The sequence below is a fragment of the Papaver somniferum genome, chromosome 4, assembly GCF_003573695.1.
Source record: "Papaver somniferum cultivar HN1 chromosome 4, ASM357369v1, whole genome shotgun sequence".
NCBI classification, from domain to species: Eukaryota; Viridiplantae; Streptophyta; class Magnoliopsida; order Ranunculales; family Papaveraceae; genus Papaver; species Papaver somniferum.
This window is the reverse complement of record NC_039361.1, coordinates 159,678,358-159,750,446: the sequence shown is the minus strand read 5'-3', so window position 1 is coordinate 159,750,446 and position 72,089 is coordinate 159,678,358. Positions and strand designations below refer to the sequence as shown.

The 72,089-nt window shown below is 38.7% G+C and overlaps 2 protein-coding genes, 2 long non-coding RNA genes and 1 other non-coding gene across 7 annotated transcripts; 3 read left to right on the top strand and 2 right to left on the bottom strand.

Annotated features, from left to right (window-relative positions):
* The first annotated feature begins 19,366 nt into the window (after window positions 1–19,366).
* LOC113274430 (E3 ubiquitin-protein ligase RNF4-like) lies at window positions 19,367–23,412 on the top strand. Of its 2 annotated transcripts, XM_026523822.1 has the most exons (6): window positions 19,367–19,673; window positions 19,779–19,914; window positions 20,006–20,060; window positions 20,673–20,788; window positions 22,489–22,526; window positions 22,731–22,857. In XM_026523822.1, the coding sequence occupies exons 1-5, from the start codon at window positions 19,633–19,635 to the stop codon at window positions 22,492–22,494; spliced, it is 354 nt and encodes a 117-aa protein (XP_026379607.1). In that variant the 5' UTR covers window positions 19,367–19,632; the 3' UTR covers window positions 22,495–22,526; window positions 22,731–22,857. The 2 variants fall into 2 exon arrangements, with proteins under 2 accessions (XP_026379607.1, XP_026379606.1); XM_026523821.1 differs by lacking the exon at window positions 22,489–22,526 and having other exon boundaries at window positions 22,731–23,412.
* A 23,856-nt stretch (window positions 23,413–47,268) lies between these two features.
* On the top strand, window positions 47,269–48,612 carry LOC113273362 (multiple organellar RNA editing factor 2, chloroplastic-like). Its single transcript, XM_026523098.1, has 4 exons — window positions 47,269–47,399; window positions 47,658–47,761; window positions 47,861–47,926; window positions 48,333–48,612. The coding sequence occupies exons 1-4, from the start codon at window positions 47,269–47,271 to the stop codon at window positions 48,410–48,412; spliced, it is 381 nt and encodes a 126-aa protein (XP_026378883.1). The 3' UTR covers window positions 48,413–48,612.
* A 453-nt stretch (window positions 48,613–49,065) lies between these two features.
* Window positions 49,066–50,871, bottom strand: LOC113274429. 2 transcript variants are annotated; one of them, XR_003323014.1, is made up of 4 exons: window positions 50,827–50,871; window positions 50,021–50,141; window positions 49,792–49,929; window positions 49,066–49,222 (listed from the first exon to the last, which is right to left on the bottom strand). It is a non-coding gene; the product is annotated as an uncharacterized LOC113274429 (long non-coding RNA). The 2 variants fall into 2 exon arrangements; XR_003323013.1 differs by lacking the exon at window positions 50,827–50,871 and having other exon boundaries at window positions 50,021–50,479.
* A 94-nt stretch (window positions 50,872–50,965) lies between these two features.
* Window positions 50,966–53,102, bottom strand: LOC113274428. The gene is made up of 3 exons (XR_003323012.1): window positions 53,063–53,102; window positions 52,808–52,932; window positions 50,966–52,389 (listed from the first exon to the last, which is right to left on the bottom strand). It is a non-coding gene; the product is annotated as an uncharacterized LOC113274428 (long non-coding RNA).
* Window positions 53,103–62,198: 9,096 nt separating this feature from the next.
* Window positions 62,199–62,271, top strand: TRNAK-CUU. The gene has a single exon. It is a non-coding gene; the product is annotated as a tRNA-Lys (tRNA).
* The last annotated feature ends 9,818 nt before the right edge of the window (window positions 62,272–72,089 follow it).

The following is a 72,089-nucleotide window of genomic DNA, read 5'->3' as shown; positions in this document are numbered from 1 at the left end:
ATGGTTGGCATGCCTTTGGCGCGGAGATGTGGCTGCTAGGGTTTAGCATGTTGAAACCCTAGTTTAAAATATGTAGCACCCGTGATTGGCACGTTTGGCTAGCATGCGCGGCTGGCATGTGCAGAGGTGATGTCAGTTAGTACCGCGGGCTCTGCCGTGGAGCGTGACATATAAAAAAGGTACCCGGGAAGTTTACGCAGACATGTTGAATGGTTCAATAAATGTGCTAGTGGCGACATTATTACTCAAGTGTGACGTCACTGTATGACTAAGGTTTTACGATTTTAACCTTAAGCTAAAAACCACCATCAACAGTAGGCTAATACGGCAAGTTGTTCAACTAATGTAGTATGTTGTTTAAGATCATCTTGTTGCTGGGCATTTACCTAGTTTCTTGTAAAATTATTATTTTATCCTATATTATAATTGCGGAAATAAAAGCAACTAAGACGACACAAGATTTTTTTTAACGAGGAAATCGCAAATGCAGAGAAACCCCAAGACCTAGTCCAGTTTTGAATGCTCTCAGAATTAATCCGCTATACAAAGACTACTACCAACGTCGTATAGTTGACACCAAGTAAACTAACTCCAACTTACCTAGTTCCTTCCATATCCGTACGTCTATAAATGAGCTGGTCGACGCACGTGAATGCTCAAATAGAGTTCATTATCTTAAGTTTCCTCACCCGCTGTGAAGATTTCTTGCACTCAACTCATTTTGATCATCTTCCGAAACAGTAAAGGACTAATATATATTCGGTAACCTCTCTATCAATCTCAAAAACTAAATCAGATATACTGTTGAGTTAAAGGCTCTTCTGTTTAAACTAATACTTTTTTGTTCGGTTTAGATCAACCAAGATCTAGATTATCAACATAATCAAATCTAGGTTCACAACCTTTCAGATTCGGATCCTGGAGATATCGTCGATCTATATGACAAGCTACAAAAGTATATCAAAGATAAACAAGCCATGTCGGAAGCTATCCAATCAAATGTGCATGAAGTATATTACAAAGATCAGAAACCAAAAAGAAATCTTCTTTCCAGTCTTCAATGTACCTGCAAAAATAACTTGATTCCCTTGTGATCTATCATGCACAGAACGGAGTCTGTTAACAACGGATGATCACAAGACTACTTTTAAATCTAAACTTTTGTCGATCCTTTATCTAGTTTGAGTGACCTCGTGTCAGAAAAGGAGGTTCTTTAAATAATCAAACTAGGTCAATATCAAGGTTCAAACACCGTTACTCAATCAAATCAATATTCGAAAACTAAAATAACAATATGAATCTAGTTTCTCGCAAACGGTACTTATAGACGCTTCTTGACCCCACATAATTAAGTATTTCACGACCAAACGTAAGAGATTTCGCCTAATTAGGTTACTCTCCTATCCAGAATAATATTACAAGTAATACAATTAGTCGACTACCACTATGACTAAAAAATTAAGTGCGAGTGCCAGGATAAGTTTGTAATAAGAAGAAACTTCATTCTTTATAGACCAAGGTAGTTTAGACACCAAAAAATTTCCATAACCAAAAATATCCAGAAATATGTAATAAACACCAATTTTCGATTTTGTCTAGTTCCGGATAATAGACAGAAATCTCTCATGGATGACAACCCGATATTAGTTATCATACAAATATACGTTATTAATATATCTTCCAGAGATATGTTTTACTTACTGGGAAAATAAAACATATAAATTTGGAAACCCTAATAAAAGATTCTCAAATATTTCAGTTTGGATCACACCTTGAGTATCAAGGAATATCTTTGAACAATGAAAGAATAAGATTTTAACATGTGTCCAAATTACTCGCTATGTCCACATCTTAAACTTTCCTATATAAAAACTCATATTCTGATATTCATATAAACCCTAAAGTGTGTATGAAACCGAAAATACATTTTGCTATTGGGATCGGTCCTGCAAGAGATCCCTAATAGGGATTTGTCCTGCTATAGATACCCAAGGCAGGGATCGGTCATACTATAGATCCCTAATAGGAATTGGACCACCAAATCCCATTGATTCCTTTTGAAAACGCTGGGGTATAACAACCACACTCAATAATTCGTTCAACAATCTGTATGAACAAACTCCAATATTATTCCGAGAGAACCAACTTATAAAGCGAGCTCTATCAAGAAAGATATCCAAGAGTTATATCTCTTTTTCTCAATTCAATCAGCAAATCAAACAGATAGAAATCTATGAGCCTGATTGATATGGGAAATACTTGGATGGTACCAAAGACTAATGTCCAAGCGTCAATCGATTTATATCCAACAACCAAAGGTCGTATTTACAAATTGATTGAACCACACACAACCTATGATATTTCAATTACATAAAAATACAATGCAGAAAAGAAATAACACAGACATCAGAAATTTTGTCAACGAGGAAACCGCAAATAAAGGAAAACCTCGGGACCTAGTCCCGATTTGAACACCACACTGTATTAAGACACTGCAGGAACTAGCCTACTACAAGTTAACTTCAGACTGGTATGTAGTTGATCTCTGACCAAGTATCACAACGATTAAGGTACACTCGCGTTCCTTACGTCTCCAGAACCACGCCGGATTCTGCGCACTTGATTCCCTCAAATGATCTCACCCACAACTAAATGTTGCTACGACCCAAAGTCGAAGACTTATATACAAATCTATCTCCCATAGATAAGTCTATTCTGATAGATAAACCTGTCTCCCACAGAAGTACCGACGAAGTTTTGTTCCGTCTTATGATAAATCAAGGTGAACATGAACCAATTGATAATCCGGTCTTGTACTCCCGACGAGAAGCCTAGAAATATCAATCATCTTACAATAACTTAAATATATGGTAGTAGAAGAAGTAACCGCGGAACCACAAAGTCTGAGACGAAGAACTTTGTGATTACTTCTTATATCTTACCTATCGGAGATCAATCTTAAGCAAATATTAGAGAAGATAGTACCCAATACGATAGAATAAGTAAGATCAGAATACGCAACTACAGAGAAAATAGTTGGGTCTGGCTTCACGAATCCCAAATGAAGTCTTCAAGTCGTTAACATAATATGGTTTTGGAAAAACCTAGGTTAAAGGAGAATCAACTCTAGTCGCAACTAGGACACAATAAAGTGTCGGGATTAGGTTATCCAGTTGCTAGAGTTCTCCCTTATATAGTCTTTCAAATCAGGGTTTGCTTTGAGCTAAGATAGCTTAGTAACAAATCATCCAATGTTCACCGTTAGATGAAAACCTGATTTAAGATTCAAGCTAAGTCTGCTTAGAAATAAAGCAATTAATCTCTACCGTTAGATGGTCTAAGCTTGTTACACACAAATGAAATATACATTCATTTAGATATGGGTAACCGTACCTAAACGTGTATATTTAATTGGCTCAATAACAGTTAACCGAAGTTAGCAACATGAACACTTTTTCTTAACCACATTTATCTAACACTTGTAGATCAAATATGATGATCAATAAAACATGAAAGTTAATCAAATGAATCTAATTGTGTTTCAATGGAGTTTTTCAACTGTTCACTATATCATAGAAATGTATATGAAAAAATTGAAACAAAATCAGATTGATTCATAATCATACAAAGTACTTATACAAGAATCAATTCATGAACATTAAGCCACGGTTTGCAAAGATTGCATCCCCTAATTCATAAATGTATTTGTTCATGAGTATGAAAAACATACGTAGCCGATATTAAAACTCAAATCACTGTATTCTCAAATCAGGTGCACGAACAGTAGCTCCGGACCTTGGCATGTCCATCCATATGCATACCAGGTTCGCGACCAGCTGTCCCGGACCCAACTCAGGCAGAAGCGTTCGTATACTCAGTACGCAAGAAAGGTTCCCGGACCTTAACAGTTAAAACCTTTCGCATACAAGGTACGTAAACAAGGTTCCCGGACCTGAATCATTACAAAACAGTTCGCATACTAGGTATGCATACCGTATTGTATCCATACATAGTTAATTATTCTAACCTCCCCTTTCAATCATTGAAACATCCTTAGAAGACGAAAATAACCGTCTCACATAATTATTAGCTTCAAGTAATTTTCAAGTGATCGAAAATTACTTGAAAACAAATGATTGTCTGACACAAAACATGTAAGATGTTTCAAGGAAATTTCCACATGATCATCTTTTGACTTAATATTTAGTTTCCAACAAATAAATTGTTTCCAACTAAACTCGTCAAGAATAATGATGAACATAGTTAAGGCAAAAAGCTTTCAACACATATTTTGAGAAATAGATAAACGAAATAAACTCAGCTCGAAATATCAAATGTGTATAATGTAAAAGTCTATATAGCTATACGACTTAATCTCATTAGGATATAGAATAGAATAGACTTCTGAGTGATAGATAAGTTTTATTTTCCACATAGATTTTATTGATGAAGTTCCTCCAAGATCTCCTTAGTAGATCTTCGTCTTCAATCGATGAACGCCATGAAGTCTAAAGCTCAACTACACATTTTATCCTAATCCGAGACATAGCTATAAGTAGACTAGAAATCAAGACTTATATATAGTTTGATTAACTAAACTTGACAAACAATCTTGAGTTAGCAACGCCTGCGAGTTCCACCGAGCAATGCTCTAACACCTTTCAACTACGAATTAAGTTTCACAAGTTGACTTCCTTAAACTCATGTAGTTAAACTTAGTTTCCAAGGCATGGAATCAACCTAAAGTTCATTACATAATCTGGTAACAATTTAAAAAGATAATGTTTATGTCCCAATTACGAAGTTCAAAAGATAAACATTATACTTCGTAATTCAACATACCAAATATGTGATGCGACTTGTATATTCTTCCTTGACACTTAGATCATAATGAAACTATTAAGTCTCCAATAGTACAAATTCATATATATAACTTCGTATGTTATGTTTTCAATATAAACGACTTGAATGCAACGTAAATAGAAACGAAAACAAGTCAAGTATTGTATTACTAACCTCGAACAGAAGGATGATGTGTTTGTTGATGCTGATACATCTTCAGGTTCTTCAAAGTAACACGAGTTTGTATCAACATTTCTAAACTTTCTTGTCTAACCTAGCGAAGTTTTATCTGGTAATCTAATCAAGCGACCTTGAGTTTTTGAGCTAAAATATGACAACCAAACTTGACATACTAACATTTGACGAGTTCAATCGAGCAATGCTCAAACATCTTATAGATTGGTTCGGTCACGAACTTTAGCTATATACTAAGTTACATCTTGTTGAAGTAATCTTTTGGAAGTTATTATTTCTGTAATATTGCACAAATTGTGGGTATAATAGGTGTTGATGGTGGTTTTTAGTTCAGGGTCAAAATTATACAACCCTGTATTTAATGCGTTGTTATCCTCAAAGGAATAAAGGCCATTTGAAAGTAATGAGTGCTCAAACCTCTTCATTTACACATGTATTGAACAACTCAGTATATAAGAAATTCATTCAGAATGGTGCGCACAGTAGTAATCCCAAGTATTCTGTGAATCCTATTTTATGCCAGCATTATTAACTAATGCATGAATCTCCTGATATTTTGCCGTGCTATGTTCCCAGTAGAACTCTCAATACTGACATGACATGACGATGAATGCTCACTCTCTGCAGAGTAGCATGAATCTCCCGAAATGTTAGTATTGGGATCTTCACAAAAATACTCATACGAGTTACATCTCTCTGACAAAGAGATCGATGTGTTCACACACTTTTAATTAAAGTTGGTGTGATTGAACACACATTTATTCTTAAAGAAAATCTAGATTGTTAACATCGGTCTCAGAAACGGTCGCGTCCACACAAGTTAGTCGCACAATTTAACAAGCCTAGACAAACCCTGTCAAGAATAGGCGATTGTCGTGATGACCACTGGCGGGACCACTTATTCCCTAGCCGGTCGGACATCACACGAACATATCCTAGCACCGTCAAACGCCAACCCTAAGTTGGGTAGTCGTGCTGCTTTGTAGAGATTCGATCAAACATAGGCTGTTCAGGGCAGTCTTAAAACGATCATGACAGTCCAACTTCGCCAGCCCGGTTGGACGGATTAGATCATCCCATGAATGATTTGGGAAGCGCTAACGCACACGTTGGCGGGGCCACTCTACCCTTACCCGATCGATTTCCTCACGTCATGGTCATGGAGCAATGAACGTTTTCTCAAAACATGGCGAGCATGATGCTTTCAAGGGTCGCGGAAGTCCACTGACGTCTTAAATCGATCACGACCATCCAACTTAGCCATCCTATTTGGATGGCTTAGATCGCATTTGGGACCGCCAGGAAGGTACACATGTGTTCACCACCGGCCCAACGTTGACCCCATATGATCGATCTCCCCAAACGAGGCCCACAACGTGCCAAATCGCTTGGCCGAAGTTGTGAGGGCGTGACTGTTTCAGAACCCTAATTAGGGTTTGTGGCAATGCACATTTATCGTAAATCGATCGTGACCATCCATCTTCACCAGCCTAAACGGACGGTGTAGATATAGACTCAAGAGTTCCAAGGATGTCAACGTGTTCACCATGTGCCCACCTTTGCATTTGACCGGCCGGCCTATGCAGACTTGGGCCCGACGCCTCGAAATGTGTGCCCCAAAGGTGGAATGCCACACGACCTTTAAACCTCTTTGCGGCAATATGTATGTCGCAAATCGATCACGACCACTCATCTTTACCGGTCAAATTGAATGTCCAAGGTCGAATATTTGTGGGACCGAGAGGGGCAGGCATGCACGTCAGCGAGCCATCTTCATGCACGCCCGATCGGCTCACTCAAAAATAGCGCCCCTGCTTGGATTCGACCAAGCCAAAGAGGGATGTTTGCGTACCTTTTAAAAAAAAAACCTAAATTCCATTAATGGCAGCAAATATTTGTCGTAAATCATCTCGTTCGTCCAACTTTTCCAGCTTGGTCGGACAGTTTAGATTAAAAAATTAGGCGATCAATGAAGCGCCTCAATGATCACCGTCTTCCACTCTTCCATAGGGAGTGATCGACCAGAGGGTGTCCCGCCCATGCGGCCTCCAAACGATCACTCAAAGATGGTTGTACGTGTTTCTATTTTAAGACGCTTGATCCGCTACTTACTCAATCAAGATTTAAAACAGCGATGCTTTATGCATATCGATTGCTTTGAGGTGCTTGCTTAAAAACGATGCATTACATGCATCGAGCATGCACGATATTTTATGATATCAATTCCATAAATAACTTAGTTATTTAACCTAATAGCACCGTATGCCATTTCTTGCGGTGGGTCCCACAATTTGACCCACTCATTCGAGACATCAAACATGTCACAAACTGGGGGACACTTACTGGGGTATTGGTCTGGATGTTTACAGCATGCGGTGTGCAACGCGCCCATTACGAGAACGTGTCAGGAGGCATGGACGGTTAACGATGATGAGGGAAGTGGGCAAATACGTGATCGTGAGACAATCACCTACACGACCCCACTACTCCATCACTTCACTTCCTCCACTTCCTACGAGATGAGGGTTGCGCTCAATGACTTGTATAAATAGGTTCTCCGACCTATTTTCAAACAACACGGAGAAACCAGGTGTTGACACAGTATCCAGAAAACACCCAGAATTGATAGCTTACATTGTGCAAGCCATTTCAACATTCTGAGACAAGTCATAAACATCCAACACCTTCACAATCTCAACACCTTCACAATCTCAACACCCGTTGTGTTCAACTGTGCATTCGACTAGGCGACGAGCATGCATCCCGTGGTTGACGCGGCTTTTGTGCGACCTCCCCATTTAATCATTTTTCGTCCGAGTGGTGAGGATCCGATTGGGCCCAGTTGTACATACTTTCCTAGAGGTCAATTGGGCGTTCGAGCATGTAATGACCAAGAGGGTGATCGAGCATATCGAGGCTAATAGGGCGATCGAGCAGTGGCCATTTCTTCTTCCATGTACTTCGCTATCAGTGATCACGTTGAATTAACGGGTTATGCATGTGATACCCTCTTAGAATGAAATAATAACTTTCTTTTATTGTGCTTCATTGCAGTTATTTGAAAGTTAACAAAGAAGTCCTCGTTAAAATGTCACATGGGGATAATGTTGCTACCAAATCCGGAGGTGTTAACAACTCCAAAGACATGCCAAACATAGATGATGAGATGTTTACCGTGCCTTTTCCAAACATTAGACTCATCCTGGCCATAAGTGGGTCCTTCTCACAGACTCAGAAAATGAAGAGACTGCTCCGTCCGCTCCCCCAACACATGTGATGAGGTTCTGTCTTCGGAAAACTGAATATCCGGCTTCTCCTATTGATTTCAAGGTTTGTCATACCCCACTGAACTCTTATGAAGGATGGATGAGGCATATGTTGAGTAATGAGTGCATCAGAGATAACTTGGCCAAGGCGCAAATTGTTGAAGCTATCATGGCGTCTGCAACGCTTCACATCAAGAAAGACGTTGTAGGTTTGATTACTTTCATTTCTCGATTGCGTCCTTCCACACACACTGCTATATGTAGATGGGGAGAAATTACTATTACTATGGAAAGCATAGTTGTGTTGCTGAATCTCCCCATTGAGGTAAGTTTCCACTATAAGCTATCCACCGAAGAAAATTCCACCCTCGATGCTATACTTCAGAAGGTAGAAGAGTATGATCAACCGAAAAAGGACGAGAAATGCTTTTACACTTGGTGGGTGTCTCAATGGTTTCCTACAAAACCAAGGACGGGTCAGGCACTGGATGATGAACTCATCGTGGTTGCATTTCTGTCTTTGTGGCTGTCTAGGGACATCTTTGATGACGGCTCTGGGAAGAAGACCATAATACACGATCTTGTCATATTTTCCATAAAGTTGGCGAAAGGCGTGGTTCTCCCTTTAGGCGGTTTATTCCTTGGATCGTTGTACTCTCATCTGGATGCTTTGGCAGCAGACATGCACGCCTCCAACGGGTACAAGAAAGTGGAGTCGCATATTCACATAGCTTTCCTCCAAGCATGCTTATGGGAACTGTTAGAGCATTGCTCGGTCGAACCCACCAAGCGTTGGTATGTCAAGTTTGGTTGTCATATTTTAGTGAATCAAAACTCATGTTAAGATTCGTTTGATTATGTACTACAGTTAAGATTCGTATAGGTTAGCTTGAAAGTATTAGGATATGAGACATTACAAGTATTGCGAAGTCTTGAAGATGTGAAGAAGCAAGGAGCTACAACGACAACAATCATCCTTACACTTGAGGTTAGTGATATTTGACTTGAACTGTTTCATTCCCTAACGTATCTTTTAAGTCGTACATATTGAAAACATAACTGCGAAGCATATATGAACTCTAGATAGACATAGTATTAAGGAATACAATACGAGGTTTATTGCTTAACCATTAAACATTGTAGATAAGACATTGCCATAATCATTTGAATTGTATTGTGATTATGTATGGGTATGAGGTGAGGATTTCATCCTAGGGAACAATGTTTACATGTGTTCTAAGGAAGTAAGTTCATAAACTTGTTTATGAAACGAAAAGGAAATTTCCAGGAGTTATTGGTTTTGTTATTCATTGCATATATTATGAACAACCAATATGTGTGATAGAGTATAACCGCTCACAACTTGTTGTGTTCTTGGTAGAACTATTCACAAAGTCCTGACTTATCTATTGGTATAACTTTTATTAGTAAAACCAATCTTAAGTAATCACCTGTGGTATGATCGGATTATGTCTGACCTTGGGGAAAGGGAACTGATACTAGTAAGGGAAAGGGAACCGATCCTTGTAAGAGAAAGGGAACCGATCTTAGTAAGGGAAAGGGAACCGATCCTAGTAAGGGGTGCAGTACATCAAGGGGAACCGATCCTTTTATGGGGTGCATCAAGGTTTATAGCAGAAAGGGGAACCGATCCTATGGACATGTGCAACACATATAAGTTAGATACCATATATATGTGGGGAACCGATCCTAGTACCTAGTCAACCGAATCTTTGGGAAGCTAGTGTGACTATGCGTAGTACTCACATGGAGGTAGAACCGAAACTTGTTTTGGTAGAACCGTTAAACCCATGATTGTGATTGAATGTTGGTTTGATCAATCACATAGTTCTTGAAAGTCAGATGAACCAATTCTAAACTTGTTTGGAAGTGTCGCAAATCGGTTTCAAGGTTGTAAGTGTGAAAGAGAACTTACAAAGTAAAGATGTCGACAAACTTTGAACACGTGCTATGAATGTTTATTTCTATAATTGTTCAAAGATATTCCTTAACGGCTAAGGGAAGAGAATCCCAGGATCGAAACATAAATAAGTTAAGAATCTTTTAGTTAAGGTTATTAATTTCATTTTGTAGGGAAATTACAGAATTAGTAATGTGCATTTACTAATTAGATTTTCCGAGAGATTTCGATCATTATTTTTGGACAGAGCATTTCCAGGAATTATGGAAACCGAATTTCTGCTTTAATGAATATCTTGAGAATATTTTCGGTTTTGGAAATTCCTTGGTGTCCAAACTTCCTTGTCTATAAATACACGAAGTTTGCCTTTCTGGCAAACTAATCCCTCGTAACAATAGATTTACTCTTTTGTTGTTGTTACTGGTGTAGACGCCTATCGGAGAGGAGAGTAATCTAATTAGGTGAAATCTCTTACGGTCGCTCAGTTTAAAGTCTTCTTTGGGATTAAGAAGCTCTAGAGCGACCCATTGGTGGGAAACTAGATAATTGCGGTTTATCTTTATTTTCGATTGATTTGATTGACTAACGGTGGTTGAAATATGATTGCACCTAGTTTGTTTATTCTTGAGAATATTCTCTTCTGATATAAGATTCACTCAAACTAGTTCAGAGTTTCGACAGGGATCTTTAGATTGTTGTTAGTTCTAAAGACGATCTTGTGATAATCCATTGTTAAAATACTATGTTCTGTGCGTGATTGATCACAAGAGATTCAAGTTATTGTGTGCAGGTTTTTATTGAAGATTTAAAGACAAAGAAGATATTGAAGATCTGACTTGGGTTTTACAATCTTTGGTGTGTATAATACTTGTTTCGGTAAAAGAGGATCCAATTAATAATCAGTTTATCTTTGTGGTAGATTGGATTGATCAATTGAGTAGATAGACATCAATACAGTTCTTCGGATTAAAGGTGTTGTTGGCTTAATCTTAATCGATTACCTTCGGGTGATTGAACATAAGATAGATCTAGACCTGACGAAGGAGTTTATGTTGAGATAAACGAAAGAGCCTTTGTCCGACTCATATCACTTGGTTGAATAGAATTGATACCAAACAGATTTCTTGTTCCTTTACTGTTTGGAATACGAACCAAAGGGATTGATCCAAGTACGTGACTTATTTATAAGTTGGAGGCGTGGGAATACAGACGGGACTAGTGAACTATAAGGTTAGTTACTTTGTATCAACTATACGAAGTTAGTGTAATTTTGTGTAGCTGATTAATCCTGAGAGTATTCAGTTCTGGACTAGGTCCCGGAATTTTTATGCATTTGCAGTTTTCCTCGTCAAAAAAATCTTGCTGTGTCATTTACTTTTATTTTCCGCATTATAATTGTTTTATTATAATTAAAGTAAATTACACAAACGTTAATTCCTATTTACTTGATAAGCAATCCTATTGTTTTTGGTTAAGTCCGAACCTTTGTATCAAGTAAATATACTTCATTGTTGTATTGTCTCGATCTCGTATCCATAGACGATTACAAGAAGCGTGAACCGATTAGTTGTATTGTCTCGACTCAGTTCATAGACAATCACTTTCGGAGAAAGGACTTATAGGTAGGAAAAGTTTTAGCTTGAGTTATATTTGTGTACCCTCGCCTTTTCAGTTTTGTGAACAGAGTCCCCAGAAAGCATACAAGTCCTGACTGGAAGAGGATCTCTGTGAACTCCCTCATTGCCCAGTTGAAGTTCTCCCCCTTCTACTTTTTCCTTGAAGATGTGTTTCAAACCATTTCATTTGTTGGTCGGGTGATGGACGAACCTGTGGTAACTGCAATACTTGGGATTTGCCATTTCTTCTTCAGTTGGTGGGCTCCTGATAGGAGGCAGCTTGATGGCATCATCTTGAATCCATGCTTCCAAGAGTTCAATTACCTCCTCGATTGGGAATGGGAAAAAAAGGGCAGCTTCCCCGGCTTCTTGGTGTTGCACAGGAGCTTTAGTCGCGGCCTTTCGAGATGGAGCCACCTGATGTACTGGTGCTGCACGCTTGGGTGGCTGTTCTGCTGCTAGAGCGTTTCTTTTTCCTCCTTCACCCACAACGCTTATAGAGGGGAAAATGTTATATTGCTTGTTGATGAGGCATCTGTTTCCTCGAGTTTCGCGTGCATCTTCACTCTTGGCCTGCCTGGTTCTTTCTAACAATGCTGGTGCTGTTGTGGCCGACTACTTAGCGTCTTCATGAAGTTCATAGAATGTCTGGAAGCGTAGATTCTCCAATAAGGCGCGATAAATGGGAACCATTCCATTGATACAAGACTCCACCAATTGTTGCTCAGTCACGTTTGGGTCGTGACAATCCAGTGCCTGAATTCTGAATCTTTTGACGTAATCATTTGGATGTTCATTGTTTCGTTGGAACATCCTTCCTAAGTCTGAAAAGGTGATTTACTCAGACACAAAGAAATACTTCTTGTAGAAAGCTGCAACCATCTCACACTAGTTGGATATGTTGTTTGGTGCAATGTTGTTGTACCAGGTGTACGCTCTTCCAGTAAGTGACTTTGAAAATTCTTTCAAGCGGAGGACATGATTGTATTTATGCTCACCCAAGGATTTAAAAATCGAGAGATATGCTCATGCGCATTACCAGTGCCGTCATAAAGGGAGAATTGAGGAGAAGAATATCCCCTCGGAAGAGGAACTCTTTGCACATCAGGAGGATACGGAGGTTGATGCTGGTGCATGGCCACCTGGTTTTCTCTGTCTCAATTTCGGATAAGTCGTTCAAAATCTTCACGTGTAATGAAATTAGATGGCTTATTCCTCTCCAATTGGCGGGTCTCTTCATCTACAAGGGTGCGCCCTGCTGAGGTACTGGCGCCTGGGCTATTAAAAGTGCTCCCCATTGGCTGTGGTCGGCGTGGTTCATGCGGCAAGCGATCCGTTAGTGTCTTGAGTAAAGTAAGCACCTCCTTCTGAGTTAAATCCATGTCCGTCTAAGCCTTAGAAAGAAATTCCTGTCTTTCCATCAAATCAGCAATGGTGATAGGGGGTTGGCCTCCTCAGCTTGTTCCTACAGTCTCTCGTTCCAATGGTTGAGTGGCGGCGGCTCTGGTGACAACTGGGGGCATCATGCTTGAAGAAATATTGGTGATGGCGGCAGCGGCTATGGCTTAGGTGATCAGAGGTGTAGCGCCTGAGAGAACGTTTCCTGTGCCGCTGGTGTTGATCATGCTGACAGGTGGTACATTGGTGTTACCGGAAGGAACGTTGATACCAAGGACGTTCTCAGCGCTGGTGGCATCAGGCTTTGTTTCTGACCCGGACCTGAGCTCTACCATCTTGAAATTGAGATTGAAAAAATGAAATTGAAAATTGAAAAATTGATATTACAACCGAGAGATTAATCTCCCACTGTGGTCGCCAATTGTTTATGGATAAAAACTGTTCCTGCTGGTTTTGGTAAATGTGGGTGTGTGGATGAGAAAAAAAATCTAAACCTTAAACAAATGCACTGCACGGGAGTACTTTAGATTCGAGAGATCAATCTGTACAATCCTGGCCTAAACCAAGAAATGGTCGTTCCAGTCTTGCTTCGGTCACAAAGTGAAGGAAAAAGGTTGGTCTTAGGGAGGAAGAGAAGAAGGTGTTGAAATCAGAATGGTTAACTTTGAAGGTGTGGCTATTTTATGACTCGTATCAGAATTCATAACTGGCTTGCGGAATGTAAGCTATCAGTTCTTTGGTGTTTTATGGATATTGTGTTGTTATTAACAAAACTGTTGTCCTTTGGTCGAAATAGGTAGAACCTATTTATACAAGTCATATTGAACGCGCTATGATCTCGTAGAAAGTTGGAATGATTTAGTGATGGAGAAATGTGGTCGTGTATAAATTCCAGAAACCATGTTCCCACCATGAAGGAGACGGGTTAGTTTACACCCACTACTTCTTGCCGCCACTAACTGCCCTGCTTTCTGACACTTTCTTATAATGGGCGTGTTGCACGCTGTAAACCGCCAGACCAATACCCTGATGAGTATCCCCCAGTTTGTGACATGTTTGATGTCTCAAGTGTTTTCGTGAAAAACGTGTAGCAGATTGCTATGTGTAGCAAGTCAAAGTCAAGAGACTTGCCGCAGGAGAATAACATGTGATGTTATGCCTAAGACTTGCCACAGGCTTGTCAATTTTGTGGAGAATTTGGAAGGGTAAGATTGTGACTCATGAGAAAGCGTGGCCATTGATTATGGCCACATTCTATTGGCGCCTGATAATGGCACAATGGCGTCATTGGCACATGCCAATGGCATATTTAGCGCACGCCAGTGGCATGGTGATGAAAGTAGCGTCTGGCGTAGTCATGGCCGCTAGATTTTGGCACATTGGTGCTAGACCAAATATGGCTTGGCAACATTATATCTAGTTGCCACATCAATCTCAATGCTCTGGGCAGTATGACTTGGCTTGGTTGGCGTAGAAACTTCACCTAAATTAGGGTTTGTCATGCCGAAACCCTAATTAGTGTATGTGGCATGTGGCCGTGGCATGGTGATGTTTTTGGTGCACACGGTGCCATAGTCACGCCATAGGAACCAAAGCAAAGCCATAATGTGGAAACGACCACAGGAGCAAGGGTTGCTATGAGTGGATGTGGTATGGTGCCATTCCTAGGGTTTCCTGGGTCCCGCATGGCTTGTGGCATGTTGTGGGGACCAAAGTGACGCGTAATTTGGGCCACAACAGGAAATTAGGGTTTTGGTTAATGCGCCTAAAGTAAAATCGTGCTTATGACTAGAAAACCCTAATTTAAGCACATCATGGCGTTGGAAACGAACATGAGGTAGGTTAGCACGTAGGCATGTTTTGGCATGCTGCCACAAAGTGGCACGTTTGGCGCGGCAGAGTGGCATGTTGGCATGCCATTCAGCTCATTGGCGCCACATGGCACGTTTGGCATGTTGGCGCGGTTTTTGGAAAGTCAATGGCTTTGTGACCATTTGGCACAGTTTTCCTCTTTTAACACTGCGACAAGTTTGGAGCAACCTGATTGGTTAATATAAGAGAGGCCGTCCAAGCATGGGTGTGGCCACATTTCTAGTGTGTATGTGGCGGATTTAAAGCGACTTGATTGGTCAATGGGAAATAAGGAAGGCAAGTATGGGACCAACCAACGTGTGACGGGTTTAAGGCGACTTGATTGGTCGAAGGAAAATAGGGCCGGTCGGGCAACATGAGGCGTTGCCAATTACAAATGGCGCCGGTTGGCCTAAGACATGGCCACACCTCCCTTTGCTGCTCCTCCTATTCCGCGACTCTTTTTATTCCTTGTTTTCTGATTTTGGGTAGGATTTTGCACCTACTAATCCATGGCGGATTAATTGCTTAGTTCGCCTAAGCTTAATTTCGACCAACAGGGTCTAATATATTGTGCAGGGCGCAAAACCCTAATTTTTGCAAATTAGTCAGGGTAATATTTGAATCTTGTGAATTATCACAAAATTGATTTAATTCCACGTGCTGACACAGAGTTCTTTAAGTTTATTGCCAGAGAGAAGTATGCTTTCCAATTGAGTACTTTATGCAAGGACCTTAACCTTGATACCTGGAAATTCGTGTTACTCTGCTACGAGTGAACACAAATTGTCATGCCATATCAATATTAAGGGTTCGTCCGGGAACATAGCACAGAAAACATTCAAAGAAACTTATATTAATTGAATAATATGGGCATGGTGCCGAAATTTACAGAATATTTAGGATTGTTGCTACTTGCACCATTATGGATAAATTTCATGTGAATATATCGAATTGCTCAATAAATGCGCCAGTGAAGAGGTTGGACACTCATCACTTTACATGGCTCCGTTTCTTTGCAGAATGACGGCACATAAATGCAAGGTTTACAATTTTAATCCTAAACTAAAAACCACCATCTACAAAAGTCAACGAAAGTAGGGAGGATAAAGGCACCAATGTTAATTCAAATATATGTTGTTTTTTGTTGATTTTATCAAAATTGGAATAGACTAATCTTAGAATGTTATTTATCTGATAATATCGGGCACTTCCACTTGTGAGTACATTATGGGGCATACTTCTGTTTGGAGAGTACCAGAAGTCGTTGAGAAGGGCATATATATTGCTTGTTAATATGTTGGTGATGTTTATCGTGGCAGTAGCAATTCTTATGGCATTATCAGGGCATCGAAAAACATGATAAAAATTAAGTGTAGAATATCATTGTATATACATCATCAAATCCTTGTCATCAGATCGAAATTTCTATAACAAACATCTCTAATAAAGAGGGCTGTTGATAAGTTCATTTCAAATCCTTGTGAGGAACTCATGAGTTATATGTAAATCAAGTATTTGTATTAAAATCAAATAAAATGTTCCTAGTATGAAATAAGAAACATACATGATGATATTAGGCCGTGTTTGGTTTGATTTTTGATTATTTTTTTCAAAATCATTTCTCTTTCTGTTTTTGAAATACCATTTTTTTACCTTGTTTCCATTTTTTTAAAACTTAAAATTGTCTTTACTATGAATCATAAAAATTGGGTTGAGCAAACCTCTTTTCGACGTTTTCATTTTTTTTTTCATTTTCTAAAACGGATTTTTACAATATTTATTTTTCAAAACAACCAAACATAAAACCGCTATTAAAGTCTAAATCAAACATGGCTTGAGTGTTGCTTAAAATTTTCCTGTCAATTTGAGAGAGAAAGTCAAGGGCGTGAAGGACAACTTACTGGCGACCTTGACCTAAGTCGAGGAATTTCTTTTTCATTTTCGGTTACATTGTTTTTCGTTTTCTTTTTTCTTCTGGTATTCAAAGCTAATGATTGATGTTTCTTCAATTGTTTAGTCCTCTTTTCTTTCTGCTTCTCATCATTTTTCTTTAAAGTTTCGTCATAGTGTCCGTTGGATCTCATTTACCTTTGGAATGTTTTCTTTGTGTTAGGGTTAAATTTGGTAATGTTTCTGAGAACCCTAGTGGGTTGAGAGAAATTTGGTAAATGGGGATGGATTTTAGGATCAGAAAAATTCTGGTTCTCAAGATTGGGCTAAGAAGGTTGGCAAGTCTCAGGCTGAGTATGTGGCTAATAATCCTATGGAATTTCGTGAGTCCAGTGTAGCGAATGGAGGGAGAATGATGGTTTGGATGATTTTGAGTTTAATGGATATCAAGAAGTATGAAGGTTTAGTGATCGGATGTTTTGTTGGACGTCATCTTCCTTTCATGATAGTTAAGAAGTTTGTGTAAAAAGTTTTCTAAAGAACGCGCAGTTGGGATAGTTAAACTAATTGGGGATATAAGAAAAAGACAAAAACAGGATTTAAATAGTAAATCAAGGTCATCCTCTATCCGGGTAATTTATATAATTCCTAATATATCCCTCACTAATCATGTTTAGTGGTTAAATATAATTAGTTAAATTAATAGATTAGTTTGATAATCATTAGAATAAAACATTATCATTGAATTTGTTGATGCAACAACATTAAATCAAGATATTTATGATCATGAAAGTTTAGGTGATGAACTAATCCAGTAAAGTAAACAAGTTGAACATACAAGTGCTCCAATAACTCATGTGTAAGTATTAATGTATTTAAATTTGATTTTTTTTCAATGAATTCGCCATTTTTACGTTGAGAAACTCAGTATCGACATGGTAAAAGTATGAATACCATGCCGTCAGGGACCAAATTGACATGGTATTCATACTTTCACCATGCCGATACACAATATCCTCCAATTTTGAGATTGTAAGCAGACTGCCATCACAGAAAGTTCATTATCGAGCATGCCGGTAGTAGTGCCCGCATGCTCGATTTCCAAGTAAACCGTGTCGGTTTGAGGATAAAAACATACAGAAAATATATCTGAAATAGCAAGTTTCGGCATGGTATCCATCCCAAAAACCATGCCGGCACTCAGTATCAGCATGATATTCATCCTAAAATCCACGCCGAGCACTCAGTATCGGCATGGTATTCATCCTAACAGCCATGCAGGCACAAAATACCGGCATGGTATTCATCATGAACACAATGCCGACACAAGATACCGGCCTGGTTATGCCGGTACAAAAAATCGGGAGGGTATTCATCATGAACACAATGCCGGGAGTGGACTGAAACTGAAACTGGAAGGTTCCAGTTTATGATTCTAACCCAAACGAAGTTTTAAAACGACAACAACACTTGAAATAAGATTGGGTATCACATACCTTCTTAATGAAGTCGTTTCTTCTTCTTCTTTTTGCTCAACAACAATTCAATTTAACCTATCTTTAAGAACTTGATAGGGTTTGATTTTGATTTTCATAAAAACTAAATAATATCTTTTTACATCGACGTAACAGACAAACGTGCAACAAGCTGCTTCGCAAGCCCTTTTTGATTTTTAGTTTAAATTTTAATTTCGATGGAAAGGTATTAACCTAAAGGGTATTTTAGTTTTTCCGCTCTCAAAAATACCCCTAAGTGGACACTATTGGACGGGGATAGTAATTTATATCCCAAAATTAGTTTAACTATCCCCAAATCGTGCATTCTTTCTAAAGGGTGATTTTTTACTTATAATATATGGCGATTCCGTGCTTATTTTTTGTTTTGTCAACATGGAAGATTGAACTATATTTTGGAACATGGAACTTTCTTTAGCATCCTTATTTTTGGCAGGGATCTAGTATTTACTAAGAGAAGCATATCATCAAAATACTAACTTCAAACTCAATGTCGGTTGAACTCTAAATGGTACAAATGTTATAAGTTGGTGTCCATATAAGATTGTCCATGGACCCTCATTTAATAACCGAAACTAACTGAAAAACCAATCGGTCCTATATTTTGCCGTGCCGAAATAACAAAATATTTGTCACGTATTATTTAAGAGTGGTGCTACACGCACCTAAGCTTTCCACAGAAAAAGCCACCGAAAACAAATTGTGGGGCAGTAAGGTAATGGTTCCAGCATCGGGATGAGAGCCGTGTAAGGTGGGGCCAGGGCCCCGGATTTGTGTGTCACTGGGTGAACACTTCGGGAGATTTCCGAAGTGAATCTAGAGTTATTATTCTTTAAGGGCATACTTGCCAATGCCATTACATAGTCTAGCTAGCTCGTTTTCATTTCAGATGAATCTTGTTTCCCCCTTGCCATTTTGGCGCTTCTTTCCTTGCTTTGCATTTGCTCCCCCAATTTCTTTTTCTTTTCAAATACTATAAGTCTAAGACCACCATGTTATCACCCAATCAATCATTCTGATTAATCATAGACTTAATCTTAATCTACTGGTATTTTCTTAGTTCTCGAAGAAAATACAGTTTGGAGGGTTTCTTTTGAAAATCGATAGAAGAATTTGAAGATCTGAAGTTGGAAGACATGGCTGATGTCTTGGTAACCATGGCGAATATTTTTCGAAGGTAATATTTCTAAACCCTAACTTTGTTTTTCAGTATTACTAATCCTTAGCTAATTCAGTAACCATGACTGATATCTGTCAAGGTGTTTGTTGTTGTTTGCTGCAGGGCAGCGGCTGCTTTGGTTAGGAGTAGTCAACAAGGAGGAGGAGCAGGGATAGTGCAATCACCAACAATTGATGTTGAAGAAGTTATTGATGATGATGATGAAGTTGTTATTACATCTCCAACAAGCTTTGCTCAAGTATGCGATGTGTTTTGAACTTTTTGCTTTTAGTTTTTTTGTTCAATTTTGGGTTTTAATTTTTCATTAATATGGTGCGTTTTGTCGTCAGGCGAGAAGGAATCGGGAGGCGACAATTACTGCCGAGAGACCACCACCTAGTGATGGTAAGCATTATTGTGTATCATTGTGTTGTATAGGTAGTACTGAAATTGAATTGCAGGCTATTAAATTCCTTGGTTGTTGATTTGGCGACCGGGGTCTTATTGTTTTTATTGGGGTTGCATTTGCGTAGTTATTGAAGCTTAATAGCTCAAATTGGCTTCTCAAACATTCTGGACTTTTAATATGTCATGGATGTGACTTTAGATCAACTGAGCACTTCGTATTCATGGCTACCTGTTCTAGAATAAAGATACTCTCGAGGCATGATTTGCATATGATATAGTCTGTTAAGGATCTTTATAGTCCATGTAAAATTCATGGGACTCAGACCATCCACTTCACTCTTGAATCTCATCTATGTTCTCTTTGAGAACCTGGGTTTACTTTCTTTTTAAGAGACCTACATAAGCGATTATTTGGTTGATAAACGGGATCATTTTTTTTGGAGATTGCACAAACGGAATCACCTGCAACTGAAGAAGATGCAGGGGGTTATCCTGTTACTTCTGTGACCTAACTTAGGTACCTAGTTTTCGTTGCTGATCACTAATTTTGCTTTCATGCTGATGGCTTTGTTTAAAAGCTTTTCTTTTTGTACTATCTATGTCGTGTAGATGGATCTAGGTTGACTCAGAGTAGCCGCTACAACTTGCGCAAAAGGCCTGCACCAAGTGATGCAGTTATCAGTGCTGATCAGTACATAAACCTAGATGGAAGAAGAAATTCCAAGGTAATGCAGTATTTTTATATCCTCATGAAATATTTTGGATTAGTTTTTTCTTTCTTTAGTGGTGTGTGAATTGCTTTCGTTTGTCATCTTTCATTGCCTAACATCTCGACGAGGTTAATATTTCGTCATTTATTGGTTTTACACTCGTCTCCTGTTGATGACTCCACTTATGCTTCATTCTTTGCACATTGTTGTCAACCTGTTATAGATTTTTTTATTTAATCGGTTGGTCATTGCAAGTGTACTTCCATTCATTTAGTAGATCCTTAAGTTTGAATTCTCTGGATTTGGTTGTAAGTATTTTCTTGTAGTGTTTTTTCATTATTAACTGAGCTTTTTACAAGAGGACCTTTATTACTAGGAGTAGAGGTTCAATGTTCTTTCCCGATGTTAAGCATGGTTTCACATATATTTGTGGGGTATGTATGATTGCTATTCTAGCCACTTATTTGTTTCCTTTATCAGATGGGTATAATCTCACATGTCAGGAAGTTCAGTAAAAATTGTCATATGACTCATTGGTACAGTTTAGAGATTCTTAGGGTTGTTTTGTTTTTCTGAACCGGAATTTTATTGCCACAAATTAAATGGTTACATGATTCAAATCTCTAGCCAAGCAATGGCTCACTGAGATGGAAAATTACGATAACTTTCAAAGCTATATGTGTCATCTCTAACTAATTTAGAGATAATGTCTGCAACTTGATCCTAAACTTAATTGAATCCTAAACAATTAATGGAAGCAAACTTGCAATAATTGAACCCTAAACTTAAGTACTTTATTTCCCTTATCATATTCCGGTTATCCCATTGGATAGAGAGACTAGTACAGTAACTGATTGAATCTCTAATTTTGCATCAGCTTCTATGTGAATCTTCTGAAGTTTCATTGCTTTGGCCTGTCTTAAGTATTTTTGACATGTTAAAATGTCAAATATGTACATATACTTCATGAGATCACATATATTATTCGGATATATATTGCATGTGATTTTTCTTTTCCCCTTCTTAAATTTGCAAATAATGAGAAGTCACTACATGTTCAATTTCCTGGCCATTTTGGTTAGCTAACTAAAACAAGGCTGTCAGTTCTTAGCGGCATCATATTATTTACAAACTATGGATGATCGCTAAGATTTCTTATAAAAACCAAGAGTACTTTTTGTAAAACACGTCTTATTGCTTTGAATGATGTGCTTCTTACCTGTTTGGCTCGTAAGGTTCCAGTCTGAACATGTAAATAAATAAACATATGCAGTAGCTCAGTGTTTGATCATTCGGTGTTGCGCTGATTCTTATTACAAGAGGACCTTTATTATTAGGAGTTGCTGTTCAGTGTTCTTTCCAATGTTACGCATGGTATACATATATTTATGGAGTATGTATGATTCCTATCAAGTACTAGCCAGTTATTTGTTTCCTTCGTCCGATGACTCTAACTGTATAACCTTGAATGACGTGCTTCATGCCTGTTTGGCTCATAAGGTTTCAGCCTGAACGTATAAATAAACATATGCAGTAGCTGTCAGTGTTTGATCGTTTGGTGCTGCGCTGGTTCTTGCATCTTACAATCATTTTCTCAGGATCTGTTATTTCTTCTTCTCTTCCTCCATTTTTTCTTACCTGCGTGCAAATTTTTATATTATACCAGATCCTTTCAAGTATAGCTTACAGTTCCTTTGTGTTGGGCCCTTTTCTAGTTATAATTGGTTGCTTTTGGAGGGGGTAGAGCGTCGAGGTAAACCATAAAGTTTCTGGCTAATCTGCACACTGGGTTTCAGTTTAGATTGTGGCATACAATGTTGCTGGAAACAGATGTAGTAGTTCATTATCCTTTGTTTTAATCTACATATACACCTTAGATGATGTACATGGTTGACCGCACACTAATGTAGAAAACAAAAAGGGAAAACAAGCTGACTTTAAACATCTCATCTTGCAGAAAAAGCGTGCTGTGAAACCTCTGGTAACACCCCAGGCTGCGCCACCAAAGCCATTGCCAAAGGAGCCTGCATTTGGTTGTCCAGTTTGCATGTGTTCACTTGTGGAGGCGACATCAACAAACTGTGGCCACATTTTCTGCAAACTGTGCATCCAGGCCGCTTTATCAGCTCGTAGTAAATGTCCAGTATGTAGAAAAGAGCTCTCGATGAAAGATACTATCAGGGTCTACCTTCCTGCCACCGAATTGAGCTGAGTTTAGTCATGCAGACGGAGTCAGTTCCTCTCTTGTTCTGGAGGACAAAAAGTGAGATTTTTTAGCCCGGTATGTATATTTTTGCATAGGGAACCTCGGTTTTACTTATATATTCAGTCTTTAGGTGGCTTCAACCATTCGATGGGTGGGGAAGTGAACATTCTGTTTGCAATATTCCTGATATAGGGCGGGGATATGGTAACCTACAGGATTAGATAGATGATTTTGGATCTCAATGTAGACAGTTGGTATTCAGTGCAGTCCAGTGCAGTGCTTTCTTTGTTCTAAGTTCTAACCTTTGGTTGATTAAAATCCTAACTCTTCTAGGGATGGTAAAGGGTCAGTTTTTCTCTTTTCTTTGCCTGTCAGTTTATCCAAGAGTAGTCGTAACGGCAACTTTTATTAATATTAATGTAACATCGGTATAAATTTGGTGCAAGATCGAGCTTTCGTCAAAACCCTATTAATTTGTTAGGCAGCTTTACACAAATTGTTCATATTTAAAATGGGCGTCAGTCAGCTCCTGCGACAATTTTTTTTTAAAAAAAATATAGACATCTGTATAGCACGGCATTCAAAAATTGTAACTTCTGCCAGCAAATTGCAATTGTGTGGGTAAAAAGTTGTGTGCAGAGGTTTAGGCATGGTAGATTGTATTTGGTGAGTAAGGTATATTTGTTGAGGAAATGATGCAGCTATTTCCAAATGAACCAAAAATAAAAATAAAATAGCTACGGTCGCACAGGCCTTGAGGTTGAAATCCTCTTCGTGATAGGTTGGGGGTGGGGACTTGGGATTGGTAACTCAACTAATCTGAGCCATTCATTGCTGCTACGAATAGGTCCTATGTTTCAAATACACTGCTAGAAAAATACAAATCTGGAACAAAATCTTGTGTTTTGTCCAATGCGTCTCATTGACATTGTAATTGTAACTCACACCTGATGTTTGTTTCACTATTATTGCGGACAGGATTATGTCTTGGTGGCCTGTTCCGGCCACTGCTAATATGCAAACTTCTATTGACATTCTTCCTGCTGGCTTTGTGTTGTGATAAGAATAGATGTACCATAATCTTTGATAATTTCCAGCATAATGCCCTATTTGTGGTTACAATACAAAGCATGCTAGTCAGGGTTTAATAATGAGAAAGGTTGCATGTAAGGGAGCTAGATGTGAGCCAACCTAACATTCGTCCATCGAGAAAAAAACATTTATGATACTCTCGATGCTTGTGGTTGGCCATCGCCTTCCTCATACCATGTACGGAAGTTCCTTCTATCCACCCCCACGTGGATTAAGTTGTCGTTTATGATAGTTCAAACTTTTACTCTTTTTGTTTTTGTTTTTTAATAAAATAGAGGTAGTATTAAAGTAATAATGGCGGTGGATTTCTAACCCACACTTATACCACTATGGTTACAACTATTTCATGTAACTCTATGCTAAAGGATGCATGGTGTATGGTATTAGTACATGTATGTACTAATTCCTTTCTAACGCTACATTAAACACATATACTATTGTACGCATATAAATAGAGATCTTCCACAATGTACTCAACATACATATCCATCAATAAAAAGCTTCCTTTATTCTTCTTTCTATTTATTTGTATAATTTTAGTTTATCTACAACACATTATCAGCACGAATTGCTCGGTTGAGTATAATATCCTTAAGTTCAATCAAGTGTAGTGCTAAGGGGATAATATGCATATTTGACAGAGAGACGGTCTACAAGCATAGATATGCAATGATACATGAATTTACAACTGTAGTTAATCTGATACTCTGATTAATACACACCAAGTAATGGGGACAAGTCATTACATTCGGTAATAAAGTTATCCATTTTCTTTTGTTTTGATTTAATTAAGTTGAAACAATTAATCAAGTAAGATCTATTTCTCCACGCTTTTTATTTGATCACGGTAACAATACTAAAAGCAGTGTTTGTTTGAGAGATAATTAGACTTAAAATTAAGAACAGTGGAATGATGAAATTTTCTATTTTGAGGTTAACGGTGTGTTTTGGGCTAATGTTGATAGTTTCAAGTTTATTTCAATGAGCCTGAAAACTTCATATATAATGGGCCATATATGCCCATGCCCCTGTTAACGCGGATTTTTGACCAATGAGTCAACCCTGTTGACCATTAAGAAATTTGGTCTAGGTATTATTTTGTTCTCTTTATGATATTGGCTCTTGTCAAAATGATGGATTTTGTTTAATTAGTTGAATCAACTCGACTCGAGTACAATTTTTTTTTTGGCTCAGAAATACTTGAGCACCATTATTGTCAATTTGTTGTGGAAACCATTTCGTTATGGAAAATGAATATATCCCATATAAAACCTTCTATCAAGGATGGTCTACCATCTAAAAGGTAAAGTCATATGCCCCTGTGTTTCTAAGGAAACACGTTGTTCTCAATTTACATTGAGCAACAAAAATCTTTGTTTAAAACAACTAAAGAGCTACGTAATGCTTTGAAGGAATTTTTTCATGAAATTCTCTCCCCAAACATGAAGTTCGGATCAATCCACTTACTATACTATTGAATTAGAATCAGTAGCTTCAACAAAGTTATGTTGCAATTAGAGTACATGCATCTCAACTTTTGTGTAAGCACTCACAAAAGGTGATATAAGTCATAATTTTTTCCACTTTTCTACATCATCCATGATACTAACAAACCAGTATATGTCCAAGTATGAAAATAAGAGATTCATTATAAATTTCTCAACCTAAAGTAAGTGGTTGACATGCAAAGTGAGATTCTCTTGACCCGATGAGATGAAGAAATTTCTCAAATTAAGCTAATTTTAAAAAAATTGAAAATCGAAAGAACCCTGAAGTAATGAGGGCCAAGCGTACTGACTCATGTGAAGCATGTGAAAAGGGACATATATATATTCCTGGGACAAAGATGTATTTTTGTACCTGGTAGTATCAATCGAACATGGGATCAAGTTAAGATGTAATTCTTGCTCGCATCAAAATAAAAGAGTTGAGAATGAATCTTGTTACTGGTATTGGTACAAGCAATGTAATGCAGGTACTATAGTAGAAACCGATTTTCATAGGAATATCATACTTTAAACGTAAACTTTACTTGCAAGAAGAACTTTGCATAGCCAGTTGATTTCAGTTGAACTAGACTCATTTTCAGCACTTATGAAAAGTATATCATTACCACGAGACGAAAAAAGTCTCTAAAGCACTTGAGATATATCTGGATGAAAAGTATATTATCCCCTCTAAACCGTAGCATACACTCTAAAGCAATTGAGTGATCCTCACTTTTGTTACGCAATAAGTACACACTATTTATTAAATCTCTCAAGACTCGATGTCTAACTGATAGTGGTTTCCCTCCCACTAACTTAAGGAATATACACTAGTTATTTAACTAATTCCTTATACTATAGTGTGATTACGATGATTGTATCATCGAGCGAAGTACTGCTCAAACTTTGTTTCTAAGATGGGACACAGAGTAAAAGTCACAATAGCTCTGTATGTACCTAGAGCTATCTACACCTTGTTAAATTCCAAAGACATCCATGCAAATGGTTATCATATGAGAGTGCAATTGATTGCATCTTTTATTGTCTTTAATGAATGTGGAAGAAAGCATATTCTTAGAGAAATTTATGAGTCAATTTGGTGATAAGTAAATCATTAGTATTTGGTTTATTGAATCCATATTGACCCCGACTATAAAATATTGGGTATTGACTTATACAGACTTTGGCATAACCATAAAGCCACTTTGGTTATGACATGATGATCATTCTGAAAATAATCATACGTACATCACTTTATTTGGGTGAACGAGACAACGGGAAAAAGATTGACAGAATGCGAATTGACGACATATCTCTCAATAAGTGTTTTCTAAAGTACTAGGTGCACAATCCCCTTACCATTATGCTTTCAAGAAAGAAAGCATATCATTAATTTTATAAAGTCTTCAGTAAAATAGGATCGAGACCATCTTAATATGCAAATAAAAAATAATCCATATTACAAAGAAAAAAAGGTGATATTTAGAAAAATATCCATGCAGAATGCGGACCATTAAAGTGACTTATGGATCTAGTGGATGTTTTGACATATTGAACTAGTTATAGTTCCCAAGAAATTTTGTGTATTGAAAACTACTAGCATATATTATACATGTAAGGGCTCACCACCCATTGTAAATGCTAGAGAGTGTACATAAAAAGGAATTGATGGTTATTGCATGATTAATAGGATCAATGCAGAGTATCCTATACCTCATGGTCTCGCAAAGGATATCATCAAAAGTTACAGATGATGTCTAAGGAATAGGTTATGCATACCAACCTACGTTTTATTGCTTTGAGGATATGCAATATTACACGCATCTTTACATAATTCGTTTTAAAACCTAATATTAGTGAACCTTTTCTGCGTACCAGTTGGTAACCGGATTTAAGCCTGACATTCGTGTTCTTACGCATTTTTGGTTGCACTATATATGTGCCATTACGACTCCACATCGTATTATGATGGGTCTTCAAAACTGTTAAGTAGTTATGTTGGAAATGAGTTCCCAACAATTATCCGCATTTTAAACCTTTTGGAAGGAGATCTCTTACCGCTATATTTGCGGGTTATCACTTTAATGAGACAGTCTTCCCGTCGTTAGGGGAAGATAAGAAAAAGTATTTTCAAAAGGAACGACAAGAATTGTCATGGTGTGTTCTCATTATGTCTCATATTTATTCATATATTCCACAAATGCAAATGTGAAGTGACAAAGAATAATCGATTTTCAGAATGTACACTGATGTCGCTAAAGTGATGAGATCACACATACCAGCTGCAAACGTACCTGCAAAGTTACGAATCTTCAATAAGGGATATACACCCTGGTGAGAAGGTGCACATACACCATAGACTAAGGTGTTGCAACTACCCTTAGTGGAAGTGTGATTGAGGCCGTGGCTCCATAAAGGAAGTTGGAGAGACCACTTGGTTCGATCAATCCTCATCTAGAAAGGAAGTAGGTGAGTAAGGCACAACTTATTTATATCATCATAAATCATATCATAATATTGTTTATGAATATGTCCATGAATCAAACTGGACACTCCAAAGTTTTAAATGATTTTAGAGAACGATGAAATTCTGTCGGATTATGAGAATACACATGACTCACTGGAAGGATCATGCGTGCACAGTGATGATATAATCCATAAATAGTTGCTCCATAAGTAGAGCACAATGAGATCGAACCATGCTTTATTTTGATTAATTTCAAATAAAGAGCATATTTGGCCTACGCAATCCAGGTAGAACTTAGTTCTTTGGCAAATATACGGGTATTTGGTGTGGTAGTGCTAACCAACCAAGTGCAAAGCCTGTGGGACATATGTGGTTATTTGTCACAAAGTGTAATGAGAAGAATGAGGTCTTAAAGTATAAAGAATCACCTTGTGGCGCGAGGTTTTTCGCAAACCCCTGGATCCCTTACCCTTTTGAACATCATAATGTGCAGTTAATTAGTTTTCTTAGTAGTTTCAAAATAACTTGAAACATAATAGATGTGGTTAGATCTATGGAGATTTAAACTCAAAGATATTTGCAAAAGTGCATGATGAACTTTTTCTTCCCAAGTCGAATGACTCTAAACCACAGAGTGTGTTTTCAATTACACTAAAATACTCACTTATTGATTTAAACAATCAGGCGGATGTGGTATACCCGTCTAAGTGACTATTTGATTGGGAAGGAATAAACAAGTAAGGTTTTGTGCCATGTGTATTAATTAAATAAGTTCCTGATTCAGAATTATAGCTATCTATGTCGACGGTATAGACATGATAAGTACTCTCAGTGGAATAAGAGATCTTACAAGCTATTTAAAATATGAATTTGAGATGAAAATCATGGAAAATCTCGATCTTATCTATGTTCTGAACTAGAAGACCGAGCTTGTGTTATATTATTCCACCAGTATGCATATGTCCATTGTCAGGCAATTTAACAAGGACATGCATCCTACTAGCACTCCCATGATAAGTCGAGGTTCAAATGTAATTAAATGACCAATTCGTCTAAAGGAAGATGACGAAGATGTATTGGGAGATGTATTTCCCTTATCTAAGTACAATAGACGCATTATTGTACTTAGCATAATGTACTAAACCAAATATTACATCCTCAGTGAATTTGTTAGCTAGATATAGCTCAGCGCCAACGCAACGTCATTGGAATAGTATATTGAATGTAATCATGTACTTAAAAGTAATCATTGACATAAATTTGTTTTATCAGTGCAAAGACATAAATAAATAAAAAGGAATGTTAAAGGAACTGCAATCCAAAGGTTGTTGATTATGAAGGAACAATAATCTCTTCTCCAATGAAAGTAATCAGTGGGAGATATGGTAGACTATTTTTTAGGTCATTACCGATATTCAGTTTCGAAAAGTACATGACTAAAGGAACTTTATGGAACAACTCTAGATCTGAAAGTAATTAGGGGGGGATGCCGACATAATGGGGAGGATCCAAGGATATGATGTCGACATATTTTACTTCGAAATTGAAGTTGTGTTGTACTTTTTTTCCCTTAGATCGAGAAATTTTTTTTCCAAAGGGTTTTCTTTCTCGACAAGGTTTTTAACGAGACAAGACTAAAACATCAAGTATGTTGAACGTTGAGGACATAAAGATCACGTTGATATTACTGAAAATATCTGAATCAAAGAAATGAAACGCGATAGTCTGTTAAGCAACGTAACTTCCAGAATCAACAACATGGTCTTGTAAACATTTAAGTCACCAAAGTAAAGTGCGATAAACTTCTTTTGACTGCATTAGATTAATGAAAATTTTCTGACATCAGGGGGAGAATCTAATGGTGTGTTGAACTATTTTCCTTCACTGAGGTTACTTTTTCCCGTAGGGTTTTATTACTCGGCAAGGTTTTTAATGAGACAACAACAAACACCGGGAATGTGATTTCCCAGATAAGGATATTGTCTTTCTACAAGGATTTTCTTCCTTAGGAGTTGTGAAGCAACTAGTCAACTTCAACGGAGCAAAGTGATCATCTGCAACAGATCACCTTTACTTGCATCTATCACGTTGTACTCTTTTCTCTTCGTCAAGGTTTTATCCCACTGGGTTTTTCTTGTCAAGGTTTTAATGAGGCAACGCATACGCACCAACTATGTTCTAAGTTTACTTAATATTATACTCTTTTTCTTTAGTTCCAGTTTTGTCCCTCTGTGTTAGCCTGACAAAGTTTTAACGATTTATTTAAATTAGACTCGGCGATCTTTGACGATCATATTACATGTGATGAACTACATGTAAAGTAAGAGACAACATGTGTACTACATGTGAAGGGTTGTACCAAGGTTTTGTCCCACTAGGTTTTTCCTTGTCAAAGTTTTGATGAGACAATTGACTTAGACATATTGTTCTTTTGAGGATATTACTACATGTGATGAACTACATGTAGAACATTAAAATATAAGAACGACATGTGAAGCAATGCATGTAAAAGTTCTACGTCAAGATTTTTCCCACTGGATTTTTCTTTAATCGAGTGAGAAATATCAAAAGAAGCATACCATGTGGACCTCACAAGGCAAAGTATTGTGAATATATATAGTATTGTGGTGTTATCCAAGGGGGAGTGTTGAACTAATAATAGTGGTGGATTTCCACCCCACACTTATATCACTATCGTTACAACTACTTCATGTAACTCTATACTAAAGGATGCATGGTGCATGGTACTAGTACATGGATATACTAATTCCTTTCTAACGCTATATTAAATACATACTCTATTGTACGCATATAAATGAAGATCTTCCACAATGTACTCCACACACATATCCATCAATAAAGAGCTTCCTTTATTCTTCTCTCTATTTATCTTTATATTAACTTTAGTTTATCTACAATAGGTAGATCCCCTCTAACATTACACATTTATACTTCTTGTCACGATGGATTAGATTCGACCATGATATTGAAATACTGAGAATTGAATAAGTTCAAAAGATATTCTTGAAAAAGCGGGGGTCTAACAACCACACCCAATATTTCGATTAGCAATCTGTATGGACTAACTCCAATATACTTTTAAGAGAATCAACTAGACATTCAGACTCAAACTTAATAAAAGTATATTAAAGAGTTATATCTCTCTTTCTCGATTCAATACTTACTCAAGCAAATAGAAATCTGTGAGTCTAATTGAATACAAGAGAAATCACTTGAACGGTACCAAAGACCAATGTTCAAGTATCAATCAATTTCAATCAAAAACCAAAGGTTGGATTTCCCAATTGATTTATTCAACGCACAACCTGTGATATTTCAATTATCTAACAAAATATAATTCGGAAAAGAAATAACACAGACACCAGAAGTGTTAGAGCATTGCTCGGTCGAACTCGCATGTGTTTATATCTCAAGCATGTTTGTCAAGTTTAGTTGTCAAAACTATATGTCTTGATTTCTAGACTACTTATAGCTAAGTCTCGGACTAGGACAGTTAAGTGTAGTTGAGCTCCAGACTCCACGACGATCATCTTACGAATACGAAGAACTACTCAAGGAACCGGTGGAACTTCATCCAACTAAAAGGTATGTGGAGACTTGAATTTATCTATCACTCAAAAGTCTACCTATTTATCTCCTATTCTTGAGACAAAGTCGTATAAGTATGATAGTTTTCATACATACACATTTGCTATTTCGAGCCGAGTTTACTCGCCTATCTTTTTCTCGAAATATGTGTTGGTAAGATTTCGCTTTAACCACTTTTCATCTTAACCCGTGACGAAAGTCATGATGAAGTTTCAATCTTGAAAATAACTTTGATGACAATAGTTGTGAATAACGACTGTTATAACATTATAGAAGAATGTTTCAATGATTGAAATGTAGAGTTGAGATTACGTAACCAACTATGGATATAAGCATATATAGTGTGTTCGCACATTAGTGTATAAATACATGTGCCGGAAACCAAGTGTGTGCATATGTGTGCATACGGTATTGGTGAAGGAGACAGGTTGGGTACGCGTACCAGCGGAAGTTTTCGATCCGAATTTTTTTGCTGAGTTTGTAAGTTTGCAAACTGTTAAACCAGTCATATTAGGTATGCATACCCGTACGCATACCCAGGGAAGTTTTCAACCGAAAATTTCTGCTGAGTTTGTAAACTCAAATCTGGTAGCTATGGTACACGTACCCGTACGCGTACCCAAGCTGGTTATAGTTCTCAAATCGGAAGTTCACGAACTTAAACAATAAATCAATAAGGAATGCAATCTTTGCAAACCGTGGCTATATTGTTCATGAATTGATTCAAGTGAATCAAACCGATTTTGTTTCAATTGTGTCTATTCATAAAGACCTAAGCAATTTAACAACACTTCAACTAGTTCTTTTGAAGTCATTTGAACTAGTTGCGAAGAAGATGAATATGATTAATATGAAAGTACTCATATGGCTAACCATTGGTTAACTATTTGTGAACCAACTAAGTGTACACGTTTAGGTACGGTTACTCAAACCTAAATGAAATGCATTTCATTTTTGTGTGACAAGCTAAGTTTCGATCTAACGGTTGAAAGATATTAGCTTGGTTAAATCAGGTTTTTCATCTAACGGTGAATATTGAATGCTTTTTTACCAAGGTAACTTAGATTACAAACCCTGATTTGAAAACTATATAAAGGAGACATCTAGCAATTGGAAAAACTAATCCCCACACCTTCTGTGTGATACTAGTTGGTTTTTCTAGAGTCGGTTCTCCTTTAACCTTAGGTTTCATCTCGAGACCCTGTAGGTTAACGACTGAACGACCTCATTGGGATTGTGAAGCCAGACAAAACTACTTCTCTTGTAGTTGATCGATCTGATCTTTTCATTTTCTATCGTACGAGTTCAATTGAATAATTGACTTGAGATTATATCTTCGATAGGGCAAGATAAAAATAAATCACAAACATCTTCATCTCATCGTTTGTGATTCCGCAATATCTGGTTTCGCTACCATACGATTTATATTATTGTGAGGTGATTGATAATTCTAGGTTTTTCTTCGGGAATATAAGTTCGGGTTATCGATTGGTTCCTGTTCACCTTGATTTTATCAAAAGACGGAACAAAATTATTAGGTTTATCTGTGGGAGAAAGATTTATCTATTATCATAGACTTTCCTATGTGATACAGATTTGTTTATTAAAGTCTTCGATTTTGGGTCGTAGCAACTCTTGGTTGTGGGTGAGATCAGCCAAGGGAATCAAGTGTGTAGTATCCTGCTGGGATCAGAGATGTAAGGATCACAACTTTACCTATAATCAGTGTGAAATTGATTAGGGTTCAACTACAGTCCAGACCGAAGTTAGTTTGTAGTAGGTTAGTTTCTGTAGCGGCTTAATACAGTGTGGTGTTCAATTTGGACTAGGTCCCGGGGGTTTTCTGCATTTGAGATTTCCTCGTTAACAAAATTTCTAGTGTATGTGTTATTTTTATTCCGCATTATATTTTATTATATAATTTAAATATCACAGGTTGTGCGTTAAGATCAATCAATTAGAATATCCAACCTTTAGTTGTTGATTCTAATTGATTGACACTTGGATATTTGTCTTTGGTATCATCCAAGTTTATCTCTCTAGTATTTGATAAAGAGTCGCAGCTTTTCATTTGCTTAAGTAAAGATCAAATCGAGAGATTGAGATATTAACTCCTTGATATACTTTTATCTAGATTGAGTCCGATTGTCTAGTTGATTCTCTAGAAAGTATATTGGAGTTAGTACATATAGATTGCTAATCGAAATATTGGGTGAGGTTGTTAGACCCCCGCTTTTTCAAGAAGTTTTGTTAACGAGGAAACCACAAATGCATAAAACCCCCGGGACCTAGTCCAGATTGAATACACACTGTATTAAGCCGCTATAGACACTAGCCTACTACAAACTAACTTCGGTCTTTACTGTAGTTGAACCCCAATCAATCTCACACTGATCCAAGGTACAGTTACGCTCCTACGTCTCTGATCCCAGCAGGATACAAAGCACTTGATTCCCTTAGGTGATCTCACCCACAACTAAGAGTTGCTACAACCCAAAGTCGAAGACTTTAATAAACAAATCTGTATCACACAGAAAAGTCTACCGTAATAGATAAATCCGTCTCCCACATAAATATCTAAGAGTTTTTGTTCCGTCTTTTGATAAATAAAGGTGAACATGAACCAATTGATAAACCATACATATATTCCCGAAGAACGGCTCAGTATTATCAATCACCTCACAATAATATTAATCGACTAGCGAAAGAATATATTGCGGAATCACAAATGATGAGACAAGATGTTTGTGACTTCTTTTATATCTTGCCTATCGGAGAAATCAATCTCAAGCCAATCCTTACGATTGTACTTAGTACGATGGAAACAACAAGATCAGATCACACAAATACAAGAAAAGTAGTCTCGGTCTGGCTTCACAATCCCAATGAAGTCTTCAAGTCATTAACCTAAAGGGTTTCGGTGGAAACCTGAGGTTAAAGGAGAACCGACTCTATCTAGTACAACTAGTATCACACATGAGGTGTGGGGATTAGGTTTCCCAGTTGCTAGAGTCCTCCCTTATATAGTATTTCAAATCAGGGTTTACAATCAATGTTAGCTTAGTAACAAAGCATTCAATATTCACCGTTAGATGAAAACCTTATTAGATTCAAGCTAATATCTTTCAACCGTTAGATCGAAACTGAGCTTGTTACACACAAATGAAATCCACGTTTATCTAGGTTTGTGTAACCGTACCCAAACATGTACATCTAGTTGGTTCAACAGTAGTTAACCAAATGGTTAGCCATATGAGCACTTTCATATCAACCATATTCTTCTTTACCACAACTATTTCAAATGACTCAAATGAACTAGTTAGAGGGTTGTTCAATTGCTTAGATCTGTATAATAGACACAATTGAAACAAAAACGATTTGATTCAATCGAATCGATTCATGAACTTTATAGCCACGGTTTGCAAGCTTGCATTCCTTAGTTTATATAAGTTTAAGTTCACGAATAATCGTTTTTAGAAAATAACCAACTTAAGTACGCGGACTGGTACGTGGACTTAAGTACCAGGAATAATTTTGTAAAATTTCACAAACTCCAGAAGATTTTCTTGGGAAGATAACCTTCGACAGTACGCGGACTGGGTACACGGACTGGGTTCGCGGACTCTGTTCCGGTTTTCCTGAGAAGAAAAGTACGCATACTTTGGTTCAAGGAATAAGGACTTATACATGTATGAGTTACCACACAATTCTTATATCCAACAACGGTTATATAATCCAAACTCTCATTTCAATCATTGAAACATTCTTAGAGGACGTTATATAGTTGTCGTTCACAAACCATTTTTCGTCAAAGCCATTTTCAAGTAATTGAAACTTAACATGACTTTCGTCAATAGTAAAGATGAACTTGGCCAAAGCGAAAACTTACCAACACATATTTCGATAAATAGATAAGCAAGATAAACTCGGCTCGAAATAGCAAATGTGTATAATCAAAGTCTATATAGCAAAACGACTTTTGTCTCAAGATAGGAGATAGAGTAGATAGACTTTTGAGTGATAGATAAGTTCAAGTCTCCACATACCTTTTAGTCGATGAAGTTCCACCAGTTTTTTGAGTAGTTATTCGTCATTGTATGATGATCGCCATGGAGTCTTGAGCTCAACTACACTTTCTTTCCTAGTCCAAGACTTAGCTAATAGTAGACTAGAAATAAAGACTTATAGTTTTGGTCACTAACATTGACAAACATGCTTGAGATAGAAACGCATGCGAGTTCGACCAAGCAGTGCTCTAACAATTCTAGATCCTCCCATTTCCAACTGTTTTGGAGATTGAAAATATTACAATAAGCTGCAGTATTAGCTGCCCACATAATATATAATCTAGTAGATAACACAAGTTCTGAAATTTTAAAGTTTATGACTTCCACATTGTTCTGAAAATCATTGCTAATAGAATATCTATGTAAGCTTCAACATATATGCAACATCAAAGTAGGCAAAGAGTCACTTTGGAAAACTACTTCATGACCACTCCATTCTGTTGCCCAATAGAAAGCTATCTCCGCTCCTCTCCTCTCTAATTCATCCATAGTACTACAATTTCAGGTAACTCCTCTGACTTCAATTGTGTAGCATGCAAAATATGTAAGTGTTATACCAATACCAAAAGTAAAAATTTGTAGATGGGGAAAAACGATTTGCTGTTTTTTTAGGAAAGTGAAGAGACGACCGTGCAGACAAGACTCCTAAACCGAGCAAACTGTTTAACCTCAAACAGAAACACTGCACAGAAGTGATTTGAGTTCGAGAGATCAATCTGTAGGACTCCGGGCTAAACCAAGTCAATGGACGTTCCAGATTCAATTCGGACACAAAGAGGGAGATGGGTTGATCTGTAGGAGGAAAACTGAAAATTGTGTGGGATCAATGGTGATCAAGGATTGTGTATGTGTTGTGGATTTCGGCAAGTAGATGAACTGTTGAGTTCTGTGAATAAGTTTTTGATCGAGAAATTGTTGTTGTTCAGTCATCGATTTCTTTAACTTATTTATATTGTCAGAATAGTAAACACATTGATCCCAGTAAGTGTGATGGTTCCTTGAAAGAAAGAGTGGGAAAGTGGGAGATCGTGGTAAAATCAGTTCCATATCGTGTGGAGACTTGGTTGATCGTCCACCCACTACTTTGCTAACTTCTTCAACCGCTTGCACAACTTACTAACGTTTCTCCTCGTGGATGAACACACATGCCGTAGGCCGCCAGACCAAAACCCTAATTAATATCCCCCATGTGACGTGCTCGATGTCTCACGAATGTGGAGTCTGCAAGGCAGGCGTGTATTTAATTAGTCAGTTATTGACTTGATTAGACAATGAGTCTAAGTATTGTTCAGTTGAGCATGATTATCGAATGCTCTACGATTCATGGATTGAACATGTTTGAGACGTATAGTTCTTGAATAAATGTTGATAATTGGATCAATATGATGAATATTGATGAACTGAGCAAATATTCTGAGCAAATATTGTTCGTGTGATGAATTGTTGGATATTGATAGTTGAACCAATATTGATGGATTGAGCAAATATTTCTCGTTCAATGAATTATTATTAGCATGACCAAATAAAATATTAATTAAAATATTTGTAGCTTGACTGAATATTATATAATTAATTAGTATGTAGTTTGTTGGATCAACATAAAATTGTTAGTGTTTAAACTTGCTCAAAATTATGATTTGCAGAGCATTCAATTCGAAACCCTAGTTTTGATCGATTGCTGACCAGTTAATGATTTATTGAAAATCACTGAGTGAAGAAGGGACCGGCTACATGGGATGATGGATGACCATGTAGTTCTCGTGTGAGCATGCACCAAATTCCTTTGTTCACCGGTTAGTGAAAGGATGATTAAATGATGGTTTAATCATTTATTAGAATAGTGCTCGTCTGAGCATTAGGTGATAAAGCCTAATTATGGAGAAGTGAGGGACCGACCAAGAGGGCATGAAACCGGTCCTTGGTGGTCGTGGGACTAGGTAATGGTCGTTTGAGAAAATTCCAAGTTGGCTGGAAATAGTTTGGACCCAATATGAGCAATTGAGCAAATTAGGTCAAAATTATAAAGGTGTATGGGACCGGCTCCTTGTAAGCCTTAGGGCCGACCTTGGCTGGTCAAGGAATCATGCCCGTGTCACCATAATGTCCGAGTCTCATTCTTGAGAGTTTTGGTATTTTCTGGTGTGCGTTTGAGCAATATTTTGGATTTTCAAAAGAGTTTGATCTTTGACTGAAATTATTGATTTTCCTCGAATGAGCAAGTAGAACTTTGCTTGTTTGATCAATATTTTAAGAATATTTAAATAAAAATATTTTAATATTTTTTTTCGTGAATAGCCTAGTCGGTCGTGTAACCATTTGACTTTTTGGCTTTTCATGGTTTGAGCAATATTTGAGAAAATATGGAAAAACCAGGGTTTTTGCTCAAACGGAGGAGTTTCATGAGATGAGGGAAATAATAATTATGAAAAACAAGGGATTGCAAAGTGTGGAACCGGCCACGGCTAGGGCATGGCCGGCCGGCTAGGTAGGCCGGTACCGTGACACTTTCCTCTATTTTTATTATTTTTCATCGTTTGGGGGAAAACATGGAGAAACCGTGAATTTTGCTCAGACAAGGAAATTTGCTCGAATGAAGGAGTATTCATGAGATTATGAAAATAATAAAATAAGGAAAAATAAAGGAAGAGGCCCGGGGGACCGGCCGGCCGGTGGGCCCGGTCCCTAGGCGCCTCTTTTTATTTTATTATTATTATTTTCTCTCTCCTATTTTTTGTAGGATTCCTCGTTGTCCATATTTTTGAATGCTCATTCGTGCATTTGAGTGCTCTTTCTTGCATCATCGTTGAGTACACTTGCACCATTTTCTTGGGGCTTACTCGGTGATAGTCCAGATGTCCGATTGTTGAGTAATTATTACTAATTCATGAAGTTCAGGTGAGAATGATTCATGAAACGGAGTAATAAAAATGAATTGTGTATCTATTACTAATCCATGAATCCAGCCAGGGAATTCAGGGAACGGGGTAATGGGATAAAATGGTTATCTATTACTAATCCATGAATCCAGCCGGGGGATTCATGGAATATAGTAATGAGATAAAATGGTTATCTATTGCTAATCCATGAATCCAGTCGGGGGATTCAAGGAACGGAGTAATGCGATAAAATGGTTATTTATTACTAATCCATGAATCCAGTCGGGGGATTCAGGGAACAGAGCAATGATATATAATAGATTATTTTCTAGGAATTCAGTGGATGAATGTCACGATAGAATTAATCTATTTGCAGAATTGAGATATGAGATAGTTGAAGCATCATATTCATTCTGAGGGGAGTATAGTCAGGGAACAACGGATGACGTGATGTCCTGAAGGCGTTAAGCTCTCTAACAAACAATTATGTCTAGAGAACCGCCCAATCATAAAGATTCTATACACGGTCTCTCTATGTAGTCAGGGAACAACGTGCAGCGTGACGTCCTGAAGGCGTTAATCTCTCTAACAAACGATTATGGCTAGATAACCGCCCAATCATTAAGATTCTATGTAGAGGTGAGTCTCTCTATGTAGTCAGGGAACAACGAGTAACGTGACGTCCTGAAGGCATTAAGCTCTCTAACGAATAATTATGTCTAGAGAACCTCCCAATCATTTGATTCTACATATAGGTGATGATGAAATGTGTGAAGTATCGAACGCTCAGCCGGGGAGGCCTTTCGAGAAACATATTCATCATAGCTCTGAGAGGAACGCTCACTCAGTCAGAGATCGTGAAACGGTTCACATATCATAAAATATGAATCGTCACATGCGTTCCTGAAGCCGGGTCAGGAACATGTAGTATCATGATTTTACGATTTTGACCTTTGTCGAAAATCCACCATCAACATTAAGTCCCCTGCTTAGTGAGGAACAGTCATGTTCCGAAGTAATCACTAGATGGTGATTTTCCAGTTGACGATATAAGCAGTTGACTTCAGTCGTACAAAGGTATTTTCAGAATCCCTGATTTGCTCCAATGGTGTCATGTTCAAGAAAATGCCCAGGTAAGGACGCTGACAGTATGATAAAGCGTCATCCCATGAGTACAGAGAGATGAAGCACTACTGATTCGGATAGTCGGACGTCCAATTTTGGTCGGTTTAGTGTTTACGGGCCCGGTTCCAAAAAGAAATCCTTGTTTTAGTAATAGACGTTCGTTAGTTTAACAAAAAAAAAAAAATAGACCTGACTCTAATGATAAAAATTTTGTCTATGAGCTTTCACGAAAACCAAATTTTTTATTTTTTAAATATGTGAGATTTCACAAAATGAAATAAATTCTCGTTTCAATGGATTTTTTTTTTAAAATAAACGTGTGTCTGTTAGTAATAAGAATTTTGTCTATGACCTCTCATGAATTTTTTTTATCTTCGATCTTTCAGAAATCTTCGAAAATATACTCTCGTTTCAAAGACAGATGCTCGCGCGAGGGAGCATATATATATATATATATATATTTAAATTTACGTGAGTTTCACGTTAAATATACATATATTTTGTAAATCAACGTTTTGATTTTGAACAACTGTTGAAAGTAGACAATCATACATGGTGAAATAATGTATGTATGTGAGTTTTCACAATTGTAGAATGGCCGTCTGTCCAATTTTTGAAAAACCAGTGGATGTTAAAATTCACGTGGGTCGCTCACGGTTTTATGAAAATCAAGTCATGATTTTGAATAATGAAATTTTCTCGTCTTTACAGGTTCGAAGGAACGATCAAGTTTTCGAATTTCTGACGTTATAATCACTACAGCTAGTGAAATTGTAAATAGGTAAGAGTTGGATTGTTACCATTTTGTTGTGTGTTTGTTATATGTATATCCATGACTCCATGTATTTCTCCTCAGATAATGATGACTTCCAGTTACAACCACCCTTCTGGATCTTCCGGGGAACGCTCCAGAAATATCAAGTCAAAGATGAAGAATTATGCAGGTGTTCATGCCAAGATGAATCAACCTTTCAGATGAAAAGCTCATATTTCATCAGCAGAAGCACCGCCGACTTGCAAGTGAGACTATCGGCTGAAGATGAAGTCCGGCCTTGCGTTGATGTGTAACTCCTGATTCAGATGTGAGTGAATGAATAATTTTTTCATAATTCGTCATCAGAAAATTCAGAAGTTAGGTCTTCATTGAAAATGCTGTAGAATCTTCATATGATGTCCGTTTTTGATGATCTACCCCAACTTTTTGATACCCATGAAATTTTCTAGATTTAAAACAGAAGCTTTTTGAAGTTTGAGTACGTTTAGTGGTCGAAATCAACGAAACAATAAACTTCCAGGAAGTCTTCAGAAATTTCAGCTGTCATGTAGTTTGATGTTTCAGCCACATCTTTTTGCTCGTTCATCCAATCATTGTGAATTTTGGATATGTTGTAGAGGACATACATGCAAAGAGAATGGTGTATGAACAATACCTAGATTCCTCACCAATTAATCCCAGTTCACTTCTTTGTGTAGGACAGTGTAAAATTGTCTCAGACGAGTTTGTTGTAAAACGCCCCTGTTGTGTCTTTGGACCATTTGATTGTATCTTGAACAATTGATGAAGGATTTCACTGCCATTTTTTGATTTGAAATCTGAACCCTTGATTAATACATGAGCATGGTGCTTGCAGTGCCATCTTGTTTCTGTCAGTCGTAAAAACATCACTTCTGAAACCCTGGTCACGGGACCATAACTGAGGTTGCTCTCAAGAGGGGATGATGTAATGACCATGGTTGTATGTCCCGTTGATAGCATTCATTTTATGATAAATGATTATCACAGGCGAATCTGATGCCACGGGTCTTGAACTTTAAAACTAATCTTCATGATCAGTGGATCGTCAGTCCCAGTATTTTGTTAAATCTCTCCCTTTCGTTTTCTCTTCTTCTAGCAAGACCTAGATAGAGGACACAGGTAGAAAAATTGATGTAAAGACCTAGGTGGTCGAAGTTGGAGGTACCTTGATGAAGGACTTAGTGGAAAGACCTGGTGGACATCGATAGACTATGAAGGTAATGAATCCCGTCTAAGAATTTCTGCTTGCATGTTGTATGCTCTGGAAGTTGTAGGAACCTCATACGACGTCAGAATTCGGTGCTTGACCCAACTTTTGAATCTAAGAGACTGAGAAATCATATGAAATAAGAATCCTTCAGTTTGGAGATGTCTAGGGAAGTCAATGACGCATGCACATTCATAACTTGTAATCCCGTGCAAATTTTCAGATTCCGTAAACATGAGTGTGGAAGCCATATATTTCTGCTCGTATATCCGATTGACGTGTATTTTTGGTATGTTGTAGAAGATACATAGAAGAACATCTTTCATTGAGGAAGCATTGTCCCATTCCTCACCTATTGGTAAGTTCTTATAAACCCATGTCCTGAAGTGTGTTGTATCTCATTTGTAGAAGTGATGAGAACATCTTGTAGAAGACTTTGGATTGTGTCTGCTAGTCGTGCAAGCTTTGGTAAGACTTTCATGTGAACATGTTATCATGTATACACATATTTATATGAATCATTAGTTCTTTGGAGAAGTCTGCTTCATGTGTAACACTTCAGAGAATGGTTAGTTGATGAAGCCATGTCATGAGGATGTTGCTTCTGAGACCATTGTTGATGCTGAGACCATGGAGGAGTTCCTCCAGATATCCTTGTTGATGACGATACTATGGTCGGAGTTGCTCCAGAGACCGAAAAGTCTAGAACCATGATTATCGACATAAACTTTGCTCCTCCATCCAGTGAGCCTTTTACATTCACGAACTAGATGGTGGGTTAAGCATCCCTAAGATGAAGGTGTACTGGGAGGTCATCCCGGATTCTCCCGAACAGTATGACTTTACTATGAACTGGCTTTGTCAGTGAGTTGACATTGTTGCGGTAGATAGTAGCATCAATCTTCATTCTGGATGTGATTGGTGAAGAGAGGAAGTTTCTCAGTCGTGCAGGGGCTTGTGATGTAGAGAGGTACCGTTGATGAAGCTTCATGGAATCACATAAGATTGCAATAACTTGTTATGTGGATAATATTTTTTGAAATACATTGAATTGATCTTTCCAATAAGATCAAGTCCCCAGTGCATCACTCATTCACTTAGCAGAGTTGAAGGAGTTTGTAGCATCCATTGATGAATGAAGTTGCATCTGTTTCAGAAGTATCATCATGGGGACAGTGAAGACTTATCGATTGTAGTTCAGTTACACTTTGATCGTGTTAGTGTTGAATCAGCTGTCATCGTCGAGATATTTATGTTGAAGCTAAAGGCGCCATTATTGAAGGTGTACTCTTTGATTGGGAGTACAATTTGAAGGCTTATGAAGAATGTAACACTCAGAGATGAGAGGTTTTTTTACTTTCAGTTGGCCATGGAGAAGTAGATGATTGAATGTGGTAGGGATTTTCTTAGCTTCTTGAACGTTGAAGCCTCATACTCCTTCAGCGTCGAATGTCTTAGGCTTGACTGTCTCGATCTCGAGTATCTTTTGTTAATTCAGCATTCCTTTTGTTGCGGTAGTGGGATTCAACACTTGTGCAGACTTTCTGATTTTGTGGCACACATGGACACTCCTGCAAGGCTATGGAGAAACTCCCAAAGTTTTCTTTGCAAGGCTTGGACATCATCTCAATAATGAATGTCTCAGTGAGATGCTCGATTCATAGAGGTGTCATATTCAACCACTTGGTAAAACATTAATGTGGTGAAGCTACCCATTCGTAACGTATTGCAATAGCAGAGTTGCTAGAAGAATTGAGTCTTCATGCTAGGATAGCATGTGAGGAAATAAATGACATAGACATGGAAGGAATGAGACTTGCCTGAGTGCGGAACCTTGATGAATGTCTATGCATCTTTTGCAGGTTCTTGCTTCAACCTCGTCAAAGTTCGAAATTCCTCCAAGTGCTCTGATGATGGAATGTCCGCCAAATCTTCTGGATCAGAACTTTATTCGTTGGAGAGATGTGCAACCAAAGGCGCTTTGTCAGTACCCATCTTTTCAGCGTGGATCCATGCTCGTCTGAAGAACATGTCATATCCTGGATCTTCCTGATTATGTGAAACTTGGTTTCTTCCCAAGTTGAATTTATGTTCACTTTGAGAGTGATGTATCCGTAAGTATTTCCGAGTATTCCTTCAAGGTCTCTGATTGAGATGGATCACGAGTAGCTTCTTGTCGAATGATACCTGCGGCTCTGAGGGTTTTCAGTGGAATGATGTTGATGGCGATGTCAGCATCGATCAACATTTTTCCGAATTCATTTCCTCTGATATGGTCTGTGGTAAGCAGTCCCCAGTCGTGCATCTCCTTGTCTGTGGATGAAGGTTCAAGGAGTATTTCCGGGAGGGACATACGTCTGACACAATGTGATTCAGTACTGCGAACATGTCTTTCCTTTGTGCCTTAGATAGATAAAGCAATTTCACAGATATGCTCGATCAACGATTGAACTGCTTCTTTGACTGGTTGTTCAGAGAGTGTAAAGGTTCTGATTGGGAGAGGATTCTTGTGTCCTCATTCAGTCCCCAGTTGAAGTTATTGTGGATCAATCTTCTCTTTGAAGATGTGCTTCAAAATATTGCAGTTACTTGTTGGAATATTGATGAATCTATGAAGGTGACCGTACCTGGGATTCTCCATTTTTCTTTAGTTGGCTCTCTCTGATAAACATCAATTTGATTACATCAACTTGAAACTAGACTTCCAGTAACTCGACCACTTTTTCAGTGGAAAGAGGGAAGTTTGAGTCCCCATTTGATTATTTCCCCGTTCGTTGATGCCGGGTCGAGGTTTGAGCATTTCAGGATTGGTTATCTTTTCTTTGCGCTTTCAGAGGAGCCTGGGATGTTGGGGAAGCGCTCTGATAATTTGTCTCGGCTTTCCTTCCATTCCTTTCAGCGAAAACGTTTGTTTGAAGGTTGGAGGTTATACTTATTGTTGACCAGGCGTCGGTTGCTACAAGGTTCCTCGACCTTTGCAGACTTTGCTCTTTTCAGTAAAGCAGGTGCAGTAGTCACTGATCGTTTGGCCGCTTCATGAAGCTCTGAGAAAGTCTGGAATCAGAGATTTTCCAGCAAGGCTCTGTAGACCGGGATCATTCTGCTGATGCACAAGTCCACCAGTTTTTTTTCAGTGACATTCGGGTTATGACAATCCAAAGCTTGGACTTTGAACCTTTTCACATAGTCGTTCGGATGTTCATTGTTCTTCTGAGACATTCTTCCTAAGTCAGAGAGAGTAATCTGCTCCGAGACGAAGAATTATTTCATGTATAAAGTGTTAATCATCTCTCTCCAACTAGTGATGCTCCCTGGTGCAATGTTTTTGTACCATGTCTATGCTCATCCTGTCAGGGATTTCGAGAATTCCTTTAGACGGACTAAATGGTCGTGTTCGTGTTCGCTTAATGCTTCCAGGAATCGAGAGACATGTTCTCGAGCGTTCCCCATTCCGTTGTACAGTATGAACGTTTGAGAGGTATAGCCCTTTGGGAGAGGAATTCTTTGCATAGCAGTAGGATACGGAGGTTGATGATGGTGAAAAGATGGTGTTTTGTATTTTCCTCGATCCTCCATAAAGCGTTCCAGGTTTTCACGGGTGATGAAGCCTGCAGGTTCCTTCGTTGGTAGGTTATCTGCAGCCTTGTGGACTTCATCATCGTCTACTATATGGATTGGAGTGACTTCAGGATCAGCAACCGAAGATATTTCTTTGGCTTTTCCCTTATCCTGAGTTTTCTCTGACATCTTGTCAGTGAGATTTTTGAGATAATTGCACAACTCTTTCTGTGTTGCAGCCATGTCAATCTGGTTTTTGGCGAGAGTCTCTTGCACCTTCATGAGATCAGCTATGGTAGGCGGATTTTCTCTAATTTCCTCAGGAGAGCGGCCGAACAGGGGATGGTCTCCAATGTTGGTTTGAGGAGGAGTGATATCAACAACACCGGTGTTGGAAGCAGGAGTAGTTTCTGGAGTACCATCGTTGTTACTAGTGCTGCCGTTGTTTGTGTTAGGATTTGTAACTAAACCTGACCTAAGATCAACCATTTTGTAAAAATGTGAGATTGCAACCGAGAGATTAATCTCCCAATGTGGTCGCCAATATGTAGATGGGAAAACACGATTTGCTGGTTTTTTAGGAAAGTGAAGAGAGGACCATGCGGACAAGACTCCTCAACCGAGCAAACTGCTTAACCTCAAACAGATGCACTGCACGGGAGTTTTTTGAGTTCGAGAGATCAATTTGCAGGACTCCGGCCTAAACCAATTCAATAGCCGTTCCAAATTCAATTCGGACACAAAGAGGGAGATGGGTTGATCTGTAGGGAATCTGAGAATTGTGTGGGATCAATGGTGATCAAGGATTGTGGATGTGTTTTGGGTTTCTGCAAGTAGATGAACTGTTGAGTTCTGTGAATAAGTTTTTGATCGATAGAATTGTTGTTGTTCGGTCATCGATTTTTTGAACTTATTTATATTATCAGAATAATAAACACATTGATCCCAGTAAGTGTGATGGTTTCTTGAGTGAAAGAGTGGGAAAGTGGGAGATCGTGGTAAAATCAGTTCCATATCGTGTGGAGACTTGGTTGATCGTCCACCCACTACTTTGCTAACTCTTTCAACCGCTTGCACAACTTACTCACGTTTCTCATCGTGGATGAACACACATGTCGTAGGCCGCCAGACCAAAACTCTAATTAATATCCCCCATGAGACGTGTTTGATGTCTCACGAACGTGGAGTCTGCAACGCAGACGTGTATTTAAATAGTCAGTTATTGGCTTGATTAGACAATTAGTCTAAGTATTGTTCAGTTGAGCATGATTGTCGAATGCTCTAGGATTCATGGATTGAACATGTCTGAGACGTATAGTTCTTGAATAAATATTGATGATTGGATCAATATGATGAATATTGATGAACTGAGCAAATATTCTGAGCAAATATTACTCGTGTGATGAATTGTTGGATATTGATAGTTGAACCAATATTGATGGATTGAGCAAATATTACTCGTTCGATGAATTATTGGTAGCATGACCAAATAAAATATTAATTAAAATACTGGTAGCTTGACCAAATATTATATAATTAATTAAGATATTAATTGTTGGATCAACATAAAATTATTAGTGTTTAAACTTGCTCAAAATTATGATTTGTAGAGCATTCAGTTCGAAACTCTAATTTTCATCGATTGCTGATCAGTTGGTGATTTATTGAAAATCACTGAGTGAAGGAGGTACCGGATACATGGGATGGTGGACGACCATGTAGTGCCCAAGTGCTCGTGTGAGCATGCACCAAAGTCCTTTGTTTACCGGTTGGTGAAAGGATGATTAAATGTTGGTTTAATCATTTATTAGAATAGTTCTCGTCTGAGCATTACGTGATAAAACCCACTTCAAAAAGTATCAGAAATCCTATTTTTTCAGCGTCTTCATACTTTTCAGCAAGAACTGAATCACCCCCACTTCCTGGTTTCATCACACCCTCTCGTCTGAATACCATACGATGGCTCAATTCTGGATCTAACAGCGACGTTCTTCCTACTTCCGGGATGGAGAAATACATTCCTGGTTGTGATTATCAACATTGGCTTATATTTATGGACGAACCTGGTGGTCCAGGAGCTAGTAAAAAAGAGATGATCGACTGTTACGTGAAAACCCTAGCTAGGGTTCTTCCAAGGTAAATTTTAAAAATAAATTCATAAATTGGAGTGTTGGTTGTTGTTTTTTCATGGGTTTGAATTGTTTGTTTTCCTATTAGGTTCTAGATGTTTAATTTGGAGATTTTTGGATTTTTTTAGTGGATAATTTTTTCATTTTATTCATGCCTGCCTACCTGCATTTTGACTAAGGTTTAAGGAAGGTACTGTGGGCTGATGGGGATTTAGGTCTTAAGGGTACCTTAAATAAGTTTCTCTTTTTGGCATTATGAATAAAGTAAGGACCCTAAAGAAGCCATGGAAAAGATATATAGTGTATCCTGTGAAGAATATTTTGCTTTTGGATGCAAGATCGACGAGGAGACCTCCAATAAGCTTATAGGTTCGTCTGTTTACCAATTTATATTTGTCGGTCAAGTATTTGCGATTTGCAACTTTGATCTGGTATTGAGTTAACCTTACTTGGGCTAATAATCTACAGAGTTGCAAGATGTTGAGTCTGTGATACCCGATTCTTACGTGGACGTCGAGAATAAGGACTACGGAGGTAAGCTTTGTATTGTTAGTAATGTTATAATTTCTCAGTTCTTATGTTTGTTTTTCTGTAAGACCCAGGGAACCTGTAGCTAAGCATACCAAAGAACACACAAATTTTCTTCCACATGTGTCGGTTATGATGCCTTTTAGCAGTTTGTTTTCTCAAGTTGGTCCAAGTTTTAATGTACAATTATCTAACTGTTCTTTTGACACCCCAAGTGTAGTTTTAGACCAGTAATGAGGAGGGTGTTTCCTACTTCTGACTGTTGAATGTGTAGTTATTTCTTGTAACATGCAAGGAGAACGAGAGTCTTAACTGTGTTTACTTTTAGCTCTTTTTATGTTCACGTGTTGCTTGAATCGAAATGAGGTATTAACATTGAGGGTTCCTCTATGTTTTTTTTTTTGTTTTAAAGCTGAGCTCTTCGAGAACGGGGAGATAGTTGAAAGGTCACCTGAAAGACAAAGGAGGGTGCAGCCAGATCCCTCAATATAGATCCAGATACAACGAGAGAATCTGAAAGACAGAGGCTGGATATCTTTTGTGACCATAACTCAGATTGCATTTTCCGTGTTTTTGGTTGATTTTCTTTCCCTTCTCTCTCCTCTGTCGCGACATTTGTGCATATTTACTGTTTGACAGTATATGGATTCAATCTTGATTGATGAAAAAGAACCTATTTGTGTAACAAAAAAGCCTACCTAGTTCTTTAGTTATCACACTTTGAAGCTCTGTTGTGTTAGGCACTAGGCGAGGCCAGGAATTTAAAAAAAAAACAAACTGTACATATCTTGGCGCCTAGGCTCCCCTTGGGCGACTTGTGCGCCTAGGACGCCTTTCACAACATAGCTTCGAAGAATTATGAGATTTTGTCTTAACCTTTGCTAATTTTCTACTTGAGTTCTCAAAATTTCTATTAATGGCTTGTTTCCCACCAAGTAACTCATATTAAGAAAATTTCTTGTTTGGTCCTAGGTCCATATAGTTATTTATAGTAGGGTCCAACCGGATTTTCATTTTATCCGGAAGTCCAAAATTAATTAAAACATGGAAATGTCCATAATGCCCATTACTACCAAACGTGTATGTCTACACTGCTTACAAATTTGAGTACATATCCGGTACACTGCTTAAAAATTCGAGTACATATTTGCTACACTGCTTACAAATTTGAGTACATATCTGTCGCACTGCTTAGAAATCTGAGTACATATCTGTCGTACTGCTTACAAATCCGATTATATATCTGAATGCTTACAAATTCGAGTACATATTTGCTGCACTGCTTCCAGGTAGAGTACAAATCTGTAAGAATCAATGATAAATAAATTAGAAAACGTCATATATGTACTGATAGGTAATACACAAAAAAAAACTGAAAAACAATTGATAATAACAATTTATGAGTCTTGTGACTCTATAGATTATCATTTCCACATAGTGACTAAGGGTGAAAAAAACAGTTGTGTATCAGGTGGTGTCTGTTTGTAGCATGAAGCAAGAAATGGGTATTCCAGTGAGACAGCAATATCGCACAGCAGCAGGTAGTCAGGAAACTTGTGGTAGAAAAAAGAATTGTTCTGCCTCAGAGGTCTACATGATTTTGGGAGAACGATAAAGCTTTCAAAAAATAGTATCAGTTAACAAAATCACATTATCTAACTGTAAATATTAGGCTAACCTTTTACTTATCTGCATGCCCATGAGCCTACATTAGGCCATTTGGCATTTAAGAAACTACACAGGGTGAGGTCTATCTATCCAGTCGAGGATAACAGTTCCAGAGCAGTAAACAACATCGAGAAGATGCACCAAGCTACTGTTCTATTTATTTTGGTATGTATGACAAAAGCAACAAAATCCGAGCAACATACATGTTCCAGGTGCACCTCTTCCTGCTAATTTTTCTTCTAATGAGGATGTGGATGAAGGGCATGGAGTAATTTATATAGCTGAGATGCATCCACTGGTGATCCAAAGTTGAGTAACGCAGAACGGGTTCCCACCTTCACCTGTCCGTGATAGATAAGATACAAATTGTATCATGAATCTTAAAAGGAAATACAGAAAAGAGGAAGACCACATAAGAGGAAGAGCACATACACATGAATCAAAATCCCTTTCAATTCTTCACCAAGTGGAGCACCAGCAATGAGTAAGATACAGTCATGCAATTCCAATTTAACTCCTTCAATTCTCATCTCTCTAAAGATACCCAACGCTTCTAATGCATTTCAAGAACACTTATTCATCAAACACTTCACAACATCACTAACAAACATAAAATTCAAATACTACACATATGAATCAAAGAAGGTCTATAAACAAATCTAAGCAAAACCCAACTGTGTACATTCTTTTCATCAACTATATCCCCACAAACTTTTAAAACAACAAGAGAAGTATAAAATTTAGGACGAACTCTGGACAGTGATGTTTATCAACAATTGATAATAACAAAAGAAAACTGAAAAACAAACCATAAAAGTATCAGATCTACTAATGAAATAAACACAAAACATGATTGTTTATTTAGATCTGAACTTGTTCCATCAAAATCCACCAGTATATCATATACGTACCGATGATTAATACACAAAAACAACTTAAAAGCATATCAAAAACAACCAAAATGAAACTAAAATCAGTTGCATGTGAAAACCAAGTAATGAATCTCTAAAAACCAGAATCGAAACACTTTTTTTCTTCAATATTCCATATATATACTTCTAGATCGAAGAAGAAAAATATCAAAAACTACAAAAATAACAAAATTAAAGCATAATTTTTCAGTACATCATATATGTACTGCTGATTCATAATCTAAACTTCAGCTGCATGTGAAAAACTAGTAACGAATCTATGAAAAAAATAGAATGGAAACCGAAAATCATTGTTAATATACATACCTGGAAACACAAACAATCTTCTCGTCGTAAATCATAACGATGCATCTTTTTCTTCTTCTTCTTCTCAAAAATAAACTAAGTTTCTATCAGTACGGGATATACGTACTGTTGATTCATATACAAAAAAGAACTGAAACACATCTAAAACATCTAAAATGGAAGTGGCATAATCGAATCTAGCAACGAAATGAACAAAAAATGTGATTATTCATCTAGATCTAATATATAGTCGACAAATCAACCATGGAGATCGAAAACATAATCAAGCACAACAATGATTAGATCGCCAAAACCTTAAAAGAAACATTACAATGGAAAATCTTCATCATCTGATTCGGTAGAAACGAGAAAGAACAAAAACAAATCTTCATCTTCATCTGCAACAATGGTGAGAGGAAAGAGAAGAAGAAAATGAATATGAAATGTGAAAAATATTTCTCATGCTTTTAACATATTAAATAGGAAAGATTATTTGTGGTATTTTCATATTACGTATACCTGATCTCGCACGTGTGCAGGACCCGGGCAAAAAAAATTTGGTCCATTTTCATGTTTTCTTTTAATTATGGACCCCTGATTACTGGACTTTAATGGGTGGACCTGCCACTAACTAAGAACACTATAATGGTATCTATTGGTAATTCCTACCTCATATTATGAATACAATTGGCCATACAGAGCATCCCGATTTTCCAAGAATTATACTAAGATGTAAACTGATTCTGGGAATTCCAATGTGCACTTTATGCTTGGCACAAAGTCCAGATGTACCCAATCAAATGTAAAGAAAGAAAGAACTTACAGCAACAAATGACTTTGTGGACTTCCAATCACAATGACAGAAAGAGGGAAAGGTACTGTGGGATAGATGAACATGAAACACAGAATTAAAACAGAAGAAGTTGCTGCTTAGAAAGAAAAGACAGCCCTTCATTTCTCAGTCCACGCGCCCTTCTTTTCACTAACTGAACCCTTTCCATGTTTTCTTGAATCCTTATTTCTGCCGGTGTTTCGTGTCTCTCAATCACAGTTAATTCTAATCTTCTAACCACAGTTTTAGATTTCGTGCCAGGAACTATCAATGAATCATGATTCCAAGCTTCTAACCACAGTTTTAGACTCATAAATTGCATATCAACTTCAAAGCTATCAATGAATCATGATTCCAAGCTAATTCTAATCTTCTAACCACAGTTTTAGATTTCGTACCAGGAACTACATGGTAGAAGAAATCAAACAATGGTGGTGGTAGTGGTGGTGACGGTGGGTTGGAGATTTTATAGATTTCGGGAGGGTCCTATGAGCTGTGATACAGAGGAAGAAACTTTGGGTAATGCGCTACTATTGAGACCATGGCGGACCTGCTGAAGTACAGCACATGAAGATGACATTATAGGTACTGCCTTAAGTATGAACTGAGGATGATGATAATATTGAAACTCCAGTCAGGAAAATGACGCCGGACTCAAAAGTATAGAGCTTTAATGTATTACTGTTTAAATTTTCAATTGCATGAAGGAACTTGTTTGGTTTCATGCAGTCAAGCTTTATAACTCTGAAGCCCTGAAACAAAACAAAAAGTTAGTAACCAATTGTTGCGTAGAAAAGCTTGAACTCCATTCTGTACAAATGAGTAAATAAAAACTTGTCTAAGCTTTTGCGGAAAGGTCTATTCCTATCAAACTTGCTACAAAGCTGTTAGCTCTGTTGTCAAAGGGAGCGAGGCAAGCGGGGCGAGCGATTTATAGGTTAGGCGCCTCGCCTGGATAGAGTTCCTTGGGTTAATTCGAAAGCAAAATTGAATCAACCTATTTTGAATTCGGTGAATTGGTGTATCATGTTTCCAAGAGAGTGATAGTGTTTGAACTAGTACAAAATCCGCAGAGCAATCTATGAAGTTCATCTTCAATTTCAAGAAGATACTAGATCATACACTGGTGATTGAAGCTGCACAAATTAAAACAACTAAAGAAAAAACAACCTGGAATCGCCTGACTGCAATTCGATACCTTGGGAGGCGCCTGGTCTGAAACACCAAAGTTTCAATTTTTATTAATACTCCAATGACCCATCCAGGCGATTAAATCGGAATTGGATTGGGATGGGCTGTTTAGGAAGGGAACCAAGTTTTCTCCAGTCAATTTGTATCAATTAAAAAATCTCATATACTGTAAATATAAATTTTAAGAATCAAAATAGCTTAGAACACCAAAGAGAAAAGGATAAGCAAAGCTACCTTGCCGTTCTTCATAGAAAAAAATACTGAGTAATTTTCTTTTAACAGAGAAAAAATAGTGGGAAGAAGAAGACGCGAAAAGTACACTTAAGTCAGAACCCCCCTACGGAACGGGTTATACAACCTCAAGCCCCCGATGTTATACCCGGCTATTTTGTGGCCTATAAGGATTATTCGGGTCATACAGATGACAATAGAGGATCATTGCGAAGTAAAATAAAAAAATCTTATCCAACTATTTTTTTAATGCTAATTTATTCCTAATTGGTTAGTATTAATTCAGGGGATTAATTGATATTTAATCAAGTTAATCTATATAAATCAACTAATGCTAATTCATCATCAAACATGAAAATATCTTGATTTTTTCTGAAAATACGTCAACCCATAATCGGTGGAGAACCTGCACTGGAAGACCGATCATTCTTGATGAATCAAGAACATCAATCGGGAATTTTTGGGTGTTCACGCATTCGTAGACTGATTGTAGGTTTATATTTTTCATTCACGAAGAACATTAGCAATCGCCGTATACGACTTAGAACACAGACCGATTGTGAAATTAACTAGTGTTGGTTGATCATCAAAACATGAAAATTTTGATATTTTTGACGTTCTTGATCCATCAAGAATATCAACCCAAGATCGGCATATGTTCTTAATTTCTATGGATGATTGATCACAATTTATAGATAAGATCCTCTACAATTGCCAATTGTACCAAAAAAAACCCAAAAGTGATGATCTTTTACATAAAAATACGTCAGCAAGATTGTTTGTCAATGTTAGTGATCAAAACTATAAGTCTTGATTTCTAGTCTACTTATAGTGATGTCTCGGACTAGGATAGATTGTGTAGTTGAGCATTATACTTCACGGCGTTCATCAATTGAAGACGAAGAACTACTAAGGAGAGCTTGTGGAACTTCATCAACAAAAGTTATGTGGAGACTAAAACTCATCTATCACTTGGAAAGTCTATTTCTACTCTATATCCTATATTGAGACAAAAGTCGTATTACTATATAGTATTTGATTATACACATTTGAGATTTCAAGCTGAGTTTAACTCGCTTACGTATTTCTCGAAGTATGTGTTGGTAAGCTTTCGCTCAACCAAGTTCATCTTATATTCTTGACGAAAGTCAAAAGATGATCATGTGAAAATCGCCGAGTAACATCTTACATGGTTTGTGTGATACAATCATTTGGGACTTAGAATGTTTCGTAATTCAATAACTTGAAAATTGCTTTGATGCTAATAGTTCGTGAAAACAACAATTGTCATCCTCTAAGAAAGTTTTAATGATTGAAATAGAGTTTAGAACACTTAACCATCATTGGATTATGAACATAGTATGCATTCTTTCATGTATGTGATCCATGACCGGAACTATAGTATGCATACCCGTACGCGTACCTGTTAGTTGTGGAATTCTGAGTACCTAAGTACACATACCCGTACGCGTACTGGCGAAGAATTTGGGTCCGGGAATTTCTGTTGTGTTTGGAAGTATGCGTACCCGTTTTCATACTGGCGAACCCAAACTCAGACCGGCTACTCTAAGTATGCGTACCCGTTTGCATACTTGAGTGGTTAAAGTTCTAAAATCGTTTTGCTCATGAACTAATACATTTATATATTAATTAAGGAATGCATTGTTTTCAAACCGTGGCTACAATATTCATGAATTGATTCGAGTGAATCAAACTGATTTTGGTTCAATTTTGTTCTTGTATACTTCTATGAGAATAACAACTGAACGACTCTACAACTAGTTTCATTTGAACTAGTTGTGGTTAAAATGAATAAGGTTGTGTTTATGGTGGTTTTTAGCTTAGGGTTAAAATCGTAAAACCGCACATCTGACATGACGTCACTATGACCATTCGCACATTTATTGAATCGATCAGCATGCCTACGTAAGAATTACCAAGGTACCCTTTTTTTATGTGTCATGTTCCACGGCAGAACCCTTAACATTGACCGACATCATCTATGCCAAACCCTAATTCTCATGCTACCGTGCCAAGGCATGCAAACCATGCCAGCTGCACCACTTTGCCAATGGAAAACCATGCTAGCAACATCTCCGCGCCAAGGCATACCAACCATGTCAGCCGCACCACTGTGCCAATGGCAAACCATGCCATCCACATCTCCGCGCCAAGGAATGCCAACCATGCCAGCCGCACCACTGTGACAATGGAAAACCATGCCAGCCACATCTCCGTGCCAAGGCATGCCAGCCGCACCATTGTGCCAATGACAAATCATGCCAGCCACATCTCCGCGCCAATGCATGCCAACCATGCCAGCCACATCTCCGCGCCAAGGCATGCCAACCATGCCAGCCGCACCACTGTGACAATGGCAACCATGCCAGCCACACCTTCGCGCCAAGGCATGCCAACCATGCCAGCCGCACCACTGTTCCAATGGCAAATCATGCCATCAACATCTCTGTGACAAGGCATGCCAACCATGTCAGCCGCACCACTGTGCCAATGGCGAACCATGCCAGCCACATCTCCCCGCCAAGGCATGCCAACCATGCCAGCCGCACCACTGTGCCAATGGCAAACCATGCTAGCCGCACCATGCGCCAATGGCATGCCAAACCCTTGGCCCCACCATGCCAAGCCAACCGCACCTTACCTTGGCCCCAACCATGCTAGCCGCACCATGCGCCAATGGCATGCCAAACCCTTGGCCCCACCATGCCAAGGCAACCGCGCCTTGCCTTGGCCCCACTACGCCAAACCGCGCCAAGGGATGCCATGCCACATGTGTCAATGGCATGCTAACCACCTTTCCACGCCATACCATGCCGGTCTTCCCTACGCGGCTACCAAAACGAAGGCTTGCGACGATCAACGGCCACCTTTCCATCCTAGATGCAAATCCTAGCCGTTCAAGGTCGCCAAACCACGCATGGTAACCTTTGGCCCAAAACTCTAGTTTTAGCCACGCCAAACCGTGCCAAGGCATGCCATGCCACATGTGCCAATGGCATGCCAACCACCTTGCCGCGCCATACCATGTTGGCCTTCCCTATGCGGCTACCAAACCGAAGGCGTGCGATGGTCAATGGCTACCCTTCCATCCTATATGCGAATCTTAGCCGTCCAAGGTTGCCAAACAATGCATGGTAACCTTTGGCCCAAAACCCTAGTTTTGGACATGTCATACCGGCCTTCCCTATGTGGCTACCAAAACGAAGGCCTGCAACAATCAACGACCACTTTTTCATCTAAGGTGCACATCTTAGCCATCCAAGGTTACCAGCTAACGCATGACAACTTTTGGCCCTAGTTTGGTCGCGCCTAAACAAAGCCAAAACCCTAACTTTTGGCCGCGCCTAAACTAAGCCATATTAAAGCCATACTGATCATGCTTTCATTCCACTGGCTACCAAACGAAGGGTTGCAATATTCAACGTCTACCTTTCCTCTTAAGATGCAAAATCTCGACCGTCGAAGGTCACCACCGAGCCGGTAAGTCTCCCAAGCTCAACTTGCCAGGCAACAACAACGTGCTACATATTTTCCACGAAAAAACTCGAGACATCAACGAAAGTCACAAACTGGGGATGCTCATTGGGTATTGGTTTGGCGGTTTACAGCGTGCGGCGTACACTACACCCGTTTTAAGAAAGTGTCATAAGGATGAGGCGGTTAGTAAATACAGGGACTAATGGTGAAACACTTTCTTTTATGGAACATCAATTCCAGGGCTTACCGGTTACCACCTCCTCCCATTTACTCACCCATTTTCCATTTCTTAATGAGACCAGAGTACGTTTCACTTCGACTTGTATAAATAGGCATTAACTATTTCCACCGAAAACAAGTTTTTGGTCAGGAGCATACAACACTCAGAAATCACCTGTTAGCTTTCCCATCTGTTAGCTTACGCTTTCTGATACAAGTCAAAATAACTACTCTTCCAGAATCGACTATTCTGGTCTCAACACTCTCTTCGCTTCCCTCCCCAAAACCAACCCTTCTCCTCCACTTTGTGACCGAAGCAAGTCTGGAACGGCCATTTCTTGGTTTACGCCGGACTTGTACAGATTGATCTCTCGAACCAAAAGTACTCCCTTGCAGTACATTATTTAGGGTTTAGACTTGTTTCTCACCCACATCACACGAAATTACCGAAACCAGCATAAACTGTTTTCACCCTCAAACAATTGGCGACCACAGTGGGAGATCAATCTCTCGGTTGCAGTATCTATTTCCAAATTTCCGATATCACCTTTCACTTCCAACTACAACATGGTGGAACTCAGATACGGCATGGCTTTGGCGTGGCCAAATTATGGCTTTGGCACCGTGGCCAAGAGTTGGCACCGTAGCCAAGAGATTTCCACAAGTCGTTTGGTGGAAAGTTTGTACGGATTAGATCTGCATCTCAGGAGGAAGGATAGACATTGATTGTTGCAACCTTCCGTTTGCCATCCAGCGGCATGGAGGCATGGCTTTGGCGTGGCCAAATTAGGGTTTTGGCACCGTGGCCAAGAGTTGGCACCGTAGCCAAGAGATTGCCACAAGTCGTTTGATGGCAAGTTTGTACGGCTGAGATCTGCATATCAGGAGGAAGGATAGTCGTTGATTGTTGCAACCTTCCGTTTGGAAGCCAACAACATGGAGGCATGGCTGCCATGGCTTAGGCGCGGCCAAGCTAGGATTTTGGCATAGTTTTAGGCGCGACCAAAATTAGGGTTTTGGCATAATTTAGGCGCGGCCAAAATTAGGGATTGGCATTAGGACAAAATTTACCACGCGTTTGGTGGCGAACTTGGACGGCTGAGATTTGCATCTCAGAAGGAAGGGTGGCCGTTGATTGTTGCAACCCTTCGTTTGGTAGCCAGCGGCATTGAGGCATGGCCGGCATGGCTTTGGTGAAGAGGTGTGGCTGGCATGGCATGCCATTGGCACTATGGTGCAGATGGCATGGTTGGCATGCCTTTGGCGCGGAGTTATGGCTGGAATGGCATGCCATTGGCACGGTGGTGCGGCTGGCATGGTTAGCATGCCTTTGGCGCGGAGATGTGGCTGGCATGGCATGCCATTGGCACGGTGGTGCGGCTAGCATGGTTGGCATGCCTTTGGCGCGGAGATGTGGCTGGCATGGCATGTCATTGGCACGGTGGTGCGGCTAGCATGGTTGGCATGCCTTTGGCGCGGAGATGTGGCTGACATGGCATGCCATTGGCACGGTGGTCGTTTGTCATGGTTGGCATGCCTTTGGCGCAAAGATGTGGTTGGAATGGCATTTCATTGGCACGGTGGTGCGGCTAGCATGGTTGGCATGCCTTTGGCGCGGAGATGTGGCTGGTATGGCATGTCATTGGCACGGTGGTGCGGCTGGCATGGTTGGCATGTCTTTGGCGCGGAGATGTGGCTGGCATGGCATGCCATTGGCACGGTGGTGCAACTGGCATGGTTGGCATGCCTTTGGCGCAGATATGTGGCTGGCATGGGATGCCATTGGCACGGTGGTGCGGCTGGCATGCCTTTGGCGCGGAGTTGTGGCTGGCATGGTGGTGCGGCTGGCATGGTTGGCATGCCTTCGGCGCGGAGATGTGGCTGGCATGGCATGTCATTGGCACGGTGGTGCGGATGGCATGGTTGGCATGTCTTTGGCGTGGAGATGTGGCTGGCATGGCATGCCATTGGCACGGTGGTGCGGATGGCATGGTTGGCGTGTCTTTGGCGCGGAGATGTGGATGGCATGGCATGCCATTGGCACGGTGGTGCGGCTGGCATGATTGGCATGCCTTTGGCACGGAGATGTGTCTATTAAGGTTTAACATGTCGAAACCCTAGTTTAAAATATGTGGCACGCGTGATTGGCATGTTTGGTTAGCATGCGCGGCTGGCATGTGCAGAGATGATGCCAGTCAGTACCGATGGCTCTGCTGTGGAGCATGACATATAAAAAAGGTACCCCGATAATTTTATGCAGACATGTTGAATGATTCAATAAATGTGCTAGTGGCGACATTATTACTCAAATGTGACGTCACTATCTGATTAAGGTTTTACGATTTTAACCCTAAACTAAAATCACCATCAACATCATCATAATATCTCCCCGTGTTCAAAGAAAAAATCTCAGGCCTTTGTCTTATATGAAAGTGATTTGAGACATGATGAACCAAGTTTCTGTTTAGTGTGGTTTAAACATGTGTACTGAAGAATCATAGAGAAAAATGTTTCCATTGAATAGAGTATGTATATGCATGGCATAAGGAACGTTGGAAAGTTGATATTAGAACAACATATTCTAGTTATTAGGATATGCCCAATAGAAATTTGTCGTTGGATATTTTTGCTTCTCTACGGATAAATTTGCGGTACTTGTTAACTGGTCTCCTTATGGAGGCCTCAGGCAAGGTTGTTCCCTATCTCCTTACCTTTTTGTTATAGTTATGGAAGTGATGAGTGTCTCTCTGAAACTTCAAATTGATAATGGTATCTATGGCCTTCATCCTAGGTGTAGATTGAAAAACTTGACACACCTTTGTTTCGCTAATGATATTCTCATTTTTTTTTCAAGGTTTCTCTTGCTGCTGCAGAATCTCTTAAGATTGTTTTATCTATGTTCAATAAGATCTCAGGCCTTGAAATGAATAAGCACGAGACTACTCTTTTCTGTTCTTCGGTTGATAGTGGGTCTTTATCTTAGATTTTATTATATTTGGACTTTGGTAGTAGCGCTCTTCTTGTTCGCTATCCTTGTGTTCCTTTATTATCTACCAGACTTTCGTATCAAGATTCTTTACCTCTAATTACTAAGGTTTTTAAAAGGGTAAAGTCCTAGAAGGCCAAGTCTCTTACCTATGCAGGGAGACTTCTTCTTATTAAGATTGTCCTCACTGGTATGATATATTTTTTTCTGGCTTGTTTTGTTTTGTCGAAGAGGGCCATTAAAGAACTGAACTTTATATGTAAGAAATTCTTATGGGCTGGTGTAGATACGGGAAAGAAATACCACCCTATAGGCCGGGATTTATTGTGTAGACCTATTCAGGAAGGTGGCTTAGCAGTGAGAAATAATGAGATTACTAATGTCACAGCAAACCTTAGGCATCTGTGGGAACTGGTCATTAGGAAAGATAATATTTGGATTAATTGGGTTCACAAGAACCTCATCAAAAATAAATATTTTTGGACCATGAACATCCCACAGGATTCATTGTGGTGTTGGCGTAGAATCTTACACCAGAGAGAGGTTTGCTAGAAATATATCTTTCATGTGCTTGGTACTGGTAGTAGTGTTAAGTTTATTTCTGACTTATGGCATCCTTGTGGTCGTCTGAATGAATGGGTGAGCAGTGTTATTCTCGAAGAGATCTGTCCCAACTTAAATTGCATGGTAGATCAGTTTATTGAGAATGCTCAGTGGATTTTTCCTCAGTCTCAGTCTGTGGAAGTGCAAGTTGTTATATCTAAACTACGACTAGTTGATTTTAATGTGAGTGAATAAGATATCGTGGTTTGGAAACCTAGCTCTACTAGGGATTATACGATGAAAGATTCTTATAAATCTTTGGATGGTGTTAGGAACTCAGTAATCTGGTATTGCCTAGTATGGTTTAAATCTCATGTGCCAAGACATTCTTTTATTACTTGGTTAGGGCTCCATAGACGACTAAACACAAGAGAGAAAATGGTGAAGTGGGTGTTGTTACAAGTAGCTACTTGTCCTCTCTGTGATGGTATTTCTGAGTCTGAAGATCATTTATTTAATGAGTGTATTTATTCTGCTGGCATCTGGCAGAGACTTCTCCTCAAAATGGGATACTTTTGAAACTTGAGTAGCTGCTGACACGAAGAGATATATTGGTATGTTGTTGTCTTTGTAGGAGAAGGCATGCTTACTAGAATGAAGAAAATTATCCTCAACTGTTATATATATATCATATTTGGAATGAGAGAAATAACCGGATTTTCTCAAGCAAATTTAGTTTTGTTGACCAAGTTGGTCATGCTATTATCAATGATGTAAAAAATAAAGTTATGTCTATGACAGGGAAGTTAAAGGACAGTCCTACTGCTAGAGCTTTTGTGGAAAGATGGGGGTTAAGTTTTAGCTTTGTCTCTATCACTGTTCATTACTGCACCTGGATTGGTCCTGACACCGATGAAATTATGATCAATACTGATGTCTCAAAGAAGGACCACTCAGGAGATTGGGGAGCTATTCTGAGGAACAATGCTGATGAGCCTGTTGCTGCTGCAAAAGGGGTGGCCCTCCCATCTCTGTGACAGCTCATGAATTACAGGCGATGAAAATGGGACTAAGTCTTGTAAGAACATGGGGTTTTAAAAAGGCTCACATGTCCATTGACTCAATGGTGATCTATTGCATATTAATAAATAAGAAGGAAAAACCACCCTGGCATCTACTTCAAATTTGGCGTAGAGTAAATTTACTTAGAGATTTCTTTAAAGTCTTAAAGGTTTCTCATGTTTTTCACGAGACCAATAGGACTGGTGATCTATTGGCAGGTTATCATTTAAGAGGACACAATACATGCGTAGTTAGTTTTGTTTTCTGTTTTTTTCCGTTCTTTTGTTTTGGTTTCTTTATTCGAGGGTCCCTTAACCCCAGTTGTCTGATCAAAACAAAAAAAGAAAAAGAAAAAAACTTTGTCGTTGGAAGAATGACGTAATCAATCTTATAGTTAATATCATCTGAAGTTGTTGCCTTTCTGTAGATTTCTGCAGCAGAACAAATCATATATCTTCTCAGCTAACTTACTGAGATGGTTGATTTAGTTGCTTGCCAACTATCTCACTGTTGCTCCTTCATTTATGATTTCGGTCATGAGAATTTAATATATGTTTCATGATTCATCTTTAGCAGTAAAAGTTTTGGCGTTTCTTGTTTGCATTATGGTTATAGCTATTTGCAAACTATATCATAGAGTTTTGGTCGAGCTTTTGACTTTTCCTCCATCTTTGTTGCAGCTTGAGTTGGAATTTTCAAAGGAATTAAACAAGTGGTCTTAACCCTCCTCATAAATCTGCTCCATGGGTGACTAGTCAATCAATGAAGTGCCTCTTTCTGATCTAGGGCTCACTCTCTGAGTTTATGTTAAAAAATGCAAGTGTACAACATGCCCGTCTAGCTCAGTTGGTAGAGCGCAAGGCTCTTAACCTTGTGGTCGTGGGTTCGAGCCCCACGGTGGGCGCATTTTTATTTATTAAACTCTTTTTTTTTTTTTTTTTTTTAATTATTCCAGATTAGCCGCAAGGGCTCTTAACTTTGTCTCAAGAACGTACCACTTACCATTGATGAATCTCATGGGATTGACTTATTTTAAAATGTTGAGGATATTGCTAACGTGCGTTTCTCTTATCACGAGTATGGAACTTTCCGGAGATTTGCTCATGTTGAGTTTGCAGCTGCAAAACAGGCAGTTAGGTCGAATGGCAGATACTTGAAAGGTTGTCCTGTTGAACTTGGCATTATTCCTGAAGCCATGTGTGTTGAAAGGTTGTCCTGTTGAATTTGATGCATACAAAGAAACAACCAGCAACATCAGAGGCCGACTTTCACCTTCACCCAAGTGATTTCTCTAGAAGCGAGTCATACCATACATTGACTTGCTCCATTTTGAAATAAAGTACTGTCACTTTTAATGCACGACGACTCTTTGCCTCACAGCAATGTCACTAGAAGCGAATAATAAAACGTAATGACAAGTAATTTTGAAACCAGTGTCAGCAGGGGATAAATCACTAAACATCAAGTCATACAAAGGCCAACTCCAAGGGCAATCTCCGGGTTGTACTCCCGTCTTGAGTTTACTTCTGTCCAACTGGGAATTGCTCCTGATTAACGGTTAGAATCAAGCACAAGTGAACTGAGCGATTCAAGTGTCCCCCATAAGTAGACAATTCTCCAGAACAAGCACCTGAAGTTCTCTCAAACGTCCTATGGTTTTCAGTAGTTCTCCAAGGACAGACATTCTTCCTATTTCCAAAGGTATGGGTCCTTCCAGTAAGTTCCACAGAAGATCGAGTTTTCTGAGCTGTACCAATTTCCAAGCTATTGAAGAATTACTCCAGTGAATTTGTTACGACTAACATCCAAGTATAGAAGCCTTGTAAGATTTCCGATGCTTGGAGGCATATTCCCGGAGAAGAGGTTCATGCTCAGGTTCACCTACACCAAATTCTGAAGATTCCCAATCCCTGGAGTAAGATTCCCAGAAAATGGGTTGCCGTGTGCTGACAGTTAGATGACTTTTCCAAGTTCTCAAACTGTGGAAGCTGCCAGTGAAGCTATTTTCATCAAGTATTAGTTCTCTGAGCATTTTTAAGGTTGGACAAAGACGGAGGTAGAGTCCCAATAATTTGTTACCACCCAAGTCTAGAGACTCTAAATTCCATAAATTTGCAGGAAGAGGGCCTGCAAAGGCACAGTAGCTGACATTAAGATGCTTCAGTGATCTGAGTTCCCCAAGGTGGCTTGGAAACGGAAGCTGTAGTGGAAACTGAGTGCACGACAAATCAACCGCATGAATTTGGAACCGACGCATCTTATACAAACCAATTACATGGTGAAACTTCCGTGTTGAACCAGCTTGCAAGAAGATCTCATTATAGAAGGATGAACTGTGTTGAACCAGCTTGAAGGAGATCTCATTATAGAAGGATGAAGAGATGAAGAGACAGCGACGAAACTGAAAAGGAGCCTAGAGTGCAGAATATGAGCGGGTGGTACCAAGGGAAACACCCAGGGGCTCGATGAGACTTGGATTCTTTTGTGCTACGCGGAAGACTAAGATGCCAAATAGTTACACAAGTCATAAAACTCTTTAACACAGAATCATGACCCTTTTTTCACTTTAGATGGTTGTAAATCCTTTCATTCATCAGCCTCGCAACCAACGAATATTTCACACCAAATAAAAACAAAAATGAAGGGCCAACATCTCACTGACAGCCCTCTGTAGGACGCAATACTAAAGCAATGATCTCCGAGATGAAATGAAACTAACGTTTTAGAGTGACGTGATTTTCTATCTAGATGTTCTAAGTGGCATAAATGATAACCACATCATGCTTCATAACAAATCATTCTCAGTAAATCCCCATTTCAACCCATTAAGCAGGTGTCAGTGATACGTATGAATAAGTGGGTAATACCGGATATAATAGTAAAACAATTGCAAATAAACTTTCCTAACAAATCATTGTCTTTTAGGATTTAATATTATCTTTGCAAAAATAAAAGCCGCATACCTGTTATAAGTAACATGGAATACTTCTGGGCTTCGCAAAGTTATCCTGCTCAGCCAGGCTTTATCTCCATGCTGAAGCGACTAACAGAATCAGTTCAAGATCCAAGTTTCCGTTCAACAAATATATTGGGATTTGTAAAATAATGTACTGACATCTGCGTCTCCATCCTTCAAAGATGCTCTTTAAGGCGTGAACAGCTCCTGAAACATGCCAAACCATGCAGATCCAGCTTCCATACATCAGATTTGTCCTTCTTCATACTTCAATTTTCAGGAAAATTTATAAGATATAGCTAAGGGTAGCAATCCACTCTTCTTGTGCCTTCTTCTACAGAGCGTATCCCCTTAGAAAGGCGGTGCTGGCTACTAAATTTCTATTTACTGCACAGCAAAAACAACAACAACAACAACAAAAATAGTCCAAGTACCAGAACCACTTAAACGTGAAGCTAATAGGAAAATGAATGAATGATCAACATAGGTTAAAACTTAAAAGATACAAGTAATTAGAAGAAAAGGAAAAGGAGAAAAACTTGCAAAATTTAAGTAAGCAAAACTAATTTCAACATATAGAAGGTGTTGGAATATTTTCAACGCCGCTAACCAAAGGGGGTCCTGGGGGCATCGCCCCCCAGGCTGTGGTCGACCTGACAGGTCAGGTCGTGGGGGTCCAGGGGAGACCGCCCCTGGTGGGAGTTTCAAGGGGGCAACGCCCCCGGAAGAATTTTTTGAACTGAAGGTTTTATTTGGCCGATAAAAGCCTGTTCGAAAATTTCGAATCCAAAAGACACCATTCATGTCTGTTGATGAAGGAACCTGACGTTTCGTGAATAGAAACCTGTTGGCGAATAAAAAAAACCTATTCCCAACAGGTGCAAAACCCTTTATAAATAGCTTCTCCCAGTTTCGTTTAACATATAAGAAAAATCAATCTGTTTTCTCTATTTCAAAAAGCATCATCAGAAATCAGAAATCTCTTTGTGTGTTCTTGATTGAATCAAGGGGTACAAACCTTGAATTCAGTTTTCGTTGCAGGGCTTTCATTGTATCCTGAAGGCAATATTTCGCATACCTGTTGTAATCGCCAATTGTTATTGGGAGGGTAGAAATATTTGTCTAAAAGAAATTTATACAAGCTTTGAAAGTTTTGGAGTGCAACAATTTCTTCTCTGTGTCATTCATCCTTTGTGAAACCCATTTTTTTTCCAACAGAAGGAACCAAGAGCTACATATTCACTCTATAGAGTGTAGATAATATTGCGGTAGAATTTATAACTACATATTGACCCCTTTTGCTTGCTACTCCAGCTGCAAATCGTTGCAGACAACAGGAAGAGGAAAGGTTTTAAGGCCCAGATGACCCTTCTCTCCGTTTTTGAGATCTAGCTTTAAGCCTTTAAGTCCCAGGAGTTCCTTGTTTGCGGATTTAGAAATAGTCTCTAGTTCATGGGTGGTCAAGCTGCTGAATATGGAGTGGTTTGATGAGAACCTATGACCAAAATTCATCTCTACACATCAATAATTTAATATATTTACAGATCGAAAAGTAGACCACACTAAGAGAAAATTTTAGTCACAATATTCATACATTCCGATAAGAGTTACGCTAAAAGTTACTGCACCTACAAACCCCTTGCAGTCACTTGCAAATCATAACCTCCTAATGCAGCAAGCAGGCCTAGAACTTCCGCAAACACACTGCTTGTTTCTTTTACTGTAGTTGTTCTAGTTCCGTAGAAACCACTTGCAACATTTAAGATTATAATTCCAATATAAAAGCATCTTCAAAAACCTTTATAGCATTACTACCACGATCAATGTGACTGAGAAAAGGAAGCCTAGCCCAAACCTGGAACACTTTTGACACTTTGCCAAAGTTCTTAAACTCCTACAGTGTTTTGGATTAGACACAAGATTGATAGATTTCGTCTTTCCCACCCCTAAAGATATGAGAAGCACCTCCCTTTGTCACTCCTTCTAGTTATATGTAGCCAAGTTCTCAGTTTTGATCAACTAAATTAAGCATCATTTTGAACACAATTATGTTGACAGAAGTTTAAAAGAACCTTCAAGAGTTGTACTCTAAAGGAAGTCAAAGGAAGGGATTATATTGGTTTTTAAGGTCAGTGTTAGGACAAATGAGTTCCTTGAGATGAATTTTGCTAGTTTCCAATAATGCTACTACAAAATCTGGTTTAGATGTTTGATTTGCTTAGAAACAGTAAGAGCATCCTTTTCAGACGAGCTACATGACTTAATCAGATAAACTAAGTAAATGAAGAATCAGACAATGATGAACTAAGATTACTACTAGTGGAACTAACCCTAGTAGTAGATTTTATAAGAAATACATTTGGATTCTGTAATGTGAAGAAGAAATACCTAGAAGATACTGACGGAGAAGGTTGAGCATTGATTCCGCCACTGGAACAAGATGATAAATAAAGGAGAAGGTTCAGTAACCTCAGAATTTTGAGGGTTTGAACTTCCAACTGCACAAAATTCTCATTTTGACATCTATGGAGTCAAGAAAACGTCAGTCAAAATACGTTGCTTTTGACTTAATTCATAAGTTAAAAAGTTATTTGGTGCCACTACTTCGAATGACTTCTTGGAAGTATAAAAAGTTGACTTCGAGTATAAACTTTTTGCTTGTAACTTCTGACTTTTACTTCTGATGCTTCCCAAACATGCTTTATGCCCACCTATATACAGATGATGTGAAACTAAATGTTACCATTGCTCGACGAACATCCATCAATGAGACACTTGAGTTAAGCTTGCATGCTAAGAACTTGGGCGCCTATCATATTTCACAATGGTGCTCTCCAGTTCTACATTAGTGGTTTCTCTGGCATAATCGTCAGGATATTCAAATCCGGTTTCTTCGAACTGGGTTTCTTCGGATGCCGATGCCTCGGCCTCCTGAGCAAATTTATCCGCTCCCGCCTCGTCATCTACAACAAATTTGTCTACTCCAACTTGTGCCTGCTGAACAAGTTTTACTGCTCCAGCATCTCCTTCTTCCACAAATTTGATCGACTCAATCTCGGTTTTCTTCACAAATTCATTCGATCTGACTTTGGTTTCTTCGATAAATTTGTTAACTCCGACTTCAGATTCTTCAAAAATCTGCAAGAAACCATGGAACAAACTCTTTTTCTAGAGAAGAAACTAAACACAAAATCTTGATTTGAAGGAAACTATTACTACTTCGACTTGCTCGTAAAGAAACCGCGATAGGTTGTATACTCCCAACGGGTTAATGTGGCGCTTATCATCTAGGCGTTCCTATGCGCATCACGGTAAAATCAGTAAACTTATAGTGGTAAAAAGAAGATTCTTTTTTTTTGTTTTTTTGTGGGTCTTGTTCCCACTTGATTCATGATATTCATCAGGGATATGGAGTGCAAATACCGGGGTGCACGTTACCGCATACCTCATTGGCCAATATTTCCTTTACCTGGTTTCTGGTTTCCGGATTTACTTTTTATTTTTTAATTTGAAAATTACAAAAAAAAAAAAAAAAAAAAAAAAAAAAAAAAAAAAAAAAAAAAAAAAAGGAGGAAGCGTTGGAGGTGCGCTATTTTTTTAGGGTTCGTTAAAATACTAAATGCTCTTTTTCTTCTCTCTGATCTTCCAGCAGAGAAGAAGAGAATGAAGAGTCGACTGATAAACCAATCTTCCCTTGGCATGTTTCATGTTCGTTTTACATTCCAGGCGTCTATGAGAATTTTAGGCTTCCATTAAATTATTAAAACGTCCCTTCTTATTCCTTTATGAATCATAAACTCATATCCCTTGTTATCTGTCGCGAGTCGCGACCAGTTCAATTCTATGCTTTCTCGGATTAAGGAGATATTTTCGAAGGGAGTGACGAGAAGAAAATGGAGTATAGTTCAATTCGAAAGATCAAAGGAAGAAGAATGGCTGCTCTCATGGATTGTGTGCTCGAGTTTGAAGGGTTAAGAGTGATTATAGAAGTTATGGATGAAGGTTTTAACCTGATCTATATGAATGATTGGATCTTGTGTAGTTGAAATTATGGATGAATAGTGTCTGATTAATTTATTTTAGTGGCTAGCTAACACTGTACATGCTAATGCTTTAACTTGTTAGATTGAATTCAATAAGTCATGGCTAGCTAATTTGTTTGAGGCTTTGCTGTATCATTACATGTTGAATTGAGTGGATTCTTTGTTTTATCTTGCTGTTGGCCGTTGTGACCAGTGTAAACACATGAATTTGATAGTATGGGTGTGCCCGTAGCAAAGAGGTGTTGTTGTATAGTAAAGCTCATTATAAGGAGGTTGTCCATTTGAGGTGTACATGTAAGCCAACTTTCATTATTAAAGGAGGTTGCCCGAGAAGAGAAAAGGTAGAGCTCATAGAATACCTTAGAAGAGAGAAATAATATTTCTAGAGAGAGTGGTAATGTGTATTGGGATTAGTCTCCACACAACCCTATGATAATTTATGAGTGTTTCCATTTGACGACTTCACTGGGAACTAATCCTCGGTACCAGTACAAAATCATCATCATGGGTTCAGGCGATAGCAACCCGGGGTAAACAGCAAGCTCCGTTAACAAAACTCACTTTCAAAAAAAAAATCAAAATACTTAACCGATCCCTATACTTCTTATCCGTACCTTCAACTAAAAATACCCAACGCCTGAAAAGCACAACTAAGTACCCGAAAACTCCACTGAAAAGCACAAGCTGTATCCAGCACCGTCTCCACTGCCATCCGGGGACGCTACCACCTCCGTTCATCCATCCCCGAAGCCAAGAGAAGTATCATTAAATCTGGAGATTCAATCAAAAAAAACAATGATACAGATCTAATCTCGATTGGACTGAGAAGGACTGGAGAAGCAGTGAGTCATTAGATGCACATTAACTGTTAATAAAATTCCGAAGAAAAGACCCTCTTCGATCCATCATCTTCCCACATGGACAACTGGCAGCTAAGCCTTGCAGCTGTTTCAATTATCTCAACTCTTGATAGTACCACACCAAGCCGATAGCATGGTCACTGACACAAAAGGTTGACTTATGACAAAAACGCCACACTGAAAACCAAGACAGATGACTGCGGGCTTTCTAGATGAAACATTACTATCTTCCACCTATCATAAGTGCAACTACTGTCAACAGTTCTCACTGACTAAATGACCCGAAGCAGTGAAGAGTAGCTTACTCAGGTTTTTCCATCCTTTCTTACTGATCCAAACTCGTCATCACTTCCAACACTGGTGCCAGCAATACCATGTAGACCAACACGCAAACATTTACTATTAATCAATTACGGATGATGACAAACCACTACAGAATCACACCATCTTCTCGAGAATACCCACGCTCCTACTCCTCTCGACTGCACCATCGAAATAGCATCATGATCATCTCCATCACGAGTAACAGCAGCAACCTATTCAAACAACCTTCAACTCAACTAAATCAAAATAACCACCACCATCAGAATCCACCGGCACTATCAAACTGTCACCCTCACCATTATCGGAGGGCACTACCACTGTTTCCCATTAGCCGCCTCATCTTGCTTTACTCTCCTCCGTCCTTACTACCCAAAGAAATAATCCTCATCGAGAGAAAATAAAGAACCTCAACGGCATAGCTAATTCGGAACCAAAAAAGAGGGGGCGATGAGAACCCTGCCAACATAGTGACGAACTAATGCCCTCACAATTTCACGGACAAGCTCCTAGATAGTCTCTGATTGATCATCTTCTAAGATGAACTACATCAACAGCTCGTATAACTTATTTGCACTAACGAGAGCTACTGATTAGTGAAGCCCACCCGAGAGAACTGTAGAAGGCGTATGTATAATGCCGAAGTAGAAGCACAATCATAAGATCTGGACACGAGAAAGAGATTTGAAGTTTCTAATGCAAGACTAAGCCTGCGGGAAAAGAAGATCCAAAGAGATGACACCACGAGCCTTTGATTAGTTCAGCCTTGAAATCGCGGAAGGAGCAACCAATTGCGTGAAACAAGTTACCAAATCCAAAAAAAAGGGGGGGGGAGATGGAACCAATGATGAAGAACAAGCTAGCCGCCTCACCTATCCTTATGCCATCAGCTCAACTCTTGATAAGACCATCAACTATGAAAGTGTACGGCCCGGGCAAAGCAATCACTTCCAAGGATAGATTAGAGAATTAACATTAAATCTTAACAACTTCTTCGACAGACCAATGAAACAAGAACTTGACGTACACATTGTAGCATCTTCCCACTATCATACGACAACCGAGCAAACCATGCAAGATGAACCCTACTGATGATAAATAAAGTTTGGAATAAAAAACTGAAAGAAATACAACCAACACAACAGAAAATCATGAAGGTGGTAACACATCACCGTGAGAAGATACAAGGGGCTGGTAATATAACTACTCCAAAAGTGACCACGAAGAAGAAGTAAGAATGGGGGTTTCGGCTAATGTACATACGAAGTTATTAACGATAAAGTCGAGAAGACGAAGATATCAAGCGGTTAAAGGTATTAGACGCTTCCCGTCGACGTTCCTGCATGAGTTATAACTATTTTCCGAGGCAAAGCATCCACTGAAAATACAAAGAGCCAAAACCATATAGCCAAGTGATTAAACGAAGAAAAATCTTATGTCCAAGAAGATCAAGGAAATCAAAGAATCAAAGAGAAGCGAACTTCAACAAAGTAATTCTACATGGACTTATCGTGTTGTACTCTTTTCCCTTCGTTGAGGTTTTGTCCCATTGGATTTTCCTTGACAAGGTTTTAATGAGGCAACATAAGCGAGTCTGATAGTGCCCCATGTCTTCTCAAAGGCTTGGCTCCGACTGATATACATCCAAATACGAAGTCACGATCAACAGGGGGCTCCAAGTTAAAACGAGAAGATGGATCCGAAGTCATGGTCAACAGGAGGCTCCGAGAAGGAAAGAAGATATGCCGAGACAGTGAGTCATAGATGCATTCCGAATACAAGGTATGACTGATTGCCAAGCCTGCAAGTCTTGACAACACAGTCAGGGGGATAATGTAAACACATGAATTTGACAGTATGGGTGTGCCCATAGCAAAGAGGTGTTGTTGTATAGTAAAGCTCATTGTAAGGAGGTTGTCCACTCGAGGTGTACATGTAAGCTAACTTTACCTATAAAAGGAGGTTGCCCAAGAAGAGAGAAGGTAGAGCTCATAGAATACCTTAGAAGAGAGAGAAATAGTATTTCTAGAGAGAGTGGTACTATGTATTGGGATTAGTCTCCACATAACCCTATGATAATTTATGGGTGTGCACAACCAGAAACCAAATACACAGAATAGTGTCAAATTGAGCAGAAAGGTTCATTAGCACAATCTTTTTTTCTGTGAGTCGAGAATATTTCAAGTTGTCGACTATGAAACTGACATTGCAAGAATTTGTATTTACAACTCAGATTGTCTAAATTATTTGAAATGTTATTTCCATCCTTCTAGCGTTGATTCATGTTGATATGCACTTGAATTTTCCAGAATATTTCAAAAGTGGAGGAGATTCTATAGAAAACATTCCATACACACTTAAAACAAGCATGCCAAGGGAAGATTGGTGACTTTTCATTTTCTTCTTCTCGGTTGGAAGACCAGAGAGAAAAGAAAGACGAGAGAAGTGTTTTAACGGAAGACTGAAAAATAGTGCACGGTCACTTGAATATGGTCTTGGTGTTCTGGCTTTCTCTACCTTAGGATAACTGGGGGAAGATACT

What these genes read in the sequence shown, in the direction of transcription:
- LOC113274430 (XM_026523821.1), top strand. Translation starts at nt 19,633, where the DNA reads ATGGCTGATGTCTTGGTAACCATGGCGAATATTTTTCGAAG. An exon ending in ATGGCGAATATTTTTCGAAG is followed by an intron (nt 19,674 to 19,778) that starts GTAATATTTCTA and finishes TGTTTGCTGCAG; the next exon opens with GGCAGCGGCTGCTTTGGTTA. An exon ending in CTCCAACAAGCTTTGCTCAA is followed by an intron (nt 19,915 to 20,005) that starts GTATGCGATGTG and finishes TTTTGTCGTCAG; the next exon opens with GCGAGAAGGAATCGGGAGGC.
- LOC113273362 (XM_026523098.1), top strand. Translation starts at nt 47,269, where the DNA reads ATGGAGAAATACATTCCTGGTTGTGATTATCAACATTGGCTTATATTT. An exon ending in CTAGCTAGGGTTCTTCCAAG is followed by an intron (nt 47,400 to 47,657) that starts GTAAATTTTAAA and finishes TTATGAATAAAG; the next exon opens with TAAGGACCCTAAAGAAGCCA. An exon ending in CGAGAATAAGGACTACGGAG is followed by an intron (nt 47,927 to 48,332) that starts GTAAGCTTTGTA and finishes TTTGTTTTAAAG; the next exon opens with CTGAGCTCTTCGAGAACGGG.